The sequence below is a fragment of the Rattus norvegicus genome, chromosome 10 (assembly GCF_021556685.1).
Source record: "Rattus norvegicus strain SHRSP/BbbUtx chromosome 10, alternate assembly SHRSP_T2T, whole genome shotgun sequence".
NCBI lineage: Eukaryota > Metazoa > Chordata > Mammalia > Rodentia > Muridae > Rattus > Rattus norvegicus.
The window spans coordinates 92,968,558-93,038,858 of record NC_141543.1 but is presented as its reverse complement, the minus strand read 5'-3'; the positions used below and the strand labels follow the sequence as shown (position 1 = coordinate 93,038,858).

At 47.8% G+C, this 70,301-nt stretch overlaps 2 protein-coding genes and 1 pseudogene across 24 annotated transcripts; 2 read left to right on the top strand and 1 right to left on the bottom strand.

Moving 5' to 3' along the window:
* Window positions 1-14,617: 14,617 nt before the first annotated feature.
* Window positions 14,618-30,007, top strand: Etv4 (ETS variant transcription factor 4). Of its 21 annotated transcripts, none has more exon segments than NM_001108299.1 (13): window positions 14,618-14,834; window positions 15,310-15,420; window positions 15,614-15,707; window positions 15,914-15,961; window positions 22,712-22,765; window positions 24,344-24,470; window positions 25,376-25,540; window positions 25,745-26,013; window positions 27,797-27,871; window positions 27,993-28,061; window positions 28,250-28,422; window positions 28,685-28,786; window positions 29,183-30,007. In NM_001108299.1, coding segments are annotated over 12 exon segments (1,461 nt in total). In that variant the 5' UTR covers window positions 14,618-14,834; window positions 15,310-15,360; the 3' UTR covers window positions 29,408-30,007.
* Window positions 30,008-31,524: 1,517 nt separating this feature from the next.
* Window positions 31,525-67,871, bottom strand: Dhx8 (DEAH-box helicase 8). 3 transcript variants are annotated; one of them, XM_087570800.1, is made up of 24 exons: window positions 67,711-67,871; window positions 61,956-62,041; window positions 61,164-61,236; window positions 60,715-60,800; window positions 58,803-58,912; window positions 58,026-58,445; window positions 56,910-57,054; window positions 56,616-56,819; window positions 55,942-56,029; window positions 53,834-53,931; window positions 52,022-52,169; window positions 48,703-48,884; window positions 47,351-47,545; window positions 46,337-46,522; window positions 46,038-46,248; window positions 45,175-45,356; window positions 43,647-43,787; window positions 40,744-40,899; window positions 37,151-37,288; window positions 35,731-35,859; window positions 35,382-35,578; window positions 34,757-34,936; window positions 33,118-33,285; window positions 31,525-31,737 (listed from the first exon to the last, which is right to left on the bottom strand). In XM_087570800.1, the coding sequence occupies exons 1-24, from the start codon at window positions 67,856-67,858 to the stop codon at window positions 31,623-31,625; spliced, it is 3,786 nt and encodes a 1,261-aa protein (XP_087426926.1). In that variant the 5' UTR covers window positions 67,859-67,871; the 3' UTR covers window positions 31,525-31,622.
* Polr2l-ps3 (RNA polymerase II, I and III subunit L, pseudogene 3) lies at window positions 39,115-40,362 on the top strand (annotated as a pseudogene).
* Window positions 67,872-70,301: the final 2,430 nt, after the last annotated feature.

Below are 70,301 nucleotides of genomic sequence, written 5' to 3'. Positions count from 1 at the left end.
CTGACCCCCTTTCTTTGGGTCAGTGAACTCGCCTGTCCAAGAGCAGCTTCCCAATAAACTTCCATTAAAACGAAGCAAAAAAACAAACAAAAACTAAAAAACCCAAAGTCACATAAACACAAGAACCTGAGTTCTGTAGTTAGGACCCGTGTAAAAGACCAGGCACGGGGCTGGGGATTTAGCTCAGTGGTAGAGCGCTTACCTAGGAAGCGCAAGGCCCTGGGTTCGGTCCCCAGCTCCGAAAAAAAAAGAACCAAAAAAAAAAAAAAAAAAAAGACCAGGCACAGTGGCACACACCTGTCACCCCAGTTCTGGGAAGACGGAGACTCTGCAACAGATCCCTAGGGCCCTCTGCAGGCCCAGCATAGCCTATTTGGCCATCTCCCCGCCAGTGAGAGACCATGTCGCAAAAAAAGAGACAGATGGTGCCTGAGGAACAAACTCTGAGGGTGTCCTCTGGTCTCCATACTCATGTATGTGCCTGTGCAGCTGCCCCTGAGACACGCGTGAAACCGTGCACATGTACACATGCAAACATGCATGTACACACAAAGTTAAAAGGGAGGGAAGGAGGGAGGGAAGAAAAAGGCAGGCAGGCAGGCAAGCTAACTTACTGACATCAAAAAAATTTAGCCTTCAGAACCCAAGTTTTCATCAGCAGCACAATCGTGCCCTGGCTATCTGTCTGGGTTGAACGATGAGGTCAAATCTATGTGCCCAGAGGGGAAAGATGCAGGCCTGGGGACAGGATCATGGATGAGCTATTCTCCATGTTTCCAAGTCCTTCTTCCTGGCCCCTTCAGTCCAGGGTCTGCTCCCACGGGAGCTGCCCTTCCCACCCAGTGACTCCCGCAGTCACTTGTAGACCTTACCCTACAAGATGCCCACATCCCTCAGCCCCACCCTCAGCAACCCTGAGTCACTGCCCTTTGCTTTCCAGCTGCCTCTCCCACCTTTACAACCACTGCTGCTGCTGTTTTTCAGGCCTGGAACTGTCCCCTTGTCACTGGTGTCATCTCTTCCAACCCACACATTCTAACCAGAAAAAAAAACCCTTCCCCGAATCCCAAAGTAGAGTCCTCCAGTCACAGCTGCCCCAGCTTCCCCAGGACATCTGGAACATGTCTTCCAGCTCTGGTCAATGGGGCTGCTGGAGGGCAGTCTCTTTGCAGTCCCCTCTTGTGACTTACTAGCTCCGTGACTCTGGGGACATTTTGTAGTTTCTCTGAACCTGTTGGTGCGGGAATAAATGAGTAGCGCGTGTAAAACGGTCAGTCAGGCACGGGATTGAGTGCTGAAAGAGAACTTCGCTGCTGTGACTGGCTGTCGTTCCGACTTCCTAACAGTACTGGCTGTCGAGCAGTCGCTCAATAAAGAAGTAAGTGGGGGCTGGGGATTTAGCTCAGTGGTAGAGCGCTTACCTAGGAAGCGCAAGGCCCTGGGTTCGGTCCCCAGCTCCGAAAAAAAGAACCAAAAAAAAAAAAAAAAAAAAAAAAAAAAAGAAGTAAGTTAAGGGGTTGGAGAGGTGGCTTAGAGGTTAGGAGCACTGGCTGCTCTTTCAGATGTTCAAGTCCCAGCATCCACAGGGTGGGTCCCAACCATCTGTGATTCCAGGGGATCTGCTGCCTTCTGGCCTCTGCCTTCACCAGGCTGTACATGGTGCATATGCACACACGCAGCAGGCAAAACACTCATCCACATAAAATAAATAGAATCTTTCAAAATAAAGTGATGCCAGGTGGTGGTGGTGGTGGCCCATGCCTTTAATCCCAGCACTTGGGAGGCAGAGGTAGGCGGTTTTCTGAGTTTGAGGTCATCATGGTCTACAGAGTGAGTTCCGGGACAGCCAAGACTACACAGAGAAACCCTATCTCAGGATAAAAAACAAAGATGGATGGATGGACAGACAGACAGACAGAAAGATAGATAGATACATACATAGACAGACAGAAAGACAGATAGACATGGGGATGTAACTCAACTGGTCAGTGCTTGCCTAGCGTATGTGAAGCTTTGGGTTTGATCCCCAGCACCACAGAAGCGAGGCGTGTGTCCCAATCTGAGCTACATGAGACCCTATCTCAAAAATAAAAGTGCAGCCCCTCTTGCACCCAGTCACTGTGTCACTCCTCTGTCTAAGCTGAGAAAATAAGCTGTGCATCTCTGGGAGGGGGGCCGTAAATCACCAAGCTCTCCCCACCCCCAACCCCCAAGGAGACTCCTGGTGGCAGCAGAACACACCCCTATCAGTGACACCTCTTCACTAGGTCATGGCCCAAGGTCTCCACACTTGGCAGAGACTTGCAGAGGCGAAGTGAGATGCCGGAACGCAGAACTGCGAGACCTCCAGAAATCCATTTCAGCTAAGCACAGGGAACTCAGAGTAGCAGCACCTCTTCCGGGCGTAGGCGTGGCTTCCTCCGCCCTCCAATTGACACGCCCATCCCCCAGGTGGCCTCTGGTTCCTCAAACTTGAATTAGGAAAAATGTTATTAGTAAACATAATTCCGCCAGGCCCACCCACCTCTCTGACTAAACAGGAAGCACCTGGCAGGTAGAGGCCTGCTTTTCATCCCTGTGGACAATCTTTCTCCCCTGGCACCCACTCGCTCAGTCCTCCACCCACAAGTATTCATTATGCACTGATGTAGGCGCCAAGTGGGGGGGGGGCACTGGGGCTCATCTCTTTTTTTTTTTTTTTTTTTTTGAGCACGTGGGGGCTGGAGGAAGATGTGTTTATGCAGTTCAGAGGTTGACTATCTACCTCTATTGCTCTCCACCTTAATTTTTGAGACATAGTTTCACAAAGCCTGGTATTCACCAGCTGGCTAGATTGGTGAACTGGTGAGCACGGTGATTCTCCTCCCAGAGTGCTCCCTGGGAATCTGAGCTCGGGTCTTCATGATTATTCAGCAAGTATTTGACCCACTCAGCCCTTCTCCCTAACCCTGAGGCTCGGCCTTTTTGCAGCACTAACTCACGGCTAAATCTCCTACTAGAGCTCCTGACAAAAGCTTGCTTCACTGCCTCCCAGAGGACAGCAGAGGCCCAGCCAAGGCTAGCAAGGAGAACCCAGGTGCGCATCTAGGAAGAGAAGTGACTCCTTTTCCTCTTGTCCTTACTAACAGTGTCTGAGGACCCACGGGGGGGCAGTCACAAGCTGGACCTGGAATCTCAGGGAGGATCCGGCTCAGGCTACATGAGAGGAAATCTTGCTGCCTGAGTTCTGGGACAATATCCTAAGCCACTGAAGTGTAAAAGTAACTCTCCTTACTTAGGTAAAGAGACCTGGAGTTTCTCTCTCTGCCCTACAGCCAGCCAACAAATGAGAGATCACAAAGACAGGATGCCCCAGGGAAATCCTTTAGACAGGCATTCCAAAAGTTTTCAAAGTCCCCATCTCCTCCCTCCCTTTGTGCCTTCCACACCACCCTGGAATCTTCCCCTTTCCTTCTCTCGCCCAGCCTTGGGTCTTCAGTCCTGATGGTATCTCCTCAGGCTAGGACAACTTGCGCTGACCCCCACTGCAGTCTGTTCACCTCAATGCCCAAGCCATTGCCACCTCATCCAAAAGTTCTTCTGTGACCCTTCCAGGAAAGAGGAGCTCTTTCTGTCTCTCCACTTGGAACCGGAAGCTCAGGCCTCCCCTAGGCTGTAGCCAAGGTCTCAGCTTCTGAAATCATATCCCATGCATTGGTAGGTTGGCTGAGACCCTTCCCAGCTGGGTGGCTTCAGGCAAGTTCCCTCCCTAGTTCTTGGTTGTTTGGTTTGGTTTGGCAGAGTGGTGCATGCCTTTTTTTTTTTTTTTTTTTTTTTTTGGTTCTTTTTTTCGGAGCTGGGGACCAAACCCAGAGCTGGGGACCGAACCCAGGGCCTTGCGCTTCCTAGGTAAGCGCTCTACCACCGAGCTAAATCCCCAGCCCCGGGGTGCATGCCTTTTAATCCCAGGACTCTGGAGGCAGAGATGAGAAGATCAAGAGTTGAAGCCAGTTTGAATATGAATGGCCCCCATAGGCTCATAGATTCTGGTGTTTAGTCACTGGGGACTGGGGCTCTTTGAAAGGATTAGAAGGATTGGGAGGTGTGGCCTTATTGGAGGAAGTGTGTCACTGGCGGGCGGGTGGCCTTTGAGGTTTCAAATGCCTATGTGAGATCCAACTCTTCTCTCTCTCTCTCTCTCTCTCTCCTTCTCTCTCTCTCTCTCTGCCAGTGAATCAGGATGTAGCTCTCAGCAATTGCTCCAGCACCCACCTTCGTGCCACCATGCTTCCTTCCTGCCATGATAATAATGGACTGAACCGCTGAAACTGTAAGCCAGCCCCAGTTAGATGCTTTCCTTTACAAGGGTTGCCTTGGTCATGGTGCCTTTTCACAACAATAGAACCGTGACTAAGACAGCCACCTAGGCTACACAAAGACACCATTTCTAAAATACCTACAAGAAAGAAGGAGAAAGACAGAGAAAGAAAGGGTCAGGAAAGGAAAGAGGGAGAGAAGGGAGGAAGCAAGCAGCAGAGGAAATTGCTCATTTCAAAAAGTTTGATTTCGGGGTTGGGGATTTAGCTCAGTGGTAGAGCACTTGCCTAGGAAGCGCAAGGCCCTGGGTTCGGTCCCCAGCTCCGAAAAAAAGAACCAAAAAAGAAAAAAAAAAAAAGTTTGATTTCCCCAGAGGCCATGTAAAAAAAGTCAAGTGTGGTGGTTCATGCTTGCAGTCCCAGGGCTGGGGAAGACAGGGGTACCTCGGAATCTCACTGGCCTGACCTATTTAGCCTGCTTGGTTCTAGACCAATGAGAGAGCCTGATTCAAAAAACAAAAACAAAAACAAAAAAGAAAAAAGGGAAAAAAGTAGTTAGTGCCTGAGGGATGACAGCAAACCTTGTCCCCTGGTCTCCATGCTTACCCAGTGGCATTTGCCACTACAGCCAGCTCCCTTGGGTTGTTGATCCAGTCATGCCAATGTGCTCACGGTCCACAACCATGAGTGTGCTGGCCAGGAAGAAGTTCCGGTTTGATTGGGAGACCCACCGAGGCCTGTATATGAGTCCAGCCACTGTTTATGAGGGTAGAGCCACTAGAAACTGAACAGTGTTGTCTCAGGAAGGCACAGCGAAGCCCCAAGAATGGTAATGAGAGATATTATACAATTTCAGTGGAGGGCCAATGACACGGCTCAGCAGAAAAGGTGTTTACTTAGGAAGAGTCTGGTGATGGGAGTTCAATCCCCAGAACCCGTGGGAAAGGTGGAAGCAAAAACTGACGAGGAGGTTGTTCTCTGGCCTTCATATGTGTGCCCCCAATCAAACACTAATAATAAAAATAATTAAGTAAACAAAAATAAATGAGTTACAACTTCACTGGATCTGAAAGTGTGAGTGGGTGGCGAAACACTTTCCTTGCATATCTGAGGCTCTGGGTTCCGTCCCCAGCCACAAAAATAAAGTTTTACTGAACAGCATTATGACTTAAGAAGGAAAAAAAAGCCAAAACAATGTAGTTTTTTTTTCTTTTTCTTTTTTTCTTTTTTGGAGCTGGGGACCGAACCCAGGGCCTTGCGCTTGCCAGGCAAGTGCTCTACCACTGAGCTAAATTCCCAACCCCGTTTTTTGTTTTTTGTTTTTTTTTTTTAAGATCATTTATTGTATTTATGTGAGTGCACTGTCACTGTCTTCAGACACACCAGAAGAGGGCATCAGATCCCATTACAGATGGTTGTGAGCCACCATGTGGATGCTGGGATTTGAACTCAGGCCCTCTGGAAGAGCAGTCAGTGCTCTTAACCGCTGAGCCACCTCTCCAGCCCTCAATGTAGGTTTATTCGATTTACACTTTTTTTTTTTTTTTTTCCCGGAGCTGGGGACCGAACCCAGGGCCCAGGGCCTTGTGGTTGCTAGGCAAGCGCTCTACCACTGAGCTAAATCCCCAGCCTCAATGTAGGTTTATTAAGGAAAGGTTAAAAAAATAAATAAAATTCAACCTCCCAAGAGCAGGGAAAAGTCCACCTCATTGTATGACTTTTGAATTTGGTTCCACGTGGACGTCTCACGTACTCAGTAAATGGTTCACACGTGCAACTTTAAGCACAATATGAAATACAAATTCAATAGCCTCTGTTTTCAACTCTGCTAGGACAAAGACAAAGGTCTAATTACCGAAAGGACAGAAGGAAAGATCGAAAACTGGTCACGGACTTAGGCTGAGAAGCCACAAGGGCTAGAGAAGCCAGAGAGAACTGTCAGAGCATAATTAGCCTCCCCAGGGGAGACTGGGAGGGGCTGGAGTCTGAGCGGTAGAGGGGACCACTTTAAAAAAAAAAGTTTTTTGAGAAAACTTCACCCCATCCAGGCTGGCCTTGAAGTTGCTGTGTATCTGAGGCTGGTCTTGAACTAATGATCTTCCCAACCTTCTTCCCCTTTTGAATACTGGGATCAGAGATGTGTCCCATCAAACCCAGTGTGAGCTGAGGCTAGAACGGGTGCTGGGGACAGCAGGACAGCACTGACCAACTGAGCTGTTTAGACATCGCCAAGAAAGGGCAGCCTTCCAAAGGACAAGCCTGATGATTCCCACCCTGGGTTGCACTGGGGAATTGAAGCAGCAGAGAGAACCAGTGACTCTGGTTGTGTTTACCTTGGCTGCTCACCCATTGCGGGAACTTCAGGATCCCCAACCTGAGCCTCTCAGTGTCTTTGTCACACAGGCAGACAGATCCGAAAGTAGCTTTAGTGCCTTTGGTTTCATAGCCGCCTTCTGCAAAACGTGCATAAAATGGATTCGTTTTAGCAGTAGTAAAAACCAGAGTGAAAACCAGATTTATCATTTTAATTAAATATACTTTACACTCGCAATTTTTTTTTTTTTTTAGAGAGAGCAAAATGCTCCCCCCCTCTTCCCTGTCAGCTCTCCCTTTGTGGGAGACATTCATGTCTGCCGCACAATTTAAGAAAATATCAAAGTACCCCCTAAGAGGATACACAATTAACCGGACTTTAACATGTATTCCTCAGCAGAAAATCGAGACTGATTTGTCCGAGGGGAAAAGAAATTGGGGATGTCAAGCAGGTGAGGGTTAGGTGGGGTCGAGGTATCTAAAGACTGAGAATCAGGTCAAACTGGGCAACATAGTGAGAGCCTGCTTCTAAAAATAATTTAGGAGATTAAACCACAAAGCTGTGGGTGTTTTTTTGTTTTGCTCTGTTTTGTTATTTTTTGTTTGTTTCTTCATTTAAATTTCTCTATTGCTGGACTGGAGAGATGGCTCAGCGGTTAAGAACACTGACTGCTCTTCCAGAGGTCCTGAGTTCAATTCCCAGCAACCACATGGTGGCTCACAACCATCTGTAAAGAGATCCGATGCCCTCTTCTGGTGTGTCTGAAGACAGCTATAGTGTACTTATATATAATAAATAAATAAATCTTTAAAAATAAATTAATTAATTAAAAAAACCCACTGAAGGGGCTGGGGATTTAGCTCAGTGGTAGAGCGCTTACCTAGGAAGCGCAAGGCCCTGGGTTCGGTCCCCAGCTCCGGAAAAAAAAGAACCAAAAAAAAAAAAAAAAAAAACCCACTGAAGATGGCACAGGGCTAATGGCTCTCTGAACTTTTGAGTGCTCCCTTATAATGTGGAACTCCACCTATCCACTGTGCAGGGCACAGGGGAAATGATACAAGATGACACGTCGGGAAAGGTTCAGGAAGACAGCGAGGTTTAAAGCTCACATATGAACACCTTAGTTTGGAAATGTCAGGTTGAAGTCATGAATGCCTGATCTCCACCCAGCTAGGTACTGTGTCCTCTCAGCCTTCGGCCTGCACACTGTTCTGATTGGTCTTCTCCACCCAGGTCCCCACGGGGTGACCAAGAGATTAGCTCTGCCCCAAACTGTAAACCAACAACCATTGCTACAAACTGCCTGACGAATCTAGGCTTGGGTGGCTGGTGGGACAAACAGGAAATCAATTGGCAGCAGTAGTCAGCTCCTTGAGCTACAGGAGAAGCCCTGGTGACTTTCGGATTCTTGACGGCTAGAAATAACGGAAGAAAGGGTCTCTGTTGCGGGGAGAAGCAAAGCAAAGCAAAACAAAAACTTTGGAAGTAAAGGCTGGGGCAGGAGACAAAGCTCGGTGGACAAGGTGCGTGAGGAGCCTGGAATCCATGACTAGGCCGGAGTAAAAAACTGGGTGTGGTGGTGCAGCCTGCAAGCCCAGCCCTCTGGAGATGGAGAGGCAGGAGGATCAGAAATTCAAGATGGGGTTGGGGATTTAGCTCAGCGGTAGAGCACTTGCCTAGCAAGCACAAGGCCCTGGGTTCGGTCCCCAGCTCTGAAGAAAAAAGAAAAAAAAAAAAAAGCCTTTTTTAGAAATTCAAGATCATCCTCGATTGCATTGTGGGTTTAAGTTAAGGCTAGCCTAGGATACATCAGGCTATGGAACAACTATTTTTTAATTAATTTTTAAAAAGGGCGCAGGAGGGGTTGGGGATTTAGCTCAGTGGTAGAGCGCTTGCCTAGGAAGCGCAAGGCCCTGGGTTTGGTCCCCAGCTCCGAAAAAAAAGAACCAAAAAAAAAAAAGGGGGGGCACAGGAACACATAAACCACACACACACACACACACACACACACACACACACACACACACACACACACCCCACTATTCCCTCCAAAAACAGTTTCCAGGAATAGTCCCCAGGTTTTGCCAGCCCAGGGGTTCCCTGGCCCCGCCTTAGCTGACTGAGCATATAGTTGTCCATTATTTCTGACAAGAACAAATATAGACACTCTCAGGGAGCTGGGGAGGGACTAAGTGGAAAAAGGATGCTTAATCTGTGGAGAGAAACTGCCTTCCCTCAGCAGAGCCCCGCCCAGCAGGAGCCACGGCCTCTCATAATTCAAGTCCACACTTAATTAAAAAGGAAAGCATCGTGCACTCGGGCCAACTGGCTCCAATTCCATTCTCATCCTTCAGACTGCTTGCATTTGTCCGTTTGTCTCTCTCTCCAGCCAAAGGGGAAAGAATTTAAAGCAAACAAACCCAACAAAAGCCTTGTCTCCTGCAGTTTTCTGGGAGGGCACATCTATAAATTGCTGCTCTCCTAGAAACAGAGAGGTGGAGATCTAAATGCACGGGGAGAGACAGGACAGAGCCAAAAATAAAAAAGAGCTCTGCGTGTTCAAGGGAGTCCTGAGCTGCTGCAGGCAGTGAATGTGGAAAGCTGGAGTCACCAGCACCTTCTTAAAATAGAAACTGCTTTTCTCTGGCCGCCACTGGTCTGGGTCCTCTGGGCTCAGGCTCCCCCTTACCCTTTCCTCATGAGACAGTGTTTCAAAGAGAAGGAGCACAGCTCACATTCTAATCTGTTTGCAAATATTCAAATGGGGCCAGTGAGACAGCGCTTCAGGTCGAGGCACTCACTGGCCTCAGCCCAACCACCTGAGTTTGATACCCGGGACTCACACGGTGGAAGGAAAAGAGGGCCTATGACTCTCCTCGTAAGCAGACCACAGCAAGCATGTGCCTCTGGATAAATACAATTAGCAATGTTAAAATATTAAAATGTGGGGCTTTATAAATGGCTCAGGGGGTAAAGACCCAGCTGCATAGCATGAGGGTCAGAATTCAGATCTGTAATACTTATGTATATGCCAAGTGGGCACGGTGGCGACCTGTCCATAATCCCAGTGTGAGCGAAGTAAAACCAGGGGAGCCCCTGGGCAAGTTGGCTGGCTATGATAGCCAGACTGGCAGGCTCCAAGTTCAGCCAGAGACACTGCTTCAGTAAATAAGATGGAGATCAATCAAGGAAGTACTCATCTCAACTTTTTAGACCTCCACATTTTCAGACACGTGTGCACAGGCATGTATGCACACATATGCAAACACACACACACACAAATACACAGAGAAAAGAGAGAGTTTAAAATATTGCTCACTTTTTTAATTTACTCTGTGTGTACACGTGTGTGTATGTGCTCACGTGTGTGTGCTCACGGATGCCCATGTGTGCAAGTCAAAGGACTACTTGTAGGAGTTGCCTTTCTTTCAGCCATATGGGTCCTTGACAACACCTACATCTATCTGCTAAGCCATCTCACCCAGGCGCTTACTGGATTTACACAAGTATGAATTATAGGGCCCCAAATTGTGAACCCCCCATTGCTGCAGAGTATTTAGATCAGACTCTCCTTGGGGTTGGCTCACACTCACCCAAGTCCTGTGCTCATCCCTCTGCTAATGGGAACACCGCAATTGTCCCATACAGATGAGACAGGGTGTGTCCAGGGAAACAGACCACACTAGAGGAGACTGACTCCTCAGGAGTCATTTGAGCTCCTTCTGATTTCAGGGAGGCTGTTGATACTAAGCCCTGCATCAGTAGCAGATGGACAGAGTCCTCATCTGCAGGACTTCTGTTCAGGGACCGCCAGTCTCCACCAGAGAGCCCCAAGGATTGGGTTAGACTTTATTCATCCCTGTCCTTTGAGCCCATTCTGTCTTCTGCTGACTATCTAGAGAGCCCTTGTTCAGTGGCGTCTCAAGAGAGAGAGGGGCTCATCTGGACAGAGTATGCACCAGTGACCTCAGCACTCAGACGGAGTAAGAAAGATCCGGATGCTACACGGTGAGTTTGAGTCCTGGCAGAGCAATAGGAGATGGGGAATGGTGGTGGAGGTGGGGTTGAGGGGGAGATGGCATGACACGACAACACTCACGGATGACACACACTCAGGCTAGGAGAAGGTAAACTAGAACAAGGGAAGCAGCATTTTCACCGCCCTCTAAGCGTGGTCTGCCATAGCGACGCATCCTCTCTCTGTTCTTAACAAACTGAAGACACGGAGATAAAAGACCCAAGGGCCGTGTTTCCAACCTCAGGAGTGGGAATGGGCAATTACAGACCTGCTCTGTGGTGACCTGGATAAAAGCCATAGACTCTCTCTTCAGGGAGGTGAACGCTGGAGCACACACACACAGATGCAGGTCATTAGTTTCCTGAGGTGCACACTCCATTCATGGCATGCAGGAGGGTCTGGGACCCCTGCAGTCTGAAGGAACCAAAGAGAAACTGGGCCAGTGAGGAAAGGATGAGAGGAAGTCCAAGAGGGACATGGAGGTTTTGTTGTTGTTGTTGTTGTTGTTTTTGTTTTGGTTTTGGTTTGGTTGTTTAGTGGTACTGACCCATTATCAGGTCGTGCACTGGATCTAAAACCTTCCCCGCCCAACCCCATCCTCACCCTAGACCTTGCTCTCTGGTTCGTTCTCCCTGGTGAGAAAGCTCCAGCCTGGGAGACACCAAAGGGATCCTGTTTGTCCCACCCCTGGGTCTTAGGTAGCTGTGTCTCCCTTTAAGTGCCTGAAACTCTGCTTCAAGTTCTGCCAAAGCCAAAACATCTATCTCTGTCCCTGCAGACAGTCGTGCTGCACAGGTTACCCACAGAGTGTCCCCAGCTAACACAACACCGAGGACCAAATCCAGACCCCTGTCATTAATTCCCCCTAAGTCTATGTGGGCCAGGTGTGGTGCTGCTTACCTGTAATTCCAGCACTCCAGGGAGACAAGTTCAGCCTGGAATACCTAGAATCTGACCCTGTTTCAAAAGTATACAGAGGCAGGAGGATCAACATTTTAAAGCCAGTCCTACATAGGAATTCTGGGTCAGACTGAATTGTATGAGACCCTGTCTCAAAAAGAAAAACTGAAAAGGAAGGAAGGAGGGAAGGAAGGAGGGAAGGGGGGAGGAAGGAAGGAGGAAAGGGGGGAGGGAAGGAAGGGAGGAAGGAAGGAGGGAAGGAAGGAAGGAGGGAAGGAAACCACAACAAAGCATGGCTCATCAGTTTAGAGCACTTGCTGCTTTTCTAGAGGATCTGAGTTCTGTTCCCAGCAACCACAGCAGATGCCTCACAACTGCCTGTTACCTGCAGCTTCAGGAAATCCAATGTCTCTGGCTTCTGTAGGTACCCACGCATACCTACACAAACACGTAAAAAAATTAAATAAATGAATAATTCAAAATAAGAATAAAAAGTTATAAAAGCTAGGGAGAGTCTGCCTCTTTGATGGCTCCAGAGTCGCACGCTGTTACATTCAGGCTTTCTTTCTTACAAGCCAGTGCTGGGGTCTCCTAGCTCCCAGGGCAAACTATGGGCTCCCTTTGTATAAAAATTTACATATCTAAAGTCCACATTTGCATTTTATAATTTAAACTCCTAGGAGACAAGTTGGAGTCCAGTCCCCCAATCGACTGGAGGAAGAGAATATTTACCTGCCCAACTCCCCCCACCCCCAGGAGTGAGGAAGCATGTGGAGTCATAAAGGAGCCGAGAGCATCCTGCGTCTGAGGGATGCTGGCATAGGTCAGGTCAGGTCGGGAGGGTCCTCCATGAGACCTCATGTGCTCTTAAAGGAACTCTTTTTGGAGTACCCTCAATCAGTGGGGAGGGAGGGGGCTCAGGGTTAGTGTGTATCTGGAAGACCCCTGTTGTCACCTCTTGTAAAATGAGGTGAGGATAGCGGGTATCAGGAACGGATGAAAATCATGCACACAAGGCTGGATCCTTCAACGTCACTTAACCCACAATGTGAGTCCCAGTCCACACCTCCACACCTCTTCCCTCCTTTGCTTAACTACGGTGGGTCCCATTGGAGAAGAGGCCCCAGTGTTCCCTTTGGAAATGTCACTGACAGTAATCTGAGTGTTCAGGCCAGGGCAACTGTGGCAGCTACAGCTGCAGTTGCAGTTGGTTTTCTCTCTGGGTCTGTAGGTTTGAGCCAGAGACAGGGAGGTAGGCTTCTTTGGTCTCTGCTGGGCTGGGGGAGCTGAGGAAAGGAGAGGAAATATTGACTAGCCAGGGCTCTCCAGAGAAGTGGAGGAACTCAAAATCAGACAGGCAGCCCTGGACAGGCCTCAACTGGAGCACCCAGTGCCCACTCAGGGACCCACATGAACCTTCACGGAGACCACATCAGAGATCTTTTCCTAGAACTGCCTGTCTTCCTCCCCCAGTTCTCTTGGCCTAGGAACTTAAACCCCTCCCTAAACTGGCTTCGTCTGCCCCAAGCTGGGATTTGCTTGGGCTTGCCTCTCCTTCCTTGGGCAGGGTGCCTGCAAACCTCCATTACTTTGCTTTTTATTGTAGCTGTTCACCTGACAGGCATTTTGTGCAACTCTCTTGAGTGTGAGGGAGGCTCAAGAAAGGAGTCCTCTTCTGGGCGCTGCAGAGCTCTCTCCGTAACTACATAGGGATTTCTCTAACAGGAAAGAGAATGAAAGATCCCTTGCCAAATATAAGGACTGACCCGGGTTCTCCTGAAAGGGAGGCTCCCTAGAGGAGAGCAGCTGCAGCAAGCTTCAAAGAACTGTTTGGCAGATAAAGGGGAGGAGTTGATGCAGCAGAGTGAGCCCAATTTAGGTGCCAGGGAGTTGATGCCCTTGTCCCACCTCTGACTCCTACAGGCTGCAAGAGATTGCATGTACCTTTTCCTTCTCAGAGCCCCCTCTGCCTTATCTGTAGTGTTTGGTTGGAGAGATGAATTTTGAAAGCAGTATGGTGGGCCTGTGGATCCCTGGGACCGCAGCTAGAGCAGCCCAGACCCCAAGGGAGGTAGTCTTTCTCACACTTGCTTGCCACCTAGCACCATGTCTGGCAAGGCAGCTATTTACCAAAGGAATCGATGAGCGAGTGACAAAAACACCAAGATCAACTTCTTGAACAAAACTGAAACCCATCCTGCCTTTTGATCACCCAGTCCCTTGAGATTTCTGTTTCCTATCATCGGATGCTTGCCTTCAGGTAAGGAGTAAGATGGCAGCCAGAGGGACATCCTTGAGCCTCTTGTTTGCAAAACCGCGAGTGAATGATAAAGCAGGTCACAGATAAAGCGTCTCCACAGATCACAGGCCCTTGAGAAAACCGTTCGAGCCAGTTTACATTTACTGAGCACCAACTGTGCATCCATTTGTTTTCACATAGCTTAATTCACTTAAGCTCTTGGTCTCCGAGGGCTGCACAGAAGACCGCGGTGGCTTTGAAACGCTAATGTCCCGCAGTATTGACAAGCTGAGTTACCTCAGGTGAGGGGCAATGGTGTCTTTCTTAGCTTTCTTCCATTTTCATTTGTAAAGTAAAATGGAAACAGCTCCGCAGCACCACGTTAGGGAAGGAAATTAGCACGTGGAGGCAGAGCGCTTCATAAATGCTCGTTATTATGGTTCCTCTGGGAGCACAAGTCCGTTCGCCTCCCCTTCCCCCCCAGGGCACACAGAGGTGTTCACACTCCCACGTACTTATAGATGCACAGAGGCGTGTGTGCTAACGCCAGCGGGAGGAGCTCAGGGGTCCTTAGACTCAAAGCCCAAGCTGGAACTGGTGGAGAAGCCTCTTTTTTTTCTCAATTCTTTATGAATGAACTAAGGCCGAAAGGAGTTTATTTTTTTATGAATGGAAGTCCAAAAAGTGAATGGAGCCGGGAGCCAGCCCCTACATTCTGATTGGCCCCCGTGGCTGGGAAACTCCGCCCTCAAGCTCCGCTAGCGGAGTCTGAGGATTGGCGGGCGTGCCTGGCCCTGGGGTTTCATTCACAAAAGTCAATGAAACAAAGGGAACCGGTGGGGAGGGGCGGGGGAAGAGCGAGAACGGAGGCCAAGGCAAAGGAAATGCACCAATCAGCTGCTCCCCGGGGCTCACAACTGTCTGCTGCGCCCGGAAAACAAGCCGGGGCTCTGGGGACCCGGGGCTCAGGCCGCCTCGCTCAGGCCTAGCCCCGCCACTTTAGTTGTGTCATCCCCCGGGCATGCTGAGCATCCCCCCACGGCTCCTGCACAGACGCCCCGACCTCAGGTGAAGCTGCGGAAGGGGAAGGAAGGGAGAGTGTCTGTGATTTCCCCGATTCGTCTCCCACACACCACACTCTTTCTGTTCGGCGCCCGCTTCCGCACATTCCGGGGCGGGGGTGGGAGGCGTCGGGATTCGAGGCTGGAGGGGGCGCCCGAGTTATAGGCGTGCGAATGGTGTGCGCCGCGCGCGCTCCCATATACACACTCACACACGCGCACACACACACACACGCACGCACACACACGTCTTATGTAACCTAGTCCCGGCTGAGCAGGGCTGCAGAAAGCAGACACGCCGACCCCAGCTCGAGGGAGCAGGTGGGACCTCCTTTGGCGGGAGGGGAGTGGCGGTGGAGGCGCTCGGCCGCGCAGGTCCCAGCGAGTCGGAGAAGTTTCGCTGTCCGATCCAAAGCCTCGCGATCGCCCCCTCCCCCCGCAGCGCTCCCGGGACCGTGTGCGAACTGCCTCCCCCCTCCCAGGTCTCTGCCTCCGCGCGGGGGCCCGGCCCTGTGGCCGGAGGGAGCGGCCGGATGGAGCGGAGGATGAAAGGCGGATACTTGGACCAGCGAGTGCCCTACACCTTCTGCAGCGTGAGCGCCGCGCCGGCCTCCACGCCCGCCCCCGCCCCGCACCCCGCCCCTACTCGCCCCGCAACCCCCTCCCGGGGGGTCTCAGTGGGTCCAGGGCCTCCTGGCCCCTGAGCCACCCCGGGACCCAACCCCCAACCCCAAGCTAGACTCCTCAGGGTGATTCGGGGGCATTCTCCCCCCCTCCTTCCAGCAGAAATCTCCCGGAAATGGGAGCTTGGGCGAAGCGCTGATGGTCCCGCAGGGGAAGCTCATGGACCCGGGTTCCCTGCCGCCTTCCGATTCAGAAGGTAAAGAACCAAACAAACTGCGACCCCTCTCCTTAATCCACACACATCCATCCCAGAGCCCTATCCTGGACCCACATTTCCCCAAAAGTCAAATCACTCATTCTTACTCTGTCCCTTATCACCAGTGGGGAGGCTGTAACCCGGGCACGCCAGGTCTCTCCCCATATTATCTCCACCTCTTCACCAATCCAATATTCACCCATCAGATCTCTTCCAGGATCTCAGTCACTTCCAAGAGACGTGGCTCGCTGAAGGTGAGTAGTTTTGTTTCCTTCCTAAAATTAGAAGTGGGTCGTGGGGAATCTTCTCTGTCTCAAGGAGTCTTTCCACCCCCTCCCTCCAGTCCCTAACCATTTCTCTCTCCCTGGTGCCCAGTGTGGACACTTATATTGATATTTATTTTCTCGCCCTGAGCCAGGCTTGTATAACTAGGCCTGGGGATGAATCAGACTATTGTGTGGGGTATTCGCTTATTTGAATGGAACTTGGCCCCAGGCCTGTTTTCTTTCTTTCTTTTTTTTTTTCCTGGTTGAAAATTTCATTTGCAAAGTTTGTTTGGCAGGAGGCGCCTGGCCTAGGTGTAGTGTTGGGGTGTTGAGGTATTGAAAGACAGCAATGAAAAACAGGAGTAATTTATTACCCATCTTCTGGAGTTGCTGGAACATTGGTTGGTTTTTCTTCTCTCTCCATTTCACTTCTTCCTAACTCTGAGGGCCAATTTACTGACCAAGCCAAAATAACAACAAAAGTTTCAATACTTCTCTTCTTGGCACTTTGGCAAAGAAGACTCAGGGCTGCCTCCCCAAATAGCCTTGATTATAATTCCAGTGGCAACTGGTTCTCTCTCCATCCCTCCTGAATACCTCCACCCCCAGGCAGTGCTCCCCTTCCTGTATGCAGGAGGGTTGTGAGCCCTGGCCAGGATGGGGTCAGTAGCCCAGCGTGGGCTGGGTGGGGCAGATGTCCTAGTTGGATTCTAGTTGTTGTGTTTTGGTGAGGTTAGTTAGCCTGAGGGTGATGCTGGCAGGGCTGCCAGTCAAAGGAGGCATGGTGACTTACAGTCCCTGAGATTCAGGAAGCACTAGCACCCCCATCTTCACTAACACCCCCTTTGTGTTAATACTCTAAAAACCCCAGAAACCAAAAGTGAGCACCTTCTTCAGGTCTTTTCTCTTCCTAAGGGGTCTTCATTCTTCCACTGTGGGTGGGTACCTTTCTTTTGGAATTTAAAAGCTCAGATCCACCTCTTGCAGGATTCTCTACAGGAGAAGCTTGGATGAGAAGGAAAGGACCACTAAGTCGGTCTGTGGAATAAGATGAGGTCTGTCTTGGCCACTGTCTGTCTGTCTCTACACACACACACACACACACACACACACACACACACACACACATATACTTATTGCTTTTGTCATTTTTATGATTATTGTGGTGGCGGCGGTGTCAGAGAAGGACTATTAGCATGGAGCTTAGCCTCTGAAATGAGCAATGAGGGTGGAGGGTATGAGTGTAGCATGTATCTTCCTCTGCTTGTATGTCCTGAATGCCCGGCTCCCAGTTGCATGTAGAGCTTTGTTGGCTTACCCCCTTCAGGTTCTGGAGCTAAAGAACTCAGGGTCTCCATGGGCTCTCAAAAAAAAAAAAAAAAAAAAAAACCCTTTCTTACCACCTAGTTACTGATTTTGGTCTGGCTCTCTGGGTTTCCTGCCCGTCAGCTGAGGGTCCTCACAGTGGCCAGCTCCCCAGTTGTGAGCTGTGGGCTCAGGGTGGCATTTTGGCAGTATTTGGTCTTTTTGAATGACACGGGATGGAGAATGTTCTCTTCACCCAACCATGGAAGCCCCACCCCTTGGTGGTGGGTCTGGTGATATAGTCCATGTGTCTGTCTGTGTGTGTCAGTGTGACAGCAAGTGCGTGTGCGCACAGGCATGCGCACACACATGTATGCGTGTTACATACTGCTGCCTTGGGAGCCCCTGTACATTTAAATCCAGTGGGTGGGGAGATGGGGGTGGGGAATGCTGGGGGGGCGTGTGTGTGTGTGTGTGTGTGTGTGTGTGTGTGTGTGTGTGCTGGGATCTCCTTGGTTCCCTCTCCTTCCTCCTGAGGGAGCAGCTCAGGTTCCCAGCCGGCAATGGATGGCCAGGCCTGAGGGGGGTAGGGGGGATGCTGAGGCTACTCGCTCCTCTCTCTGCGGAGACAGATGCAGCTGCCGGGGTCCTGTCCCCCTGCACCATCCCAACATCACCCCAATCTCCTCTCCTGCCTCTTCCCACCAGGTCAGTGCCCCCCATAGTCTAAAGGGGTGACAGGGAGGGATGAGCTCCTTTGGGAATTTGTCAGTGGTGGGGAACATTAGGAGGAGTGGGGCCCAGAGCCCAACCTCCCCTCTCTCAGCTTGGTTTCTTCCTAAAGCCTCAATTTGGAGAGAAACAGTGAATCCTTAGAGTGTGGGTGGGGCAGTGAAGATTGGGGGGTGGGGGGGGGAGTGACCAGGCCGGACCGAGAGAAGTGGATTTGGCTTCGGTCTATCGGCTGCTCACTGAGATTTTGGGGTGAGTGTTGGTGAGGCTCCTTGGAGGCAGCGTATTCATCTTTAGTGTCTGGGATTTTCTGGGTAGAAGAGGGGTGCCGTGAGCTGGGGAGGGTGCCTGTGATGTGTGGAGATGTTGGAAAAAGGATCTGGTGCCACAGAGAAACACAGTCTCAGGAAGACTGAGCCAAAGACATGGCTGGTTATGTAAAAAAAAAGATTTGTGGATTTGATGGAGGGTCGCTTTGTGGGATTGTCCGGAGCCCTCAAAAACCGTTAGGGACAATGACTCTGTGGTCTCTTTGGTAGTTAGGAAAAATGACTGAGCTGTATGTTCGTCCTTAGTTGAAGTTGGGGAGGGAGGGCCTGAGAACTCCCAGAAGGCTTATGGATAGATTTGGGGTCCTTGATATTGCTGTTCTGCATGTAAAATTGTTGGGGTTGCACCATATATGACGATAAAATGGATTCTTCTAGGAAGAGATTGGCTTACATATAGCTTATATCGGAATCTTAAGGGATGGCTCTGGGCTCTCCCTTCCACAAGAATTACTGCAGCTAAATGGTCCTCCAAGGGTGGCCCTCCCTTGGTCCTTTAGCCTCCCTATTTATAGGTCCAAAAAGAGACCCCGTGCATAGAGGGGAAGCACAGATGGTGCTTTCGCCCGCATGTGGTCTCTTGGTGGAAGTGTGTGCATGCACCCTGGGGTCTTGGGGACCCTGCTGGCAAGGGGAGGGTTAATCCTCAGTCCTCTCCCTAGACTCTTCTGGTTCCCTGTCTCCTCCATGTTTCCATCTCCTCCCCTTCCAGAAGGTTCCTGGAGAGGAACGTCCCCTCCACAGATAGAGAACTGGTCCCTTCCAATAGAGAGGCTGCCAGAGTGGGGGCAGGGTGAGGGTGTGAGCGCCCCAGCCATTGGTGACACAGTAAAACAGAAGCTCCAAAGGATGCTACTTACGTGGGACTGTCCCCAACCCCAGAGGATGACAGAGCCCTTCTGTGGGATACATGGCGGCTAGCTCATGGTAGGCTTTGTTTCAGTACTTAGCTCATAAACTTCTCATTTCTTCTGGAACCCATCTTTGGGGTCCCCCTGGCTCCTATTGGAGGGATAGTCCCTATTTATTCTCTCTTATTCTTGTCTCTCTCTCTCTCTTTCTCTCTCTGTGTGTACACGTACGTGTACGCCTGCACCTGAATTACACTAGGTATACACACATATACACACCTGCCTAAATCCTCTGTCCCCGCCCAGACAGTCCATTTTTTAGTGCCAGTGTAGCTGGGGGCAGACTCTGGCAAACACGGCCGAGCCAACAAATAGAGTGGTGCATGCGCGCAAGACCAAACATAGTAATTAAAATTTCTCCTGCTCTCCAGGAACTCGAAGCTCTGTGTCTCTGTTCCTATTTCTATCCTTGCCGATAATCTCTGGGTGACCAAGGGCCCTGTTGTATCCCTTTGGGAGAAGACCAGTGTTGGGAGAGCCGAGCACAGAGTAGGGCTTACCCCCCATTCTTGGGAGAGGGTAGCATCACCTCTTTAGGGGTATAATCTGTGTGCTAAGGGGAGGTCTCTTCTGGGGTTCTGGAAAGGTCAGATGACCCACAGGGCTCACCTGCCCAGTGGCGTCAGCAGGAGATGCCCCCAGCCCATTACCTCACTGGAAACCAGTAGTTAATGAGGCCCCAAGAGGGGCTCCAGAGTGCGTCAGCTACCCCTGCCAAGTTTTGCACCCCTTCTTTGCCCTTGGGACCCTCCTTCCCTAAGTAGTTGGGAGGGAAATATCACTCAGCCTGCTTGCTCCTGCCACCTATGGGTTGTCTGTCACCTTTGAACAGTCCTGGCCACCCAGCAGGAACAAATGAATGTGTCCTTCCCTTTGGTGCATTTCAAATGAACCAGTCACCAGAGACATTTATTGCAAATGTGGATGCCCGGCCCACCTCCAGCATATAGAACAACTTGCCCGATTTGAGGACTTAGAACCAACCAGTGAGGCTAACAGTGAGGTGAATCTTCAATCAGGACATCTGGGGGACTGCCGCTGTGTGATGGTAGCCTGGCTTCCAAAAGCTTGGGATGTACGAATATTTCCCCTGAGGGATTTAGTGGCCCACTGATGTATTTAGCCACTTTGGAATTGTAGTACGTTGATCTAAGTAGGGTCTTAACTACTGGAGACTTCTGGTTCTTAAACTCCCTTGCCTCAATCTCTGTCTAGTAAGCAATCCTCTAAGCAGGGCATGGTGTCAAATAGGCCTGTGATCACAAGGAAGCTGAGACAGGAGAGTAGTGAAGTTTTTTTTAAAGATTTATTTATTTATTTATCTATCTAGATATTTATTTATTTATTTATTTATTTATTTGGTTCTTTTTTTCGGAGCTGGGGACCGAACCCAGGGCCTTGCGCTTCCTAAGCAAGCGCTCTACCACTGAGCTAAATCCCCAACCATATTTATTTATTTATTGTATATGCATACACTGTAGCTGTCTTCAGACACACCAGAAGAGGGCATCAAATACCATTATAGATGGTTGTGAGCCACCATGTGGTTGCTGGGATTTGAACTCAGGACCTCTGGAAGAGCAGTCAGTGCTACTAACCACTGAGCCATCTCTCCAGTCCTGAGAGTGGTGAATCTAAGGCCAGCCTGGGATACCTAGTAAGACCCTCTCTCAAAAAACCAAAGGCTGTGGGGTTCAAAAGGACTTTGATTCAACCTCCACCATAAATAAATACATAAAAATCAACTATAAATCTGTGTCTATAAACGCTCAGGGCCTCTGACATTTGAAGCAAGCATTCGACCACAGCCCAAGTATCCTTCCTGGTAAGATGAGCTTTTCTGGTGGTGTGCCAACTCTGGTGGTAGCTGGTGTGTGGAGAGGAGCTGCAGGGTAAGGGACTGGCTGCCTGGGTGAGGATCTCACTGCTTTGGGCTCCATTCTGTGGAGCTAGCCCCTGCCAGCGTGAGTACAGGCCTCACTGGATGTTTATTCATAAATAACACTCATTTAGTGTCTGGTCTGAGTAGGGCCCGTTCTGGGTGCTAGAGACTCATCTGAAGAAGACAAAGCTGGTGTCCTCACAGCCTAATTTCCCAGGGAAGAGATGAACATTGACATGCAAATATACATTCCTAAGACATGCACAGGTGGAGGAAAATTCGTGCTGAGACCGGAAAGCAAAAGGGACAGTTGTGCTTTGGGTGGCCAGAGAAGGCCTCTGATAAGCCTGGCCAGGTGCCCATCTGTAACCAGCATTCCAGGCAGAGTCAGAAAGATGGTGCCTTTTAGGTGAGCCTGGGCTACATTGTGGGATCCGGAACATAGTAGCTGAGGCTCTGCGGAGAGGGTGGGGGGAGAAAGGATCCAGCTCTGCAGGACCGAAGGCTAAAGGAGTCCAAGGTGCTAAGGAATGATAGTAAGGAGAGGCAGGCAAGGGAGGTGAGCTGAGGAGGCCAAGAGCAAGCTTTAAATTACACATTTTAAGTGAGGGAGCAGAGTGATTTGGTTTCTATTGTACGAAGATCGCTCTAGCGGCTGTGCCGACTGCTGGGCCCGGGGGAAGTGAGTGGGCAAACACAGGGTCCTGTGGCCAAGGTCTGAGCCTGCATGCTCACATGGGATCGGGGTGTAGAGCGTTCCCTATATCTCACCTCACACGCCTCACCAGCCACTCTCAAGTCTGATTTTTTTTTTATCTCCCCATTTCCACGTTGCCCAGTCTCCAGGGAGTGGCAATCCAGTGTCCTAGGTCACCAGCTCCATTGTCCTGCTCCAGACCTGCTTTTATCCTAGACAATCAGGAAGTCCTTCTTTGTGTCTGTTCTTCTTTCTGCTGTAACCCTCCCCCTTGATAGAGAAGTAAACAAAAGCCAGGAGTCCTTTGAGTATCCTTTGGCTCAGAGATGCCCACCCCTGATCCTCAGACCTCCAGGCTTGGGAAGCCCTTCTTTTCCTTAGCTACAAAGCAGTGTTGAGCAGGTGTCTGTACCTTCCTCCTGTCCTTTTTTTACCGTCTTACTTCTCTGCTGCCGTCCTTTCTCCTCCATTCCCTTCCGAAAACTCAAGAACTCTTGTGTGTCTCCAAAACACCTGGAAAGAAGCGCAGATTCCTGGGTCCCTTCCCAAATTCAGAATTTCCTCACCTGATTTCCATAGCCACAGGATCCCACAGTTTGTAAAACCTGTCCACCCCTGACAAAGCCTTGCAAATTTGGAAGGGCGGGCTCATTTGTACTTCTGAGACAAAATGTCTAGGCAAAGACTATCTGCACAAGTTCTGAGAGTCCTCCCAGGGGGTCTTCACGGGCCGCAGCTGGAGTGCAGTCACCCTTTGTCTAAGGCAGGGTCTGGACCTCTGCTGGGCTGGAGCTGATCTGCAGGGTGGCAACAGTGCTGTCTTCCTGGAGTGGCCACTTTGCAGGGTCACATCCTGGACTCACCTCTGGCCTCTCTCTGCAGCTCAGGTACCGGACAGTGATGAGCAGTTTGTTCCTGATTTCCATTCAGAAAACTGTGAGTAGTGAGTGCTGGGTACAAGGGTGGGGGATGGGGGGGGTGAGGGAATGACAGGAAGTGAGTCATGGGGACAGTCACCCATAGGAGAGCAGTTTGCTCTCACCTAAAGACAGGGTGAATTGAAGGTCAGGGCTCCCCATCCTGGAATATGGATTCTGAGATCAACACTGTGACTGGGGGCGATAAGTCACATTCCCCTTTGGGTCCTAGCCATGCAACCTGCATTGCATTTCTCTCTGCAGCCAAAGTAATGGACTTGAGGTCACTTAGCAGTGTTCTGTTATCTTCTTCGGCGCTGGTGATGCTATTCCAGGAAAGATTTGTCAATGACTCTAGAGAGTTTAGAGTTGGTTGCAAATGGAGTGTTCAGTGGTATTTCAAAAATATCCTATGATGCTCAGGACATCGCCCCAAATCTGACCCCAGTGTCACAGGTGTCACTGTTGCAAAATGATAGGTAAGGTAAGGTGGCCCACACCTGTAATCTGGAGGGTGAATTTTTCTTTTGGTTCTTTTTTTTTCGGAGCTGGGGATCGAACCCAGGGCCTTGCGCTTCCTAGGCAAGCCCTCTACCACTGAGCTAAATCCCCAACCCTGGAGGGTGAATTTTGAGGCCAGTCTGGATACATACCTTGTCTCAAAAAAAAGTCAAGTGTGGCACCTTTGACCCCAGCACTCAGGAGGCAGAGTCAGGCAGATCTCTGAGTTTGGAGGCCAGTCTGGTCTACAGAGTGAGTTCTAGGACAGCTAAGGCTACACAGAAAAACCCTGTCTTGAAAACCAAAAGAGGAAAAGTCTGAGAAGGGGTGTTTGGCTGTTAGGTACCACCTAACTGATGGCTCTTGGATGCCATTCCCCATGAAATGAAAGGAACACAAGAATGGAAAACGGTGGTCACCAGGACTGTGGATTCCAGGACATCTGACCAAACTGAAGGAAGCCAGGATGTCACTCACAGCAGGGCTCAGCCACAATGGTAGCTGGACTGGGAGAACCCAGTAAGGACCCAGAAAAGGCCAGTGCTCCTCACAGATAATTAGGAGCATGTGCCTATTCCTCTGCTGACATGCAAGGGTGCTAACAGCCAGACTCCCTCAGAAGACCAAAGACTCTTTACAGCTCCAAATAAGAAAACACTCACTTGGAAATTTCCAGGACACTCAGGAAAGCCAAAGGGGGCCCCGGGTCTGAGATGTTCACTCTTAGGAAGGGGTTTCCTCAGCTAAGGGTGTGTGTTGAACTTTTAGATATTTCCCTTGGTTAATACCAAGGTTAATACCCAACCCATGTTGGTCCCTAATGTACAAAACTAGACATAATGTAACCAAAATGTTCCAAAAGCATTCAGCTTCAGTGATCAAGAATGAGAGCCGGGGGGCTGGGGATTTAGCTCAGTGGTAGAGCGCTTACCTAGGAAGCTCAAGGCCCTGGGTTCGGTCCCCAGCTCCGGAAAAAAAAAAGAACCAAAAAAAAAAAGAATGAGAGCCGGGAGGAGACTGACTCAGAAAGCAGAGGTGTCAGAAGCACTGTTGGCTTCTGTGTGACACTCTGGCTTTGCTCTGTCCTACCCCACAGTAGCTTTCCATAGCCCCACCACCAGGATCAAGAAGGAACCCCAGAGTCCCCGCACAGACCCCGCCCTGTCCTGCAGCAGGAAGCCGCCACTCTCCTACCACCATGGAGAGCAGTGTCTTTACTCCAGGTGAGCCCCGGCCCAGGAGGATGTCAGGACGTGAAGGCTTCTCTTGAGGCTTGGGGTAGGAGAGGACAACTGTGAGCTGAGGCACCCGTAGAGATGAGGGCTGGATAACGGGGTTTCTTGGCTCCTGTAGCACTAGCAAGGATCCTTCTGAGCTTTAGCAAGAGACATCACACAGTGGGCAGATGGCCTCAAGAACTCAGTGAGTCTCTACCTGGAAGCCCGTGCCCTACTTAAACCAGTTGCTCTGGGCTTCGGAGAGAGATTGTCAGACTGAGAGGTCGGGTTCCAGGATTAAGAAAAGGTATTCACTTAGACAGGTATGGCGCGTGGTATGTGCTTGAGACAGGGGCATTGTGAGTTTGAGGTTAAGCTTAGCTCCAGAGAGAGTTCCAGGTGAAGCTGAGCTAACAGAGCAAGACTCTTCTGGAGAGAGAAAAAAATAATTCACCTGGGGGCTGGAAATAGAGCTAAGTCAATAGCATATTTGCCTAACAGACACAAAACCCCGGGTATGATTTTCTGCACCTCTTAAACCTGGCAGGGTGGTTACTTGCGTGTAATCTCAGCAGCTTTGAGGTGGAAACAGGAGTTTGAGATTATTGTTGGCAACACATGGAGAGTCTGAGGCTACCCTAGGCTACATTAGACCCTATTTCAAAAGAAAAGATTTCCTAGCCCTTGGAAAGCAGAGGCAAGTGTATCTCTGAGCTTAAGGCCAACCTGGTCTACAGATCAAGTTCCAGGACAGCCAGGGCTGTGCAGAGAAACCCTGTGTCAAACAAACAAACCAAAAATCCCAGCCCCTCTACTGCAATCCCAGCAGTCATTTCCTGGGGTATGAAAGGTACAGAAGACGGTCACCTAGCTTCTCTGCCCCCTTGTCCCCATCTCCCCTTCAATTCCAGTGCCTATGACTCCCCCAGACAAATCGCCATCAAGTCCCCCGCCCCCGGAGCCCCTGGACAGTCGCCCCTGCAGCCCTTTTCCAGGGCAGAACCGCAGCAGAGTCTCCTGAGAGCCTCCAGCTCTTCCCAGTCCCACCCTGGCCACGGGTACCTTGGTGAGCACAGGTAAGGAGACGGATCTGAAGCACCGGGGGACCCGGGCCTCGCCAGGCAGTCTGGGCTCAGTTCCTTAGTTCTCTGTAGAGACCTGGCTGGGAGAACCAGGGAGATGGTGTCTCATTATCCCTCCAGAGCCCTGTCAACAAGTGACAGGCTCAAGGGGGCTAATGGAAGGTTCTCTCTTCTTCCTTCCTCAACCATCACGTCCAGCTCCGTCTTCCAGCAGCCCGTGGACATGTGCCATGCCTTCACATCTCCTCAGGGAGGGGGCCGGGAACCTCTCCCAGCCCCCTATCAACACCAACTATCGGAGCCCTGCCCACCCTACCCCCAGCAGAGCTTCAAGCAGGAGTACCATGACCCCCTGTATGAACAGGCTGGCCAGCCAGCTGCGAGCCAGGGTGGGGTCAGTGGGCACAGGTACCCAGGGGCGGGGGTGGTGATCAAACAGGAGCGCACAGACTTCGCCTACGACTCAGGTAAGAGACCGGGAGTTGGGGGGACTCGGAGGAGGTTTTCTGGGATTGCCAAATGGGGTCACAAGTACTCCAGTGAGCAGTGAGGTTAAGCAAAGGTTCCTATAAGGTTTGTGCCTTTTCACAGTCTATACGTTAGTTCCTAACCCAACTCACTCACTCATTTTTTTTTTAAACTGTTCTAAAGAATGATCGTTTTCCAGCCAACATTCAGATGATAAGGTACACAGACCTTTGCCCTTATAGCTCTTGACAATAATAAGGGTTGGGCATTTACTTCTGTCAGAAGTCAAAGGGTTTTAATTAAACCCCTAAGACCAGGGTACTGTGCCTGGAACAAGAGTATGCTGTTGGAGGAGATAAAAATGAGATGATCACTAGTCCTTGTCTCCACAGTGATTTAAAAAGATGAGGAAGCTGTACCCGCATAACGTAGGAAGTGGAGACAGAAGGGTCATTAGCATCAAGGATAGCCTGGACTAGTGTCTCTTTAAAAAAAAAAAAAAAAAAAAAAAAAGCTGGGGTTGGGGATTTAGCTCAGTGGTAGAGCGCTTGCCTAGGAAGCGCAAGGCCCTGGGTTCGGTCCCCAGCTCTGGAAAAAAAAAAAAAAAAGAACCAAAAAAAAAAAAAAAAAAAGCTGTGGTTATTTGTTCCGGAGATTGCCAGCATTCAGGAGGCTAGGGCAGATGAATGGCTATGAGTTTAAACTAGGTGACATGAGTTTCAGGCAAGCCTGAAGTATAGAGTGAGACCTTGTCTCTAGAAAGATAGGTAGGTAGGTAGGTAGGTAGGTAGGTAGGTAGGTAGGTAGGTAGAACAGTAGCTGTAGAGCTTGGCTGGGATTTTAGAATTTTCTTTTCCTGGTGCCCACAGTATTTTAGCTTCAGGGGCTTATGTACAAACCCCTAGTCACTCCAGGGAGGAGAACAGGACCAGTGCTTCCCTTTCTCAAACCCTGGTTGCAACTGTGAGTCTGATGGTCACTGGAGATGGGAGCCGCTGTAAGCTGCTGACCTTCAAAGGCTGGAGACCGGAGGGATCGAGTTACTTGCCCTTGAACTCTTGCCCCTCCTCCCTCCGCTTTTCCTGAATGGAGTCAAGAATTCCATTCACAAAATGGAGGAATGAATAAACCCTCCCTCTTGCCTCCTCCCCCGAGGTGTCGGGTGTCAGCGGCTCATTCATAGGTGGGAGTGGAGGGGGCGGGAAAGGGTTGGGACTCAAAGCGTGGCTTCCTAGGTGGAGCTGGAAGGTTTCAGTTCTATGGCGTGGAACACAGAATGTGCTTATACCTGAGAAAAAACAGCCCAGTGCCCACTGCCTCTTCTTTAAATATATGCATCCCCCACTTCCACCCCCACTCCTCTCTCTCTCTCTCTCACACACACAGAGGTACAGAGGTACTAGACTTGGAACCTGACCTGCTGACCGGACGTGTGCCCATTCCGAGGAAGTCTTAGGCAAACCCTTTCCAACCCCCGGAGATTCATCTCTCGCCCCCTCCTTCCCCCCTGTACTCACAGGAAACAGCTGCTCCCTGGAATCCTGGGTCTTGTGAACAGGCTGCCTGGCCCCAGCTGCTGCCACCCATGCCCTCTGCCTCAGCCCTCAAACTGAGGGCCTCGAGCTTCCAGCTCCCTCTGGCTGAACTTCCCCTGGGATTTGGTGGTGGGAAAAGGATGGTGGCTGGACTGCAGGCTAGCAGCAAGAACTCCTTGAATGTGTGCAGGATTTCCTCCCCTGCTTCACCTCAGCCACTTTTATCACCTTTTCTTCCCTCCCCCAGATGTCCCTGGATGTGCATCAATGTATCTTCACCCAGAGGGCTTCTCTGCACCCTCTTCAGGTGATGGAGTGATGGGTAAGACAGGTGGATCCTTGCTAGGGGGCGGAGAGTCACCCCAGCCACAAGTCTCTGCATTCTGTGGGGTCTTCAATGGCGAACCCTCAGATCTGAGCAATTACCACCTTTCCTCCACAAGGTTATGGCTATGAGAAATCTCTTCGACCATTCCCAGATGATGTCTGCATTGTCCCTGAGAAATTCGAAGGTCAGAGAAGTGACTTTGTAGGAGGGTCAGGGTCCTCTTCACCCCTGCCACACACTGGGTCCTGTAGGAATTGCATTTCGTTTGTGGGCGAGATCAGGACACTCAGGAAAGAGTTTGGGGATGCCACATAAGGGAGGGGAGGAAGTCGGTTATGGGATATTACTTCACACCTATTTCTACTTTCCCAGGAGACATCAAACAGGAAGGGGTTGGAGCTTTCCGGGAGGGGCCACCCTACCAGCGCCGGGGTGCCTTACAACTGTGGCAGTTTCTGGTGGCCCTGCTGGATGACCCAACGAATGCTCACTTCATTGCTTGGACAGGCCGGGGAATGGAGTTTAAACTAATTGAACCTGAAGAGGTGGGTCTTAGGTGTTCCCACCCCTCCTGTCCGTCCGGCAGTTTTGGAGTCTTGAGAGGAGAAATGGTGCCACTTGCCTTCCACCATCATCCTCAGTCTGCCTGACCCAGTTCTTGTCAAGCCTGAGTCAGCATTGTGCCAGTAACTAGCCTAGATTGTCCTTGCACCAAGAATCTCAAATGTTTTTCCACCCTGCCCCCTGCCCCCCCATTTTTCCTTTTGAGATGACATCTCCACCCAAATATTTGTCTCTCGTCCCCAGGTCGCCAGGCTCTGGGGCATCCAGAAGAACCGGCCAGCCATGAATTATGACAAGCTGAGCCGCTCACTGCGATACTATTATGAGAAAGGCATCATGCAGAAGGTTGGGCTGAGGTCCTAGCATGGCCGTGAGGAGGGGCTAAGGGAGGGCCAAGAGTTGAAAAGGTGTCAAGAGAAAGTCAAGTGGTGTGTGTGTGTGTGTGTGTGTGTGTGTGTGTGTGTGTGTGTGTGTGTGTGTGTGTGTGTGTGTGTGGAGGGAGTAGGTTTCTCAGCAGGCTTTCAGGAACAGAAAATGTAAACCCAAGGTTCAGTGGCTGAACTTTGCCAAGTGGGCTGTGGTTGAGATGAGACGTGAACAAGGACCAGAAGGGAGTGGGTTTCAAGCAGAGCCAGTGCGGGAGGGAAAGAGGTCCTGATGCGTTTTTGTGAGAAGAGAAGGACCCTCTAAATTCTCTGAGGCAGGGCATGCATGTCTGGCCTGACAACCCTCTCTTCACAGGTGGCTGGTGAACGCTACGTGTACAAGTTTGTGTGTGAGCCAGAGGCCCTATTTTCTCTGGCCTTCCCAGATAATCATCGTCCAGCTCTGAAGGCTGAGTTTGACCGGCCAGTCAGTGAGGAGGACACGGTCCCTTTGTCCCACTTGGATGAGAGCCCTGCCTACCTCCCAGAACTTGCTGGCCCTGCTCAGCCCTTTGGCCACAAAGGCGGATATTCTTACTAGGCACCAGTGACCTCCCCTTGCAATGGTGGGGTTGCCTAGTGTACATAACAACTGATTTGGTATTGGTAAAGCCCTCTTTCTGATACCTGTAGAAGTCTCTGGGGTCAGTGCTCCACTATCCCATCTGATACTCCTGGCCAGACTCAGCTGCTAACCAGAGTCTGCGGGAAAGACAGTGGACAGGTCAAGTCTAAAGGCAGTAACTGAAGTTCGCTGTGGTTCACCTGTACCCTCAGTTCAGCTTGGCTTCGGCCTAGGTCTTGCTCAGGGGCCAAGTTCCCCACGCCCTCCACAGAGAACCAGTGTTCTGTTCTGGGGACAGATAAGGGGCTTTCTGTGTTTATTATGGCAGCAGGGCCAAGGGGATCCTCAGAACACCCTGTCTTCCCCCTCAGCCCCTGAGGGAGACAAAGTTCTGCCCTGGGCTGGGGTCCTGTGTTCTTGGTGCTGTGCTCTGGGAGGCAGGAGCACATGGAGGCAGCTGGGGGTGGGGAGTGTTGGGTGGAGGCAGGGACAGCTCTCTGCCCTAGGCCTACCCAGGTCCAGTTCCACCTTCGCCTCATCTGCCAGACCTTAATAAAGCCTCTGCTTCTCCTGTTGTTTGTTTGCTCTTTGCTTCCGTGAGGCAAGGACCTAGGGTGGGAAGAGCTATGGCCATGAAGATGACTGGGGTTTGGAGTCTGTCCCTGCAAGGCCTTACATGATATGGTGCCCTGATCCTGGAGTCTAGTTCAGGCCCTCACTTGCATTTCTGGAAATCTCTTGTCATTGATTTTCCTCTAGAGAATGAACACTGGGAAATCTGCTCTTATCCAAGCTAGGATCGTGTAAGGATCCAGAAATAATGGAGTATACTTTTTATCCCAGATGGGGCCCCTTGACCATCCCTTACCACAGTTAGCCTGTCCCTAGAAACATCCTCAGGTAGAGACTTGGTCTGTGGCTTCCGTGATCATAGTTGCTCCCATGGACTAGGAGCCCACATTTATCCCAACTGCTTGTCCCTCTTCCTACACAAACTCCAGGCTGCTGCTTTTACTGAGGTCAGAAACAAGTGTTTGGAGACTAGAAAAGGAGAAAGGTATTCAAGCAAGCAACTGTAGGTGAGGGGGTGACAGCAGGTCCTGAATAGGCTTGTGGGGTGTGTATGTTGGGGGTAGTGGTGGCAGCGTCAAACATTCTCCTGAGACCAATCCCAGGTGGGAGAAACAGGATGACTGAGGAGCTGTGACAGAGGCAGCAGCTTGGGAACAGGAAGGGACAGAATCTGAGGAAGGGAAAGAATCTGGATCTAGAGCCAGCTTTCCAGGACTGGGCTCAGGTTAAAACAAGCAGGTTCAACAGAACCCCAACTGTTACCCACAAATAAAAAGCATCACTTTTTCCTAGAAACACCAAAAATCAATGTACTGACTCACAATTCAGAGCAAGAGATAGAAAACCGGTGGGGGGGGGTGTGTGTTTTAGGCCTATAAGGATGACTAAGTGGGTACGATGCTTCCTTCCGGACAAGCCTACATGCTTGAGTTCTGTCCCCAACATCCACATGGTAGAGAGAGAACAAACTCCCCGTGGGCTGTCTTCATCTCCACACGCATGCACATAGTGGTCAAGAAGATTCCAGTTGTGTGACCCACATCATCTCTTAGCCTCTCAATCTCAGGGAATACTGGCTCAGGAATAAATGAGAGAAAGAAAGAGCCTAGAGAGATGGGTCAGCTATTAAAAGCACTGGCTGTTCTTCCAGGGGACTTGGTTTTCATTCCCAACACCCACGTGACAGCTCTCAAACATCTCTAACTCCAATTCCAGAGGGTCTGACATCCTCTTCCGGCCTCTGCAGGTACCAGGCATGGCACGTAAGTAGTACATAGACATGTATGCAGGCAGAATACATATAAAATTAAATAAGCATTTTTTTCTAAAGACACAAAAGCAGCCTGGTGGTATACATTTGTACACCTGAGAGGCAGGAGGACCACCATGAATCCAAAGGTAGCCTTGGGCTATAGAGAACCAGTTTGAAACATACACACAGGGTGGGGATGGGGTACGAAGGGAAACCAGGGCCAAGGGCCCCATTCTCAGGCCAGTTGTCCCTCCAGATCTCAACAGGAAACTTCTTCCCCTCAGAGTAGCCTGGGCTTGTAATTGGTGTGGCTATTCTGATGGGCGGTCACAGGTCAGATCCGGGGGTCATGGCAGAGAAGTGACTCTAGCTCTCAGGTAACAAACGGAAGGAATATCTATAGGTGCATCCATAGTTGGTCCAGCAATCCTGAGCTTTCCAGGACCGGAGCTCAGTATAGAGGACACGCATCCCTTCTCCACTGAAGAGGGAGAAGGGAGAGCAGGGGGCAGAAATGCACTGAAAGTGGAGTACAGAGTTAGCAAGGCCCCATGCAAGGATGACACACACTTGTCAACTGTCAAGTGCTCTACTACAGAGACCAGGAGCTGGATCCTGGGATCCTGCTTCGATCTTGTGTAAGTCCACAGGGTAACAAGAAGGACACATCCTCTCTTTAGGCATTTGGCCTACTATTCAGCACTTAACTTACAGTTACAAGTTACTAACGTGAGGCTGAAGGAGAGATCCCATGGCCCAGGATGAGCCCAAGATCCCCAGGGCACCCAGCATCTCCAGTCTGGCTTGGCAGGATGATGGGTCTCTCATCAGCACAGAACCTCCATAGTTCTCAGAAGGGGGCACTAGGAAAACCACTAGCAGGAGTGAAGGTATGGGTCCCTCCCCAGACCACAAGTCACCTCGAAGCAGCTGAGAGCAGTGCTTGCTTTCTGCTGACAGTGAGGTAACACTGTCATAGTGGTGTTCTTTGCTGTTTTAAAGGAATTAGGACACACTGCTCAACGACAGTGGCAGGAAGGAGACAAAGGATCAAGGTGCCACTAGGTGCCAGACTGAAGCACTCTGGCGCAGATTTGGTTAATCCGGAGCTGTCAAGGCTGAGCTAGCCCAGCAGTGCTGAAAGACAGACTGGAGGTTTGGCCCATGCATCATGTCTGGAGACATGAGAGAGGCCTAGGCTATGGGATCAGGAGGCTCTGCCACGTGCACCACACTGAACTCAGGCCGAGAGCCTAACCTTGCAGCTGCCCCTGCCCAACGAGACAAAGTCATAGTAAACCACTGTTTCCTTAAAAAAATAAATATTTCTAGGAGGTAGAAACCCAAGTACAGAGGCCAGGGAGTGGTAGGGAGTGGGGCCAACATGGTACATGAGAGTCATGGTTCACTCCTTCAGCATGAGCTGGGGTATGAGGCCCTGGCTGGGCCCGCCAGGCATCACAGTCACGCGTGCCCCTTGCCCATCCCAGGATACACAACTTATCTAATTGTTCTTTTGTGTGTGTGTGATTTTTTTTTCAAGACAGGGTTTCTCTTGGTAGCCCTGGCTATCCTGGAGCTTGCTCTGTAGACCAGGTTGGCCTCAAACTCAAGAGATCTTCCTGCCTCTGTGTCCCAAGTGCTGGGATTAAAGGCTCTGGCCGAAGTCCTGCTTAGATGTTTCTGTCTTACACTATGGAGAGAGTCAGGCTTGGAAAATGCTCAGTTTAAGATTAAGTCACCACAGGACTAGCTTATTATCAGCCAGAGGAAGCCACGATGCAGGAGAGGCGAGTGGTCAGCTGTCTTTCAGCGCCGCCGGAAAGCACGGGAGATTCTCCAGGCGTTCGGTTCCTCATACCGATTGTACAGAGGCTCCAGGCGCTGCTGCTTCTTCTGCTTGCTTAGCTTGGTTGGGTCAGAGACTTTGAAGAAAGCCGGAGCAAACTCCACAAGCCACCGGGGGTCGATGGTGGTGACCTCACGCATGTACTCCTTTGTGGTCAGCACCAGTTCATGGTATACCACCCTGTGGGAGACAGACAGGACTCAAGCCTTAGAGTAGACCCCACTCCACAGCCAGTTCAGTCCACGGGGGACCATGGCTGAGCTGCATTTTTTTTTTTTTTTTTTTTTTGGTTCTTTTTTTTGGAGCTGGGGACTGAACCCAGGGCCTTGCGCTTCCTAGGTAAGCGCTCTACCACTGAGCTAAATCCCCAGCCCCTGAGCTGGCATTTTATTCTATCACTTCTCCTGCCTGATCCATCAGGAAACTGTCAAAGCCACACTCCAATACTGCAAGCCCACACCCTTCCAATACAAGACGGCTCCCAGAGAAACAGCTCTAGTCCTGTCTCTGGCATGAACTAATTGAGTGACAGTGAAAACAGCCCTGTCCCATCTCTAGATTTCAGTTTCCTGCTCTGTGAAATAAACCAGTGGTTTCTCAGATAGTTTCCATAGAATTCTAAGGCTCTTGAGAGGGACCACAGAGATATCACCAAGGGATAGTGAGGACCAAGTGGGCAAGGCAGTGCAATAGAGCCAGGTATAGTGGCACACTGTGTGTGTGTGTGTGTGTGTGTGTGTGCGCGTGCGTGCGTGTGTGCGTGTGTGCGTGTGTGCGCGCACGCGCGTGCTCATGTGCATGTGTGTGTTTTCTCTTCTTCCACCTTTCTGTGGGTTCTGGGGATCAAGCTCAGGCCATCTCATTGACCAGCACCTTGTACTTGCTGAGTCATCTCAGGTCTGTTTTTGTTCACTTGAGACCGGGTGTCCATGTGAATAATCCAGACTGGTCTCAAACTCAAGGCAATCCTCCTGCGTTAGCCTCCTGAGAGCTAGGATTACAAGCATGAGCCATAAACTTTTTAAACCAACACTGAGTGTAGAGGCAGAGGCAGGCAGATCTCTGTGAGTTCCAGGCCACCCTGGTCTGCATAGTAAATTCCAGACCAACCAGAGATACACAGTAAGATCCTATCTTAAAACAAACAAACAAAACAAAAACCCACAAAGCCTTTTTAAGACCATCTCATTAGATGATTTCTAAGCCCTTTCCCTGCTTTTACCCCTATAATTTTACTTCTCTTAGAAGGGCTATTTATGGGCTGGAAAGACAACTCAGGAGGTAACATGCTTGCCTTTCGAGAGTAAGCTCAATCCTCAGCACCAACAGAGTGCTGGGCATGGAGATGCGCATTTGTGACCTCAATGCCGAGGAGGCAGAGACACGAGGACACCAACCAATCTAGTCTAATTGGTGCGCTCCAGGCAGTAAGATTATCTTAAAAGGAGAATGCCTCCTGAGGCTGTCCTCTGCCCTCCACAGACATGCACAAAGGTACACCTGTATACACACAAATACATATTAAAGAAAAAGGGGAGCTTGTTAGTGTATCTAATTTGGGGTTTTGCTACTCTAGAAATACAAAGTCAAAAGGAGACATGGAGGATGCTGGAGATTCAGAGGCTCTCTCTGTGTAGAGCCTGCCACCTACCATTCGGGCTGTCTGTTGAAAAGAGCACTGGAAGGATGGATATAGACCACCTGCTGGTCAATCAATGTCCGGTAGCCCTCCTGGGGGTCCTTCTTGGCAGCATTCCGGAAGAAGCCACTGCAGATGGCCTTCTGCACTCGCACTGTGGATTTACCACAGGAGACCACATCCAGCTTGTGCCTATCAGGGCAGTAAGAGCAAAGGAGACATGAGCCTGCTCTGTGCGCAGGGTGCTAGCTGCTCAGCATCCCACCTTAGGGTCCTCACAGTGGTCACCAGGGCCTTCCTCCCAGCTCACTACAGAGGTAGCACTGGATATGACAGGCAGAATGAAGGAACTAGAAGCCAGACACTTGGCTCAGGCAAGAATTCAACTCCAGACTAATGATCCAGAGGCCTGTAAGCAAAGCATTCTTAACTAATTCAGGTATCTTCCTCTTAGGAAGTTTCTGAAGTGCTTCTTAGCCACACCCCTGCCTGGGGAGACAGCCTACAACAGGTGAGATGGACACTGGAGGACAAATGTTCTGTATACAGGTGCCTATAACTGCTACATTGGGAGGTGACATAAGACCCAGGGAGACAAGGCACCGCAAACACTAACATCACCACATTCCTGACTGACCTGTCCATTATGCCTAACATCTGCTTTCGAATGTCCTGGGCCCGGCGTAAGGAACGAGCCTGGATGAAGTTCTCATAGCACCATGGGTTGGAGAATTTGTTGTTCTTCCAGGAATTGTACACGGCCAGCAGGGTGAGATGGTCCCCTTCTGTCTGGTGGAATTTGGCCTTCTTCTGATCTGCAAGGGCCTGCTTGTCCTGAGCAATGGGGCAGAGAGTCATTTCTCACCTAACAGTTAACACGTGAGCAGCTAGCATGTGGAGCCCTGCAGGCCTTGTCCCCAACAAACTTCACAGCACAGGCCGATGTGACTACACCAGTGCTCAGAACATGGGGTTGAGCACCTTACCTTGGGTCGGTAGAAGACGTTCTGCACAGACAGCATGGACACAATAGTTAGCATCTCTTCGCTGCAGCCCAGATGCACAGACATGATGAGCATTTTGCAGAGCATTGGCTCCAGAGGGAACTCTGCCATCTACAGGAAGAAGAAGAAATCACAGCTGCTTCCCCATAGACAGTGCACATGGACTTGACTAGTGAATAAATAGAAAACAGATCAGGAATGTCCCCATGATAATCTGGGGCACCTGTCTCTACCACAAATTTTCTCTGCTAAATAACCTCTTGGTGCCTAAGAACATATCTACTGTTGATGTAAATGGGAATGTTGCAAATACCTTTTGTTTGTTTTTGAGACTATATAGGGAGCTGGTTCCAGGCTAACCTCGGCTACACACAGAATAACCTGTTTTAAAATAGTAGCATCATAAATATAGTCAAGGTTAGATTCAGTAACATATCCAGAGTAAAATTAACTGCAAATAGTCTTTGCTAACTAAAAAGAAAGTGATAATATAAAATTCAAGTTATAAACCCTAACCTGGTAAGATAGCTTACTTAGCAGGAAAGGGTGCTTGCCACATAAGCCTGGTGACCTGAGTTCAATCCCCAGAACCCACGAAAAAGAGGAAGGAGATAACCAACTCCACATGCGTGGTACACATGGCCACACCCACCATTCACACACAACAACAACAACAACAACAACAACAACAACTGGGGCTGGAGAGGTGGAAGACCTGGCTTCAATTCCCAGCACCCATGTGACAGCTCACAACTGTCTGTAACTCCTGTTGCAGGGGATCCAACTTCATTTGCAGTCAAAACACCAATGGCCATTAAAAAATAATAAATTAAATTAAAATTAAATAAAAAAAGACATTTTACAAAAATAAATAAATAGCCAGGAGTGGTGGCACAAGCCTTAATCCCAGCACTGGAAGGCAGAGGTAGGCAGAGCTCTGAGTTCAAGGCCAGCCTGGTCTACAAAATGATTTCCAGGACTGCCAATGCTACACAGAAAAACCCTGTCTTGAAAAAAAAAAAAACCCAAAACATAAATAAATAAATAAATAAATAAATAAATAAATAAGCAAGCAAGCAAGCAAGCAAGCAAGCAAGCTAGCTAGCCTTGAATACAAATAAACTCTACCCATTCCTTGAAAGAAAATAAAAGCAACACAGGGCCAGGTGTGGTAGTGCCTGCCTGCAATCTCAGCACTTGGGAGGCAGAGGCAGGAAGATCAGGAGTTCATCCTTGGCTACATAAACAGTTCAAGGCCAGCCTGGGCTCACACTCTCCATCCCCCCTCCACCACCTTTCTAAAGAGCATTCCTACTCGAAGCTTCTCCCAGGCCTCAACACAAGGTGGAAGACTGTCCAGGGAGTCCTTCCCAAAGCACCACAAGTTCTCTCGGCCCCTTACCCTGCGGCCAAGGCGAGTGAGCAGGCCCTCATCGTCCAGGGCCCCCAGCGTATACAGTTGCTCCATGGCTGTGATCAGAGTTTCCATCGGTGGCGCATCCATGAAGTCAAAGGACAGCAGGTCATTAATGCCCATGGCCTAGAAGATAAAGCAGCAGGAGGATAAGCCTCACAGTTAAGACGGGCAGGTTGCCCCTGTCACATTCTCTGCTGTTTCTTCAACGCAATCAGGAAGCTTGGTCAGAGTGGCAGTAACTTCCAGATTTTCAGCACACAAAGCTTATACTACTAACGACCATGTATTTTCTCAGGAAACTTTCTTCCTGTGCCCACTCCCGAGTGCTGGAATTACAGGTGTGCACCGCTTGCCTGGTTTATACAGTACTAGAGATGGTACCCAAGGCTTCACAATGGTAAGCACGCATTTTGCCCACTGAGCTAAATCCCTACCCTCTTTAGGAGACTTAGAAAACATTCCCTCTGTGTTGGAGAACCGGCTCAGAGGTTAGAGCACTGGCTCTTCTTCCAGAGGTCCTGAGTTCAATTTCCAGCAAACACATGGTGGTTCACAACCATCTGTAATGACATCTATTGCCCTCTTGTGGCCTGTAGGTATACATGCAGACAGCACACTGTGACATAATAAATAAATTTTTTTTAAAAATAAGTTCCTTCCACGGTGAAGAGACAGCTCAGAGGTAAGGAAGGGCACTCGCTGTTCTTCCAGAGTTCGCATCCCAAAACCATCATCTGGCAGCTAACAACCATCTGTAACTCTCACTGCAGCCCATCCAGTGCCCTGGCCTAAGTCACCCGCACTCCTATGCAAAAACCCACTGTGAGGACACATGTTCTACATAGTTATAAATCGTTAAACAAAACAACAACATTCCTTCAAAATAAACAAACACACACACACAAAATAACAAAAGGACAAATTTTAGCTCAGTTATTAAAATGTACTGGGGCTGCATGTAGTGGTGAATGCCTTTTTCTTTTTTTTAAGACTTATTTATTTATTATATATTAAGTACACTGTCACTGTCTTCAGACACACCATAAGAGGGCATCAGATCTCATTACAGATGGCTGTGAGCCACCATGTGATTGTCGGGAACTGAACTCAGGAACTCAGGAAGAGCAATCGGTGCTCTTAACTGCTGAGACATCTTTACAGCCCATGGCGAATGCCTTTAATCCCAACACTCAAGAGGGAGGTAGAGGTAGGTGGACCTCTGTGAGCTCAAAGACAGTCCTAGAGTATTCCAGGCCAGCCAGGACTATACAGTAAGACCTGGTCTCAAACCCTGCCTCCTCGAAAACGGGGAAAGGGTTGGTAAAGTTGGTTCAAGTACAAAGCTGTGACTGGGCCTAATGTGGAGTTAACACTTAAAAGCTGACACTGGCCAAGTACAATGTACACATTTATAATTCTGGCACTCTGGAAGTAGAAGCAGAAGGATCACAAGTTTGTGGCCAGCCTGAGCTACATGGTAAGACTCTGCATCAAAATAAAAACAAAAATGACGAAATAAGCCACAATGGTTGTGGTGCAGCTCAGTGGGGGAGCGAGAGCTTAGTGTGCTTGGGGTTGAAGATTCAAAGCCCAACACCAGTCACGTGCGGCAGTCCACATCTATGATACTGGTGCTCAAGGGAGAGGTAGCCAGATCTTTGTGAGATTCAGAGGCTAGCCTGGTCTACAAGGGAGTTTCAGGCCACCCAGGACTACGCACTGAAGTCCATTCCCAAAAAAACAACAAACAAGAAGGAAGGAAGAGAAAGAAGAAGGAAGAGGAGGAGGAAGACCAAAAAAGAAAGAAAAAAGCTGAGAGCAAGCGATGGGTTTTACATTATGCATATTTTACAATATTAAAGACTGTACAGCACCTCCGCCCTGTCTCCCACATATCTGAGGAGTGCTTCATACCACAGTAGGTGGCAGGGACAAAAAGACAGTGCAAAATGGTTCACAAACACAGTATGACATGTGTATGGCACAAAACAGGGTCTAACATAATACACTCCTCGACTAATTTGGTGAAGAAATGTCTGAATGATGCTCTATTCAAGTGAGTATGAAGGGCGTGTGCTTCCTACTCCTCATAAAGCCGTAAGCACAGCAGGGATCCAATCACTGCTTGTTGTGAGTAGTAACAGAAGAGTTATTGGAGTAATCACTACCAAGTGCCTTCTCCCGCATCGCTCCACCCATCACTCCAGCAACAACAGTTCCCTTTCTCCGACAAGATCACAGGACAGAGGGCACAGCAGAGAAACTTGCCCAAAGTCACAGGGCCGCAGAGGCTTCCCTGCTAGCCCTCCAGGGACCACAGTGGGCTCTTCTCTGAAACGCTGTTTTAGCCTCTCTCACATGAAATGAATAATAAATGCCGAGAGTGCTCTGCACTGGTGAAGCGCCAGGGCTCCAGGGCAGCGTTGGCATCAGGGGAATTGCCATGAGTTGAGAAATGACTCATGTGGCTCCTCCTGCCAAGACACAAATGAAGATCCTCGCTGGGGAGTTGAGGAGGAAGAGCAGGATTCTGACTGAAAAGCAGACCATGCAGGACAGCTGGGACCCGGACAGACTTCTAGTCCCAACACCCAATCAGGTTCACAACCACCTGCAATTTTACCTCTGTCCAGACTCTGAGGGCATCTGCACTCACAGTCACATATCCATATAGACACATGCGTGTGTCCACACATACACATAATTAAAAAATTTAAGTGTTAAAACAAAAGATTTAAAACCCAGAATTCATCTACTGTGGTGACTTTAATCCCAGCACTTAGAGGTAGTGGTAAGTGGATCTCTGAGTTCAAGGCCAACCTAGTTTATACACAAGTTGAACACCTTGTCTGTCTGTTTGTTCCCTTGCAAGGGAAGAATAGACTTGGAGCTGAAAGCTAACATGTCTGGGGTTAAATGTATTGGTCTGCAGTTTGGCACTGATTTTATTTATCTAATTTCTTCTTTGAAAATGCCTCAATGAGAAGCCGCCATAATCATCCCAGTGCACTGCCTCACCCGCAGGAAGATCATCGGTAACAAATGGGAAGCCTTCTGCGTTTGCCGTGGCAGAGCACACTGAGGGGGATGCCCTGGACGCTCTGGGCCTAAAGCTCTTCTGCTGCCGCTGCTGCATGCTACTAGCACCTGTGGACCTGACTGAGAAACTGCTGAACTATGCACCCCTAGAGAAGTGACTGCTGGAGCCTGCCCTCCTCTGCTGGCCAAGGGCAGTCTGTCATGCTGTATTCAAACTGAGGTGTTGGGGATGTGACTGTATGGCCTGGCTGTGGCTATGTCCTGCCACCCTGGAAGGAACTGTTTAGTAAAGACCTTTGCAGAACCACCAAACAAAACAAATAAACAAACAAATCCTCATCCCTGAAACCTAGTACATCCAAAAATCCTGCTGGTTGTCACAGTAAGGAACAAATGTGTATTCACGGGAGGCTGCAGAGGGAGCTGTTACCACACACACCGCATCTCACTCAAATGGACAATTCCATGAGGTGCTCCAAGTAAGAGGACTGTGGAGTAGATGGCTCCCCAGGCTATTCTCAGGTGACAGTGGTTCTTACCTTGAGGGACAGCACTGTGCTGGCCAGGTTGGTTCTCTGGATTTCTGGCACATTGGTGGTCAGCATTTCATCCCGGTAGGCACGCTCTGTGTACAGCCTGTAACACTTGCCTGGGCCGGTTCTCCCAGCTCTGCCAGCTCTCTGCTTTGCTTGAGCCTAGAGGATGAACATATAAAGTACCAGCTGTAAAACACCACTTGGCAGATCTCTCCAGGAAATCTGCTGGGGAGGGGACTGGCAAATGTTTTGTTTGCTTTTTATGAGGCAGAGCTAGGGTTTAACAAAGATATTTTAATCTAGACTTTAAGCATAAGGGTTAGAAAGAGAGAGGCTCAGAAAGAAAGATCCACCAGAGCTCAGGGCAAGCCTCTCAGAGCCGCCACTTCCTTTAGGCCAACTTCCGACACCACAGAGACTTACCAACTCTCAGTACTTCCAGGAAGTTTGTCTCGGGAGGCGCATACAAGGCAGGTAGATGGAAGAGACACGGAGAGCAGCATAGACAATAAAACCGCAGCCCCACAGTTATGACCGAAATTACAAGTAAACTAAGTAAATTAGTACACCAGTGACTTTGCAGCCACTCTACAATCAGGTTTGCAGTGTTCAATGGCAACTGACAACTTTCCAGGTGAAAAGTACAAGTGACAGCCAGGCAACAGTGGCACACAGTTTAGTTCCAGCACTCGGGAGGCAGAGGCCTGCAGATCTCTAAGTTCAAGGCCAGCCTGGTCTACAGAGAGAATTCCAGGGCAGCCAGGACTACACAGAGAAACCCTCTCTCAAAAAGAACAACAGGGCTGGGGATTTAGCTCAGTGGTAGAGCGCTTACCTAGGAAGCGCAAGGCCCTGGGTTCGGTCCCCAGCTCCGAAAAAAAAAAAAGAACCAAAAAAAAAAAAAAAAAAAAAAAAAAGAACAACAAAAAATGAAGCATGAAGGACAATGGGCCACACCCACCCAGGCGGCATTCACGCTGTTGGGACTGCATTGCACCCACAGTTGCCGCTCCAAGTCAGCAGAGGCACAAGTAGCCAATGATCTGCTCATCACAAAAGAGACGCATGTCCTAAGGAGCTGTACAGAGCACACGTACTGGACCAGGCTCTCTAGACCAAATCCTACCTCTGCCAAGTGTGTGATAGACAGGCAAGTCCTTTACTCCCTCTGTGCCTAACCTTCTGGCTGGAAATGAGGACTGGTGTGAGAGGCTCTGAGCCAGTGCACATGAACCAGCTAGGGCAGTGCCTGGTATTCGGTAAGTACCTTGTGAACGTTAGTCATTATCACTCAAGTATCAGAATGAACGGAGTTTTGTGGGGTTTGCAAACTATAAAAGTCAATGCATGCCTGCTATAAAAGACAAACACAATACTTAAAGGTGTCTAAGGAAAAAAAAGCCCATCACCCACATCATCCACGAACAGAGCAATCAATAACACAGCAGCACCCACGAAAAAGCCCTAACTAACTAACATCCTGCCTACAGGCTTCCAGTGCAGGCCGCAGCCATATGCTCACGCAGAAATGCACATCATGTATTTTTTAAACAAAAACTGGATTGTTTTATTTATCATATTTTGTAGCTCCCTTCCTTTAATATGCCAGCATTTACAACATTAAATATAAATACACATCAGCAGTTAATTCCACACAATACTCTATGGCATGGTTATACCATACTGGATCAAACTGCTTTCCCTTCTGGCTGATCCAGGACCCATACTCCCATGAACAGCCATTTTTGTTCCTTGAGCATGTACTCGATCATCTTTCTCTGATATGGTCCCCCCACCCCCACCCCGGAGCTGAGAACCGAACCCAGGACCTTGTGCTTACTAGGCAAGCGCTCTATCACTGAGCTAAATCCCCAACCGCTCTCTGATATGTTCTTAGAAACAAACCAGTTAGGTTAACAAAATGAACATTAAAATTATATACATATACATATATATATAATATTGTATGTGTGTGTGTGTGTGTGTGTGTGTGTATGTATGTATGTATGTATGTATGTATGTATGTATGTATGTATTCATGATCTTGGGGCTGCTTTCCCAGAGGAGCAGAGTCCCACATTAGGCAGCTCATAACCTCCTGCAGCTCCAGCTCTAGAGGAGCTGATGAACGCTTCTGACCTCCACAGTACATGCACACACAAATGATAAAAATACTGAACATGTATGAGGCAATCTTAAAAAAACAAACTTTGGATTTATGGAGCAATTTTATTTTGAAATCCCACTCTAAAGATTACAAATACAGGGGCTTAGAGTTGGCTCAGGCGTTAAGAGCACTGACTGTTCTTCCTGAGGTCCTGAGTTCAATTCCCAGCAACCACATGGTGGCTCACAACAACCTGTAAAGAGATCTGATGCTCTCTTCTGGTGTGTCTGAAGACAGCTACAGTGTACTCATTTATAATAAGTAAATAAATCTAAATGAAAGAGTGTTTGTCTAACATACATCAGGCCTAAATTTAATCCTGTGAAACACACAGAGTGGCTAGCATACATAGTATGAAGCTTCTCCTTATCCCACTAAGTTCACTTTTGAGGACAAAAGACTAAAAATATAGGACCAAGCACAGTGTGGTGCCATATGCCTATAATCTCATAATGAGACAGAGACAGAGGATTCCACATTTAAGACCAGCTTAAGCTATACAGCAAGACCTGCCTTTTCCTTTTCCCAAAATGGTCTCTCCGTGAAGCCCTAGCCAATTGAAACTTGCTATGTAGACCAGGCTAAGTCTAGAACTTACAGAGATCCTGGCAAGGCCCTGTCTTGAAACAAACAGGAAAAGAAGAAAGGGAGGGAACGAAGGAGGGAGGGACCGTAGCGAATCCCAGAGAGACCAGAATTCACCAGAATTTTGGGAAAAGCTTGATAGACACACCCATACCTGAGAAATAGGTGTCACCACGAGCTGGTCAATCCCTGTTTTAGAATTGTAAACTTTTTGCTTCACAAATCCAGGGTCGACCACATAGTAGATGCCGTCGATGGTCAGAGATGTTTCTGCAATGTTGGTGGCAATCACCACCTGCAGATGAGGAAGACAGTCAGAGTGAGCTGAGTTTAGAAAAGGTCTTACTCTTTCTCAAGGAAGCTACTATCTCCCTCTAGACCCTTGACATTTAACCCCAGTCCAGGTACCTGTAGTCAGGGGGAAGGTGCCCGCATCTGAAGGGTTCCTTTGGAAGTGGGTGGGGCCTCAGAGCAATAAAGCAGAAAAGAGCCAACACTGCTCAGAGCCAATCTCATTTGGTATAAATAGCTGTGTACCTCATTGTCTAGAGCAGATGATTACTATAATTTTAATTTTCTAGCTCCCTGGGAAAGCACAGATTTCCTGGCATCACATGTAGCACAGCAAAATGAGATTTTTCTTTTTCCCACAGAGACACCTGGACTACTAAATGGGCTGTTCATATATGTGGAACAAGAAGAGGATTGGATCTTTTCTCCTCATCATAAAACGAACCACGAGGGACAGGAATTTCACGGTTTGTGTGTGCAGCACTATATGTGATCTAGAAGATTATTACTCTCAGCTTGGCTCTGCCACTGGTTTTCACCCAGAGGTTCAGCTCATAAAACACAACTGCTTGGAAAAAAATCATTGCTAGGAGGCACTGAAATGTCTCGAATCACACCAGTATCTTACTGGCCCTGAAAGGCATTCACCTGCCTCACAGCCACAAGGGCCCTGCTTAGAAACAAGTCTAACAGACAGAACAGAGAACTCATCATCTATTCCCCGCAAGCTGCTCCTTCTCCCATGTCTAACTCTTAAAACCACGTGCCGCCCAGCTATGCAAGTTAGAAGCCTGAGAGTTACGCCTGACTTTCCCTTACCCGTCACCCCTCTACCTCCTGACACCCACTGAGTATTTTCCCATCTATCTCCACAGTCAAAATATGAGAGAAACACATGACTGAGAAAAATGGTAGACAAATGTTCACAGCAGAAGTACTGGGGTATGTCCCAAAGTGGAAATAACCTAATGTCTATCAAGTAATGAACCATGTATAAAATATAATACATTCAGAGTCTAGCAGGATGGCTCAGTGGGTAAACACGAGCCACCATGCCTGATGACCTTGATTATGGTGGGAGGAAAGAACTGACTCCTGCAGGGGCCTCTGACCCACATACATGCACCATGGTGTGAACATGCCACCATGCCCAGCAGTAAAATAAAATTTTTAAATTTAAAAATGATAAACTGAGGCAGGGGGATAGCTCAATTGGTAAAGTACTTGTCTCAAGTCTGAAAACTGAGTTTAGTGTCCAGATCCCACATAAAAGGCATGGTGGCATGTGCGTGTAATCCATCACTGGATTACAAGTGACAAGTGGACCCATGGCTGCGCACCCACGTGACTTTAGGGTATGTGGAACCACTCCCATTTCAGCCCCATGTTACCTTTCTGCTGCCAGGAGGAGCTGGATCAAAGATTCGGGTCTGCATCTCACTCGGAAGAGCAGAGTACACTGGGAGGATGATCAACTCTGGGACGTCAGGTCCCAGTGACTTCATTCTTTCATACAGGATCTCACAAGCAGTATCGATCTCTTCCTGACCAGTCAAAAAAACCAAGATGTCACCTAGGAAGAGAGTGGAATGTCACTCACTGTCTCTGGCTCTCTTGTATCTTTTGTGGCAGGGGAGGTACACGAGTCTTGTGCATGTCCGCCCTGAGCCACATCCCCAGCTCTCCTCACGTTTTAAAAGCTGTGAGACAAGCTCTCACTCCACTGTCCATCTTGAACTTGAGCTCTATCTGCCTCAGCACCCCTGCCCCCCAAGTAAATAGCCAGGATTACAGGCCTGTAGCCAGGCTTGGATCTGTTTTATTTTGAAAGAGAGTTCTATCATGTTGTCCAGGCTGGCCCTAAACTTCTAGCTCAAGCAATCATCCTGCTTTAGCCTCTTGGTAGCTCAAACCACAGGTCCAAATCATGAAACTGTGTGTATGAAAGGAGACAGCAACACTAACGGCAACACACACACACACACAGAGAGAGAGAGAGAGAGAGAGAGAGAGAGAGAGAGAGGGGAAATATACACACTATGAACTCTAAAAAGCCAAGAGCGCCATAAAGAGACACCCTGTCTTGAAAAACCACAAAAATAAGTAAACCAAGAGGTTATGATCCTTCTACACTTAAATACGGGCATTTAAACATTTCCATCACTATTCTAAACACACATGCCTGAGGCTTACAGAGACAACAAATTTAAAATGTGTTTTCATAAGACTAGCAGAAGACAGACTCTGCCCTCACCTGGCGGCTCTGTCAGGTGGATCTGCATGACTGTGATCAGGCTGGCGTCCAAGTAGTCTGTTTCGGGCTCCTTTGTGTACAGAATCTCCACTGGATAGGTTCGACCAGGGATTGTGAAGATGGGTGCTTCATAGAAGTACTGAGAAAACTTCACTGCATCCAGGGTGGCTGAGGTGACAATCAGCTTCATGTCTTGTCGTTTTTGAACTGTCTAAAGGGAAATGCAAGATGGCTTACTAAAAAAGACCAGCAAAACGTCACAGCGCACTCAAATCCTATTCCCAGACACCAGTGTTTACCTTTTTCAACAACCCAAAGAGCACATCTGTGTGAATAGTCCTCTCATGTGCCTCGTCCAGCATGATGATGGCGTACTGAGTGAGATCGGGATCAATCAGGCACTCTCTGAGCAGCATGCCGTCTGTCATGTACTTGATGACTGTTTCTGGGCTGGTGCAATCCTCAAATCGAATGGTGTAGCCTACCTACAGCAGGGCAGAAGAAGACCAGAGACATGGGGTCTCTCTGTGAAGTTATCAGACTGGCCTTTAGTGACAATTTTAGAACTCTGATTTCTTTAAAAAATTCAGAAATATTGTAAGAATATGTCCTCATTTTAATCCCAGGTGTGGGATATGGGGCTACTTCAGATTGTCCACAAAAGCTGACAAAAATTTGCCTCGTGCTCTAGCAGGACCATGATTTTGCCAACTGTAGATCGTTTCTGCAACTGTGTGACGTTTGAAATTCTGGGGACTTTTCAGAGGACATATAAATGCTAGGGCCCCAGAATGGTGTTGGCTGTTGGTCACAGAGCAGCTTTGTTAAGCAGTCATGCCCAAAACACAAAATAACAAGAAAAAAATTAGATATCCTAACAGCAAAGATCAAACTTACCCCAAGGAACTGGAGGCCCCTAATCAGCAGGAAGTAGTCTAACAATAACATCGCCTCCTTACCAAACCCTGATTTTATTAAGGGATCTCTTTCCTTTCCTCTCTATCCATTTTTCTCTCTTATCTAGTGTTATGGGGTTTAAAGGGTAAAAGAAAGACAATCCTACAAAGAAGCAAAAGTAAGGTACACTGGCCTTCATACTCCTACTAGAGAGGGAATTACAGATCACAGTGGTTTCCTTTAGTAAACTTTGCCCTGCTCTGGACTTAAACCTGAATTATTTGATGACAATGAAAATCTCCCTCCTTTGGGAGGAATCTAAAAAGATGTAATAATATTCTCGTTTTATAGATAAAGTATTTGGGTCAGTCTATTTTTCTTCTGAAATTCACACAGCAACTTCTCCAACCACTTACCTCTTGACCAAGGCAACAACCAAATTCCTCTGATACTCTTTTGGCCACAGACATAGCTGCCACTCTTCTGGGCTGGGTGCACCCAATCTTGCCCCTGGAAGTATAGCCTGCCTCTGCCAGGTACTGGGTGATCTGTGTTGTCTTCCCAGATCCTGTCTCTCCGATTACAATTAGGATCTGATTGTCATGTACAGCCTGAAAGGGGCACAATATAAATATATTTGTTAAAAATTGCCACAGGGGGGCTGGGGATTTAGCTCAGTGGTAGAGCGCTTACCTAGGAAGCGCAAGGCCCTGGGTTCGGTCCCCAGCTCCGAAAAAAAGAACCAAAAAAAAAAAAAAAAAAAAAAATTGCCACAGGAGGGGTTGGGGATTTAGCTCAGTAGTAGAGCACTTGCCTAGCAAGCACAAGGCCCTGGGTTCGGTCCCCAGCTCCGAAAAAAAGAAAAAAGAAAAAAAAATTGCCACAGGAGCTGGAGAGGTGGCTCAGCCAGTAAGAGCACTGGCTGCTCTCATAGTGGACCTGGGTTCAAATCCCAGCATCCACATTGCAGCTCAGTAGTCCAGGTGCCCTCTTCTGACTTCTGCAGGCAACGGGCATGCACATGCTGCAGACATACACACAGGCAAAACACCACGAAGGAAGGAGGATTTTTTTTTTTTTTTTTTTTTTTTTTTTTTTTTTTAGTTTGAGGCCTACCTAGGCTACACAGTAGATTTTATGTCAGCCTAGGACATATGAGACTGTCTAGGAAAACCAAAATGAAGGGCTTGGGAAACGTAGCTCAGTTGGCAGCACAGTTTGATTCCTAGCACTTCATGGGTGGTGCACACCCATAATCCTAAACTAAGGCAGGAGCATTAGTAGTTCACGCTCATGAGACCCATTTCAGAAGGAAATGTTAAAGGTCGGTGTGGTGCTCACACCTGTAGTCACAGTACTGGGAAGGCTGAGGTGAGAGGATGGAGCGCCATTCTCTGAGGCCAGCTGGGATACAGATGAGTTCCCCATCAGCCTACGCTAGCCAGAATGAAGCCATGCCTAAGAAAGATAAAGGAAGGAGCCAGAGAGATGGCTCCATGTCTAAAGATGCCTCAGCACAGGCCTGAGTTTGAACCCACATAAAGATGGGAGACATTCAACCCACAACACATCCTCTGACCCCTCAAGTGCCCTGGCCCCTAAACCACACACATACGTAGGTAAAAGTACACACAGAAAAATAGTGGTAAGTCTGGGGATACAGCTTAGTAGAACAGTGCTTGATCAGATTTGAGCTCCAGCACCCCAACACACATCCCAATTAGAAAACATTCTACACCCCATCCCTCACCCCAAAATGGCCTCCCACCTGCACCAGCTGTTCCTTCAGTTTGTAGATAGGCAGGCTCTCTCTCTGCTCAAGGATTGACATCTGGGTCTTCTTCCCGTAAGAAGCTTTGTTGCCCCCAAAGGCATGCTTCTTCCACTCAGGAATGTCATTGGGCATCATCCCAATCCCCCTCATGTTGGCAGCGATCTGCCTGCCTTCCGCTGCAAAGGAAAACAAACTGAGTTCTGTTTCAGGCTCCTGCCATGCGCCATCTTCTCAAGTGATAGCTCAGTGCCTTCTAAAACCCTCCAAAGCTGTGCGCCATCACCACCACCTGATTTTACAACGCCTTCATCCCTCCAAAAGAAACAATCTCCTTCCCAGACAGCACTAGTCTGTTCTCGTTCTCTCTCTCGTTCTCTCTCTCTCTCTCTCTCTCTCTCTCTCTCTCTCTCTCTCTCTCTCGGGCTGGCACACACTGGACACCTCATACAGTGTGTGGTGCTTTGGGCCTGGTTTCCTCCACCCGCTGTTTTTAACGTTAACCCTAAAATTTGTAGTCTGAATTAGGAGTAAAAGGAGCAAGATAAAGAGAATTTTGGTGGCTCTCTCAAACACAAAAATGTTACAAACCTGCTGACAAAAACACCTGTAAAAACATACTTCAGTCTCAGGGACAGGAGAGAGAGCTCAGTATGCTCCTCTTCCGAAGGACCCCAGCACCCAAGATGTGTGGCTCACAACTGCCTGTAACTTCAGCACCGGGGATCCAGCACCTCTAACTCTGTGGGTAGATACCCATACACAAGCACTTAACTTAAATTTAACTTAAAACAGTAAAAGTAAATCTTTAAATACGTATTTATGTAAGTTTGAGTCAGGGCTACATAGTAACACTGGGATCTCCCTCTCTCTCTGGGCCTCTGTCTCCCCCGCACACACACACATCTATCCTTCTTCCTGTCCTTTCTAGTGATAGGGGATAAAACAGGAGATAACAGATGAGGAAAAAAAGGGTCGGGGATTTAGCTCAGTGGTACAGCGCTTGCCTAGCAAGCGCAAGGCCCTGGGTTCGGTCCCCAGCTCAGAAAAAAAGAAAAGAAAAAAAACAAACAAACAAAAAAAAAAAGATGAGAAAAAGAAGAACGCACAAAGTAGCAAAGGCCAGCTACAGCCCTCTTCTGAACATTCCTGATACCTCAACTGAGATGTCTCCTGGCTACCTGAGACACAGGTCCAGCTCTGCAGTCACTTTCCCCACACACCTGCTCCTCATCTCACCCCAAGCACCATCACTCTGGTGCTCACAGTAGACCTGGAAGCTATCTTTGGCCACTCCCACTTCTTCTATTCAATATTCCAATATTCAATACATTCAGCATTCGACAGTCTACACTTCTCAGATATTTCCTCTTGTCTGATGATGCCATACTCTGCAGGAGTATACTGCTTAGGACACTTTTACATTCCATCATGCACTCAGGATGAGTCCAGATACCTAAAACCATCTACAAAGCCCTGACCTGCCAATCCTGCCTCATCCCTCGACACTCAGCACAACACACAGGCTTTCAAAGGTCTTGTCTACTGAAAACTGGTTAACACAGGCCATTTCTTGCCTGCCATCACATACTCTCTAAACCCCTATGAAAGACTAGGTTCTAGACAGTCATGGCGGCTCACACCTGAAATCCCAGCACATAGGAGGCTGAAGCAGAAAGACTGTTCCAAGTTTAAGATCAGCCTAAGCTACCGTTAATTTAAAGTCAGCCAGAACTACATAATGAAACCCTATCTTAAACAAACAAACATACATCAGAGGCTAGAGAGATAACCAGTGGTTACCAGAGGACCCAAACTGGATTCCTAGTATCTATACGGTGGCACTCAATCACCTGTAACTCGAGATCCAACGCCCTCTTCTGACCTCCATGAGCACCAGACACATACAAGGTACACAGAGCTAGAACACTCAGGCACAACACCCATCCACATTTCAAAAAACAAAAACAAGGTATGGAAGGAAGCTCAGCCACTAAGAACATTCACTACTCGGGTGGAAGACACAGTTCAGTTCCCCGCACCCTTATTAAGTGGCTCACCACGGCATGGAACTCTTAATTCCAGGGTGTCTGATGCCCCCTCCTTGCCTCCAAGGGCATCCATATGCATATAGCATGCACACATACATTCAACCATATACAAATATACATAAAAGCTGTAGTTTTCACTCTTTGTTTTTTTTGGGGGGGTTTGTTTTGTTCCTTAATGTGTATGAGTACACTATCACTGTACTCAGACACCAGAGGAGGATGTTGGATCCCATTACATGGTTGTGAGCCACCATGTGGTTGCTGGGAACTGAACTCAGGACCTCTGGAAGGAGTCAGTGTTCTTAACCACTGAGCCATTTCTCCAGCCCCTTTTGTTGTTTTTGAGACTGGGTCTAACACAGCCCATGTTGTCCCAATGTAATTGAAGTTCATCTTGAACTTTTTCTTTTTTTCCCAAAACAGTTTCTCTGTGTACCCTTGAATGCCCTGTGACTTGCTCTGTAGACCAGGCTGGCCTCAAACCTAGAGATCCCCTGCACCTCTGCATCCCGAGTACTGGGACTGAAAATGTGCACCACTACCCTCCAGCACGGCCTCAAACTCTTAATGCTGCCTCTACCTCCAAAGTGCTGGGATTATAGGCTTGGGCAACCCCATCCGCCTCATAATGTACTCTTTTCTCCCCTTGTGCTGGGAATAGATCCTAGGGCTTCATGTATGCTGTGTACACAATCTACCACTGAGATACCTCTCTAGCCCTTACACTAGACTATCTTTAAAATAAGTCTTAAAAGTCATTTAGAAAAAAACTCAGCCACTGTAATGAATTGACCAAGGTTATTGAAATACTTATTTTAAACAACTGTTTAAAGTTAAAGCATTGGAGAGGTGGCTCAATGATTAAGACCATCTGTCGTTTTTTTCAAAGGGCCTGGTTGCTGCTCTTCCAGAAAACTGGAGTTCAGATCTAAGCATCCATGTCGGGCAACTTACAACTGCTTACAACTGCCTACAACAGGTCCAGGGGATCAACACCATACAGGGGCTGGCCTTAAACTCAAGAGATCCGCCTGCCCTCTCTGCACCTGAAGTGCTCAAATTAAAAGCATGCACCACCACCAAGCCCCAGCTAAAATTAATTTTTTAGAGGAGATAGTAAACTGTAAAAAGAAATGAAATATAAAAAAGCTACAATACAAAAAGAAAACCAAGGCTAAATTTTCACTTTGTGTCTACAGTATCAATTGTACATATACATAAAGCCTTTTTTATTTTTAAAAAAGGTCCACACTCTGGAGCCTTACCATCAGGCAAGGGGTCCACCCAGTGTTTGTTGAGCCCCATGGGTATAGAATCCATCTCTGCTTCCCGCTGGGCCTGCTTCAGCTCCCGCCTTTCTTTGGCCAGGGCACTCTGCATCATGGCTGCTTGGGAGAGGGAGCCATCCGGGTTCTAAAACAGAGGAAAAACAGCAAACACTGAGTATCTAGGAAAAGGTGGACGGTTAGCCTAGGCACACACAGTGCTGTTTGCCTTTAATCCCAGCACTTGGGAGACAGAGGCAGGCAAATCTCTGTGAGTTTGAGGCCAGCCTAGTCTACAGAGCCAGTGTCAGACCAGCCAAGGCAGCATGACTGAGACTCTGTCTAAAAAATACAGACGAGGTAGAACTACTGTCATCTGAAGCACGAGAAGGATAAAGTTCACATCCATGTCTCAGGCTACAGAAAATCAATGGATCATCTGGAACACACAATAAAATTCTATCAGTGAAAGAACCTTTAGCTTGAACAATCATCCCTTAGAGCAAGGGATGATGCTACTTTTAGATGCATAAAGGACAGAACAAAAGACTGGAGCAAGATGTGTGCAGACCGAGATCCTAGAACTCAGGAGGCTGAGGAAGATTACTGTGTGTTTGAGGCCATTCTTGGCTACATAACAAGCAGCAAGACCCTGACTCAAAAAAACAAAGAAAACCAACAACACAAAAAGAAGAATCCTGGGGAGACTTCTCAGTGAGTGAAGCTCATGCCATAGTGTGAGGACCTGAGTCCAGATCCCCAGAGTCCACACAAGGCAGACAGCAGCGTACATCTATGGAATCCCAGCATTTCTACAATGAAATGGGAAGCAGAGACAGAAATCCCCTGAAGCTCAAGGGCCAGTTGGCCTGGCATACTCAATGGTGAACAAGAGACCCTGTCTCAAACAAGGTGGAAGGGGAGTGTCAGCTTGTCATCTAACGTCCATGTGTGAACTGCGGTGCGGTCACATGCCTGCACACACACATAAATATGTGTACATGCATACACAGTTGGGAGGAGAAATGGAAAAGAATTCTTAATAACCCTAAGGACTAAAATTTAGGGTAATATGGGTGTTTCAGTTAGAATTAAAATCAGCTCCATCATGGGCATCCTTAAAGGTCAGTGAGTTGCCCATCCCTAACAACGCAAGCAGCTATGAGACCACGTGAGAACACTGAGAGAGTGGATTACAGCTGGATGTGTGCCTCACACCTGTAATCCCAGCACTCAGGAGGCAGAGGCAGGTAATCTCTGAGAGTTCCAGGCCAACCAGGGCTACATAGTAAGACCTCGCCTCAAAAAACAAACCAACCACCATTATGAGTATTATATAGGCTAGCTGGGCTCGCACACCCTTAAGATTATCTGCTCCACACCAAAAATTTTGGGGGTTGGGGATTTAGCTCATTGGTAGAGCGCTTGCCTAGCAAGCGCAAGGCCCTGGGTTCGATCCCCAGCTCCGAAAAAAAAAAAAAAAAAAAAAGAAAAAGAAAAAAAAATTTTTTAAGGATTCTGCCTTGAACTCTGTGTTCTGTCCTCCAGGGCAGCAGAGACTCAAGCCCTAAGGACCTAAACACAGCAACAATGGTAGAGCAAGCCCTCTGCTTATCTCTCTGCTTTCGCTCAAAACGCAGTAACTAACCACAAAGATTAAACAGGCAAACGCATGGAGCTGAGCCACCCTCCATTTTCAAGATGTAGACCTGGTTTGTAATCAGGTGGCCTGACTCCTACTTATGCTTTAAGCCATTGCTTTAAGGAAACAAGCTGGTGGGTGTTTCCAGGTAAAAAGCCCCACCTTCTCACCTTAACGATTTTGATGGGGCTCATGTCCATGCTCTGCTTGGTGTGCCCTCTCAGGAACGGAGGCTCCTCTTCAACAAGTTCAATTTCAAGATCCTCATCTAAACGTTCACCAAATAGAGGTAGTTAAAACAAGAGGACAGTCATTTTCATCAAAAAGTTTAATTTCAGGCTCGCAAGTACCTGAGTTCAATTCCTGGAGCCCACGTGGAAGGAGTGAACACACACTGCAAGCCATCCTTTGAAAGCTATGCATGCATACAGACAGGCACACACGCATGCAAACCCAGAGGCACACTTTTATACATAGCATAGTTTCCCAAACTGGCAATATGGCTAAGGGTGTAAAGTCACTTGATGTTCTGAGCTTGACCCCCAGGACCTACGTGGTAAAAGGACAAACCAACTATGGCAAGTTGTTCTGTTTTCCATATATGGACCACAGCACATGTGTGCTCTCTCGCTCTCTCTCTCTCTCTCTCTCTCTCTCTCTCTCTTTCACACACACACACACACACACACACACACACACACACACACACACACACACACACTAATAAGCAAATGTATTTTTTTTAACTAAAGGAATAGCGTCCCAGGTCCAAAAGACATCAGCAGAAGCAAAACTCTACCCTAGGTGACTTGCTCTTCTTTCCCCACACCCACTGCTAGGGCATTTCTGCTCCAGTCAAAGAACTGATTAAAACTGCTGTCAAAAGAAGCCAAGCCTGTGAAGAAAACTGTTCTGATATTCTAGATGGTGTTACTCGTAATGGTCCTGCCTCAGCCTTCAGAGCTGAGGTAACAACTGCGCCCCATCTCATCTAGCATTTCTACATGTTGAAAAATACAAGGTCTTCCACACAGGTAGTAACAGGCAAGCTTAGGAACCTCATAATAATCTCATTCATAAACGAAAGGGGGCTGCAGCTCAGAGACAGTACCTGCTAATATATGCAGGGCCAAGTTCAATCCCTAGCACCACAAAGAAAAAAGTATTTAAAGGTTAAGAGTGGCTCATGCATATAAACCTAGCACTTGGAAGTGGAAGCAGGAGGATCAATAGTTCAAGATCACTGTTGCCACATAGTAAACTATAGGCTAGCCTGGGCTATATATGTATGTCTCAAAACAAACAAACAAACAAACAAATAACAATAATAGCACACACACACACGCCTGGAAACTAAATACATATGCACCTAAAGTAAATTGGGTAGACAGCACATGCATGTAATCCCAGCACCCTGGAGGCTGACAAAGGAAAATCAAGAGTCCAAGTCTAGGGCTGGAAAGATGGCTCAGCAGTTAAGAGCACTGGCTGCTCTTCAAGGGGACCTGAGTTCAATTTCCAGTACCCACATGGCAGCTCACAACTGTCTGTAACTCCAAAGGAGTTACAAGCAACCTCATACAAGCAACCATGTAGGCAAAAACACGAATTCACATGAAATAAAAACAAGTCATTAAAAATTAAAAGGGGGAGGGGGTTGGGGATTTGGCTCAGTGGTAGAGCGCTTGCCTAGGAAGCGCAAGGTCCTGGGTTCGATCCCCAGCCCCGGAAAAAAAAAAAATTAAAAGGGGGGTTGGGGATTTAGCTCAGTGGTAGAGCACTTGCCTAGCAAGCGCCAAGGCCCTGGGTTTGGTCCCCAGCTCCGAAAAAAAGAAAAAAGAAAAGAAAAAATAAAATAAAAATTAAAAGGGAGGGCTGGAGAGATGGCTCAGTGGTTAAGAGCACCAACTGCTCTTCCAGAGGTCCTGAGTTCAATTCCCAGCAACCACATGGTGGCTCACAACCATCTGTAATGGGGTCGGGTGTATCTGAAGACAGTTACAGTGTGCTTATATACATTAAGTAAATAAATAAATCTTTAAAAAAAAAAAAAACTAAGAGAGAGAGAGGGGGGACCAAGTCTAGCCTCGACTACATAATGAACAATAGGAACAGGTAACTGATCTGTGTAAACACGAGCTTCTATCCAAAGATGAGGAGTGAGTCAGGGAACAAACAGTGAATACCCACGAGGGAAACCACAAACAGCCCGCTCTAGCAATGCAACTTGCAATCACCCTCCCAACCCCTCCTCCAGCTAACCCAAGTGGCAGATTACCTTCTTCATCATCCACCTTAGGGAGAATGCCGGTCTCTTCATCGAAGTCTGGAAACTCTTCTTTGGAAAGCACATTGGCAGCAATCATCTAGAGAGGGCAGGAGGAGGCAGCACTGTAACTAAGACCTGCAGCTACCATCAAAACTCCCGTCTCAGTGTACATTCCAGAGATGTCACACGAGGAGTCTTCTCTTGGAGTCCAGCATGTAAGAGTCAGAGTGAGCCACATGTCCAATCCCCAGGGACCAGCACAACAGGGCGCTGAAGGCGTGGGCTCAGAGGCACTGTCCCCAGGAAGGGTTACTGGTGCCTTCCCTTACCACCACAGCTCCTGGCACTCTTTCATGCAGCATGCAGCCCTACAGTTACTTGTTTAGCCCTGTCTCTGCCCCTGGGTGCTGAGTCCCTCAAGGGCACGAACCACAGAACCCTGTCTCTGCAGCCCAGTGCTACCCAGAGCTTGACACACCATCACTCTAATGCTCACTGAAGAACGAGGAAAATAACAACAACCGCAGTCACCACAGGCTAGGTACTAAGGTTCAACTCTGCTCACTGTTAATCCCATGCCACCACCTCTGGCCCTGGTGGACAGATGCCGCCGCAGGCTGCCATATCTAGGGCCCACTCTCCTAACTACCATGCTCCATGCTGAATGACTCTGAGTCCCCAACCTGTTTGATCTCCCACTTCTCTGGGTCAGAGATGCGGGTGAGCCGCTTGCGCTCCAGTGAGTCATCCTCTACTTCAGGAGCACTGACGAGGGAGAGGTGGGTGGGTCGGTCTGGGTTCCGCATCGACGTCTCTTCGTTGGTCTCCCCGACCAGATTTCTGCGTCTGTTTGGGTTTAGATCTTCTCCTGTTTCTTGATCCACATCCTGAAGCACAATAAGAAGGGAACTGCTCACTCGCTGTCTTCTGACACACCCTGGGCTATCGGCTGTGGAAAGACTGGAGATATCACCCACCTTCATGCTCAGGCTGGTCTTGGTCCCAGTGAAGGACAGAACTTTGACCTTTACCCTCTGGCCTTTGCTCACAACATCAGCCACATTGGCCACTCGACCTTCCCGTCGAAGCTCAGAAATGTGCACCAGGCCTTCCCACCGCTTCCTGAGAGAAAGTGAAGCACCTCTGAAATAAGCCTAACATAACTTTATCCAACTGACTTCTACTCCTGCTGCACCTAAACAAAGCAGTCTTCATGGGCCTGAAACCTTTGCCTCAGGAGGCAGGGCAGAAAGAGCATGAATTCCAGTCCAGCCTGGGACACAGGAAGTCTGAGGTTACAAGCCCTGCCAACAATGGTGAGTTTTTGTCTCAAACAGGTAAGATGGCCCACTTGGTAAAGTGCCACACATGAACATGAGCATAATACACACAAATAAGGAAGGAGAGGAGGAGGAGGGAGAGGAAGAAGAGGAGGAAGAGGAAAGCTCACAAAAGAGCACCAAGAAGTTAGTGTTAGCATCACCGCCCCCTAAACAGAAAGATAGACTGAGAAGGAAGCGAGAGATCAATTCCCAACTGTCACGATCAGCAAAGGACAGATCTACTGAGGGCAGAGGAAGGAATAAATGGCTCTGGGACATTTCAAAATCAAAAAAAAAAAAACAAAACAAAAAAAAAAAAAAAAAAAAACCAAAAAGCCAAAAAACAAAAAAACAAAACAAAAAAACCCAAAAAACCAAAAAACCTAAGGCTAAGAATATGGCAGGGAACTCGTCTACTACACTCAAAGCCCTTGAAAAAAATAAAAATCAACCAAAAGGCTAAACATTATAACACACGCCTTTAATCTCAGCAAGTGGGAGGCAGACACAGGTGAGAGGCAAACTCTCAGAGTTTGGGGCCAGCCTGGTCTACACAGAGAATTCTAAAACAGCCAGGGAAACAGACTGCATTTCAAAAATAAAAAATAATTAAAAGAAATCAACAAAAAGTCTAACTTCCTAATAAAATAACCCTGGCATACCTGAATTGACTAAGTGTAATTGTGGTAGTGTCTTGGACTATGAACACACACTCCCACTTCAGCAGTAAAAGCCGGTGTACACACTGATGTGAGAGAGTACAACCATTACCTTAGGCCTTCCAGCTGCACGAAGCAGCCAAACTGCATGATGCTGGTCACTTTGCCATTGTAAATGTCTCCAATGGCAGGCTCTTCAGGAGGAGGGCGGTCCACATGCTTATCCCGCCATCTGTCCAGATTCCTCTCCCCATACTTTTCCCGGTCTTTCCGATCTTTGAAGGGACTCTGACTTCTGCTCCTAGACCTGTATCTAGATTTCCCCTTAGCCCTCTCCCGGGTCCTAGAATGTGACCGAGAGCGTGATCGGTGTCTCCGCTTATGGTCTCTATCTCTATCTCTATCTCGCTCTCTGTCTCGTTCTCGATCTCTATCTCGTTCTCGGTCCTTGTCACGGTCCCTGTCCCGGTCCCTGTCCCGGTCTCGATCACGATCTCGGCTCCGACTCCTCTTCTTCTTCTTTGTCCTGTCCCTAATAAATCAACAAAGACCTGTTTGAAAAAATAAATCAACCCAATTCACCTCTACATCCCTAAGCACCCAGGACAGTGTCCTCTGTATAAGCTAGAAACCCTAACCTCTGAACTGGACCACACCCCCACAGGCCAGTAATGACTTAGATGTAGTTGGTCTCCGGCAGCTCCAATTTCTAACTTCTGAGCACCGTAGCATTTCTGGTATAAACACCTTTAGCAAGGAGCAATGAAGCCCAACCTAATGCACAGCCGGTTAAGAGCCCATACACTTTCTCCACAGTTTGCTTAACTGATCCATAAAATTCAACTGTCACAGTATACTACACATGAATGAACAGGACGTAAGGACAAACCTGTGCTCAGTGTCTCTTTGTTTCTCTTGGCCTGCTGCACTGGGCATTAAAGCTTCCAGCTCTTTCAAAACATCCACAGCGACTTTCACATCTTCTTCATCCAACATGGTCTAGAGGGTCAGAGGGCAGCAAAGTAATGAGAAGGAGAACAAAGGATCTGCCCTCCTTCGCATCACTAGCCTGTGGGTTCCTCCTTCAATAAGATGTGAGTCCCGGGGACCAAACTCAGGTCGTCAGTCATGCTCACAAGCACCTCTACCCACTGAGCCATCACTCTGGCCTCAGATATAAAAACTTTAGAAGAAGCAGCACTCTTTCTGCATTCCCTTTCCTGTCAAATTACAGCCCACAGTCTTTACTGTGTGCACCGTGACACAGATGTTGGCCCTCTGTAGTGACAAGGCCTATATCCTAGATTCAGACAACTGCATGTTCACAGGTTTCCTGGGACCTAAGCTGTAAGGCCTAGCAGCGACTTTCGCCGCGCTTACACCATGCTGGGTAATCTAGAAATGATGTAAAGTGTGAAAGGGTGCATGTGTGCTACATGCAAACATTGTACTCATCTCGTCTGAAGAACTTGAGCATCTGTTCTTGGTACCTGGGGGTTCTGGAACCAACCCCCTATAAAGACCAGGGCATACTGGTGCCGATTGTTTACTACCTACCTCTCTCCTACTAGGCAGGCTACTGACATACTAATTCCCTACTCTCCATCCAAACATAGCATGTAATCTGCAAAAAGGCAGAAAACCTGATCTGCTCTCTCTACTGTTGCTTGTCTGGTACACGGCGAGCATGATGAACCAGCCTGCCTCCATCTTGGGCTTGAAAGCCAGCTCACAATAAAGGCAAACTAGATTCACTCCTGGTTAGGATTAAATCTGTCCTCAAGGGTTGGGCTATGTCCCACTGTCAACCTTAACTACAAATGGTTCTGGTCTGCCTGCTCCAGGAATGGCGATCATGTCTTTGTTTCAGAAAGTAGTTATGAGCACCTTGCAACCCTAATTTTGTTTCAAAAGGTTATTAAACCACCTGTTGTGACACCGTGTTACATTCTGCTTCTGTAACCCCACCTATTTGCCTGCCGAATCCCCCACTTGGAAATCCCCTACCCCTGAGCTATAAAAACTTTGTCTTCTCCATGCCCAATGCTGACTTCTTGAGCCCTACCTTAGGAAGAGGCAGCCTATGTCCATAAATAAAAAGGCTTGCTTTAATTACCTGCTTGCTTTAATTAATTTGATCATGATTTGGGTTGGTGGGCTTTCTCATCCAACCTTTGGAATTAACAGGTACTCAGTAAATTCTAAGTTTTTTTTTCCTATGTAACCCTAGCTGTCCTAGAACTCAATATATAAACCAGGCTGGCCCTGGACTCACAGAGATCCTCTTGCCTTTGCTTCCCAAATGCTGGAATTAAACAAATTTACCAACACAGCTATCCTAAAATGAAATCTTTTAAAAATAAAAACATATCAAAAATTACACTTTTGGGGCTGGGGATTTAGCTCAGTGGTAGAGCGCTTACCTAGGAAGCGCAAGGCCCTGGGTTCGGTCCCCAGCTCCGAAAAAAAAAAAAAAAAAGAACCAAAAAAAAAAAAAAAAAAATTACACTTTTAAAAGTATAAATGATAAAAAATTCTAACTTTGTACACTGGGCATCTATGTCAGAATCTTAAGTCATTTCTCGCCTGTCTGATATCCCTTCACCTCTGCTTCTCTGAGTGCCCAAGCTCATCCAAGCTCATGACCTTTGACTCTTATTCTCTGGACCCTTTTATACTCTTGCTCAGAAAAATATCACACAACAGACACGAAGTTAAAATCCAGATAGTCTCTAAGGAGAAGGAGGAAAGGGACAGAGGACACACACTTTGGGCAGACATTCCCCAAACAGCATCCGTACCCGAACTGAAGGGTTGTCTGGCTGGCAAAGGACAGGGAAGAGTTCCTTCAGCTTTTCTTTTTCAGTTTTGGGTTTAACAACGGGATCTGATTTCATTAAGGAGCAGGAAAGAGAGAGAGACACGCATTTAATGTTCTTACTGGTGAATAAAATAACTTCAACATTAGATTTGTGTCTAATGGAAAATAAACAGCATTTTACTACAGGTATCACATAATTACTACAAGCAGTTCAGCTTGACTGTCTAAGTCATTGACTCTGAAAGCCTCAACAAGCTGTGTGCCCATGAAGGAGGGGAAGGGGCATATCAGTCGTCATTTGAGTGTCTCAGAATGTGACTAGAGCATTCATTCTCTTGCTTAGCAACAGCTGAGAGCAAAGTACAGTTTACAGGGATGTCACCACCCAGATCCTTCTGGAGGCTCGGCTCAGCTGGAAGCCCTACTCACCTTTACTAGTAGAAGGCTTTGCTGGAGGCCGCATAGTTTGTATGAGACGCAACAGGTTGCTAATAAGAGAATCCTTGGAAGAAAAGAAGCACAAGACAAAGCACATCAGCCTGTGGATCTGTTCAGTATTACGACAGGAAAGGCAAAGGGTCTGCTGCAGGGAAGTGTGCTGAGGGAAGTTTGCTTATGCACACACACGTGCTGACAAGGGCAAAGAAAGCACAGGAGGTCAGCCTGGGACAGCAGGCAGCTAACTTAGACCAACAGCTCTCAACCTGTGTGTCACAGCCCTTTTAGGAGTCACCTAAGACCATCAAAAAAAAACCACAGATATTTACATGAGTCATAACAGTAGCAAAAATTAGTTATGAGGTAGCAACAAAAAAACAATTGTATGGCTAGGGGTCATCATAACATGAGGAACTGAATTAAAAGGTTGCAGCATTAGAAGGTTGGGAACCACTGGCTTGGATGATGCCCAGAGACCATTTTTCTTCCCATCTTTTAAAACTGCCTCCAAACTAGACTTCTATGGTTCCTGACATTCTGATTCACAGAACAAGAATGTCAACGTCCTCAGAGACTTAATGATGGAAATCCTGTGGTATTCTCCTAGGAAATATGGAGGAAATCTGGCTCCCTAACCAGCAACACAACTTTGCACATTGGACGATTTAATTGGTATATACAAACTGCTCCTTCCTACTTAAAAATCATTGACTCCTATCAAAATTTAAATTCAGTAGCAACACCAAAACAAAAAGAAAACAAAGAATCTTCAGATATACATACTGTGAATTCTGCACCATTTTTGACCAGAGAAGCCTTAAAAGTATCAAAGGTAGTATTTTTCTCAGCAAGACTGATGACAAATTCAGCTGTTAAAAAAAATGAGAAATTATAAATGGGGATTCCATCCAAAAATTGTTTTAAGATATTAAAAACTAATCAGGTTACCCAATTGTCTTTAAAAAACTACTAACTTTACTTACTTGAAGCAAAGAAAGAAGGGGTTGGGGATTTGGCTCAGTGGTAGAGCGCTTGCTGGGTTCAGTCCCCAGCTCCGAAAAAAAAAAAAAAAAAAAAAAAAAAAAGAAAAAAAAAAGTGAAGCAAAGAAAGAACTTTGAAAAAGTCTATTTTTTAAAGATTTTTTTAAAGATTATTTATTTTATGTATATGAGTACACTGTAGCTGTCTTCAGACACACAAGAGGACATCAGATCTCATTACAGATGGTTGTGAGCCACCATGTGGTTGCTGGGATTTGAACTCAGGACCTCTGGAAGAGCAGTCGGTGCTCTTAACCACTGAGCCATCTTTCCAGCCCAGATGCCAGGAATCTTTTTTTTTGGTTCTTTTTTTCGGAGCTGGGGACCAAACCCAGGGCCTTGCGCTTCCTAGGTAAGCGCTCTACCACTGAGCTAAATCCCCAGCCCCAGGTGCCAGGAATCTTAAGCCAGGTCCTTTGGAAGAGTAGTCCCTGTCTTAACTGCTGAGCTGTCCCTCTAGCCCCAAGAAAATCTATTTTTATTTAGTTTTTTTAAGCTCAAAAAGTTTTACTAGTGTTTGAAACCAAACAACAGGACAGACTAGCTCAAATTCCTGGCAGCTGTTGGGAGAGGGAGACAAAAGCCATGCCTTTTAATCTAGGTTTGGAAGGCAGAGAAAAAGAGTCCAGAGCACTAGGGAAAGCAGGCATTGATTCCTGACCAGTAGCTGAAAATGAGGTAAAAAGATGCAGGCAAGAAGAAAAGAGGAAGGCTTTTCTCCAGAAGAGAGGAGAGGAGATGACAGTCGTGATCACGGCCTGGAAGGTCTATCTAGCCAAGGCTGGGCGGAGCTAAGTGTTCGGGTTAACTTAGAGGAACCAGTTGAGAGTCTGCCTGGTAAGACCTAAGCTTTGAAATATCAAAAGGTCTCTGTGTGTTTACTTGGGGGAAAGCTGGTTAAAGAATGATCGCCATATCAATTTCCAGCATTAATTAATTAATATATATAAAATGCTAATAATAGGGCTGGAGAGATGGCTCAGCAGTTAAGAGCACCCAACTACTCTTCCAGAGGTCCTGAGTTCAATTCCCATCAACCACATGGTGGCTCACAACCATCTGTAAAGAGATCCGATGCCTTCTTCTGGTGTATCTGAAGACAGCTACAATGTACTTATATATAATAAATTAATAAATCTTAAAAAAATACTAATAATAATCTTTAAAAAAGAAGAAACAGGAAAAGCATGCCTTTTTAGTACCAGGCTACCCATGCCAGGTGTTTGTGTCCTAGAACCAAGGATTCCACCAGGGACATAGGCTAGACATCAAAATAAAGATAATAAATTAAAAGGAAAAACAGGGCTGGTGAGATAGCTCAGCAGTTAAGACACTGGCTGCTCTCCCAAAGAACCTGGGTTCAATCCCCAGCACCGAAATGGAGGTTCACAACTGTCTGTAACATAAGTTTCAAGGGATCCAACACTGTCTCCTGGCTTCTACAGGCACTGCACAAAAGTGGTACCCAACATAGATGCAGGGAAAACACACACACACAGAAAGAGAGAGAGAGAGAGAGAGAGAGAGAGAGAGAGAGAGAGAGAGAGAGAGAGAGAGAAAAACAGCTAGGCATAGTCCTACACACCTTTAGTCTATTCCCAGCACTCGGGAAGGAGGCAGACTGAGCTTTGTGTCCTAGTCCAACCTGGTCAACTCAAGATAGTGAGTTCCAGGCAAGCCAGGGCTATATATACAGTGGGACCCTGCCTGTCCACGCCCCCCAAAAAAAGAAGAAAAGAAAAAACATTCTTGGGAGTGGAAGTGGACTGATGGGCTGAAGAAAAAAGCCCTCAAAGGAAAAAAATGTAAGTGGTTGAGAGATTGTTCATGGATGTTCTGGTGGACTTTACAAATGAAAAGAAGATATTACTCCAGAATGTTCAACCAAGCTCTAGATGCATTTACACTAGGAAGGCCGATTTGTCCCAGAGAGTACATACCCTCTAATCATAAAGCTAGCAGCTATGCACACTGCCACAGTCTCTAGGGAGACAACATATGAAAGCACAAACACACGCATACACACAGAGACACCGCATGCACACACACACATACACACAAAGAGAAGAACACATTCTACAGTTTCTGGAAGGTCAGACCCAATCTATAAAAAGGAAATCAGCGGGGCTGGAGAGATGGCTCAGTGGTTAAGAGCACTGGCTGCTCTTCCAGAGGTCCTGAGTTCAATTCCCAGCAACCACATGGTGGCTCACAACCATCTGTAATGAGATCTGATGCCCTCTTCTGGTGTGTCTGAAGACAGCGACACTGACTTATATAGAATAAATCTTTAAAAAAAAAAAAAGTAAATCAGCTAGCTATTACTAGATGATACAATTTTCAAGTGAAGTAAATGTGGTAGTTTGAATGAGAATGGCCCCATAGGCTCATAGGTTTGAATGCCTGATTCCCAGTTAGTGGAACTGTTTGGGAAGGATTAGAAGGTGGAAAAAGTTTGTCAGTAGGGGATGGAAAATTTCAAAAGTCCATGCCAAACTCTGTGTGTGTGTGTGTGTGTGTATGTGTGTGTGTGTGTGTGTGTGTGCCTGTGGATCAGGATGTGAGCTCTCAGCTACATCTCAGCACCATGTCTGCATACCTCCTACCACACTCTCTGCCATGATAATAGACTAACCCTCTGAAACTATAAGAAAACCCCAATTAAACACTTTCTTTGTCATGGTGTCTCATAGCAGCGATAAAATGGTACCTCAATGGTAAAGATGCACACATGCATGCAGATACCCTTGGAGGCCAGAAGGCATTACATTCCCTGGATCTGCAGCTATAAGTGGTTGTGAGCCTTCTGATGTGAATGCTGGGAATTGAACTCAGGTTTCCTGTGAAAGCATTGAGTGCTCTTTAACTGATGAGCCATATCTTCAGACAGTAAAACTTTAAAAACCAACATGGGGGCTGAAGAGATGGCTCAGTAATTAAGAGCACATCCTCTGCTTGCAGAAGACCTTATTTCACTTTCCAGGCTCACAACTACTTGTTACCTCCAGCTCCAGGGAGATCAACATGCGAGCAAAAACACTCATACAATTGTGCATATACACACATATATATAGTTAAAATAAATCTTTCAAAATTTGACTGGCATATTTTATATGTATTGCACATATGAACAGGCTGTCTTTATTGTAGTTAATTTTTTGCTGTTTTTGAGACAGCCTCATACCTGATTCACATACATGCCCAAGCTACCCTCAGATTATCTATGCATGACTTTGGAATTGCTAATCATTCAGCCTCCACATCCCAAGGCCTAAGATTATAGGTGCCTGCCTGGCTGTCATTAACTTCTGATGACTTTCAGAAAAAGCCAAATCCACCCAAGTACATGGACATAGCTTACAGATAATTACAAGTTAATAGCAATGCCTATAGTTAATACGTTTTGAAGCTTACTTGCCTGCCTTACTTACTTGCATTGTTATTTCCAAGTTTTTACAACAATCTAAGTAGGCAGTCACTATTGTCCTGATGTTTGAAATAGCACCCTAACCAATAATTGATGAAGCCGGGGTTGGAGTCCAGGCAACCTGACTAATCCCAAAGAGCTAATCTCAAAGCTAGCAACAGCAGCACATTTACACTGACAGATTCATGTTGGTATCAGATCAAAGTGGTGCAAATTTCAGACTAGGGATGCTCAACCTGTAAAAATAGGCACACCTTGACTGGGAGAAAACGTGACCCGAAATGTATTAGCTGGGGGATATCCTAGGTGCCATCTGCTAACCCAGCAAAAAGAGATAACGTTCTATGTCATGGATAAGGAGACAGCTCCTTCTGCGGCATCTTTGAATTTCCTGTTGTCAGGGTGTGTTGTTGTTGTTTTTGTTATGGTGGTTTATTATTTATTTTGCTACCCCCACAATCTCATGCAAGCATTATACCAATTCCCAGCTCTCCCTAACCTCTCTTAAAACAAACATTCCCTTTCCCTGGAGTTCTCCACTTGATGACTTCACATGTTCATTTTAAAAAAACAGTCTGGGGGCTGGGGATTTAGCTCAGTGGTAGAGCGCTTGCCTAGGAAGCACAAGGCCCTGGGTTCGGTCCCCAGCTCCGAAAAAAAAACCAAAAAAAAAAAAAAAAAAAAAAAAAAAAACAGTCTGCATGATTTGCTGGCCAGCACCTTAATTCCAGCACTTTGGAGGCAGACGCCAGAAGAGATCTGTGATTTCGAGGCCGGAGGATATCTATGAGTTTGAGGCCAGCTTGGTTCTAAGTTTTGAGTTCCAGACCAGCAAGAGATATACAGTGAGATAGATAGATAGACAGACAGACAGACAGAGACAGAAACAGAGACAGAGACAGACAGGACATGGCTTAGCAATTTAAAAGACCTGGGCCTAATTCCCAGAACACACACAGCAACTCAAAACAATTTGTAATTCCGGTTTCAAAGCATCCGAAACTTTCTGTAGGCACTAGACATGCAGGTGATAGACATAAAAGCAGACCAAACGCTCGTGCACATAAAATAGAATGCTTGGGGCTGGAGAGATGGCTCAAAGGTTACACTGGCTGCTCTTCCAGAGAACTCAGGTTCTAGTCCCAGTACCCCCATGTCAGTTCACAACTGTCTGTAACTCCAGTCCCAGGGGATCCGAAACCCTTTTCTGGCCTCTGCAGGCTCCAGGCACCCACATGATGCATGGACACACATGCGAGAAAAACACCCTCATATATAAAGTAAAAAGAAAGGAAAAAAATACTCAAATTAAAAACAAAAAACAGGTGACACTCTTTCAATCACCTTCCTCCATCTATAATCATTTTCTTCATTTAACAACAAATAAAGCAACCCTGTACCAATCGAACGGAACTGCTCTCGCAGGCTCCTAATTCACATACAGGGCCTCTCGTTTTCATAAGGGATTCGGCTATGTATATATTATGATCTGAGTCCGAAGCCTTTCTTATTTTCTTTCTGGGTTCCCTAATCATGGTTTGCCCCAAAACAATGACGAGTGTGTGAGAGATAAGAATGTGTGACTAGTCAAGAACGCGGCAGAAAGCACAAGCTCAAAGTAGTTGTCTACTGCCTCACTGTAGCGAAGATCAAACAAGATAATGTGGATGAAGTGCTACCCAAATATCTCGTGAGCTTCTAAAAATTATTGGCCGTAATTAGCACCATCATTTTCGTGGGGGCTACTGCTACTGCTACTGTTAAAGCTATTTAACCACCTAGAACTGGAAAACAAATACCAAGCAGAGATGGCTGCCCCAGACTTCATTGGCAGCTCAGAGTAATGGTTTTCAACAGCTCGGTCTGGAGGACTCTCAAGCAGAGGCCACCGCCACAGGTTCCCGGAGCCCAAGTCACAATGACACACGCAGACACACACACACGTTCCCGGTGCCCATGTCACGATGGCACAGACAGATAGACAGACAGACAGACCACACCACCCACACCCACGGCCCAACAACCGCTTTTCTCCTGCCTCCCTCGAATAGGGACCTTCCTCCAGCTCACCCAGATCCTTGTCGTTGATGCCCAAATGATTGTCCAGCTCCGTGCAAACCTTTGACACCAAAGACAGGTACTCGAGTTTAGCGAGCTCTTCCGCCGGGCCAGGTTCCGAGCCCATTAGGACCCCGGCGGTGGCCACGGCCACAGCCATGGCTACAACTTCCCTTTGGTCTCCTTCCGGTCGGCCAGAACGCGAAGTTACAGCTTCCACTTCCGGGTCGGCACACGTCTCTTGTTTACAGTGACTTCAAGAAAGTTGTCTGTCTCCGTATGGATCAGAGAGATCTGGCAGGAAGTTCTCACAGACGGCCAGACTCACTGAATTAAGTTGTACGTTGAGTGGCGGCCTCTATCGGTTGAGAGGACTCCCTTGCCTTTACGTTCCTTAACGTTTACACTCAGCGCGCTTCCGCACTACGTCAGCAGAGGGCGACCGTGACCTATGCAAGGGAACCCGAAAGACGTTCACCTGAACGGACTGCGCCTGCTCATTAGGATTAGAGGGAGACCAGACAGAACTGTGCCTGGGAAAAGCAAATTGACTTGTCCTTGATCAGTTTAGTTCGAGACCTCTTGTCAAGTGCTCTCAAGTGACCTTACACCAGCAAACGATAGATTCTGGTTGCTCATCTGTAAACTCGGATAATACTATCTAAATGGCTTAGGGAAAGACTAAATGAAATAGCTACGCAAAGTGGCTGACCCAGAGTAGGCACACTACAAACGGTAGGTGCTATTATCCCCCAAACCGCGAGTGTTCCAGCAAAGCTTATCTCAAGCAGTTCCCTCAGTCCTCTTACAACCTGCTTCTCTAAATCTCAGCTGTGTTGTGAACCCGAGGTCATAAATTCAGGTGTCCCGACTCTTTTCCCTTTAGCAAAGCTTTACTTACAATGGATGTGAAGGGTTTCCCATGTCTTCATATTCTGCGTAAAAATATAAGAAAACATCTCCTCCAAAGTGAGCATCAATCAAAAGACAGAAAAAGTGCCCCCTCTGCTACTTTTCGCTGACTCAGTTGCACTATTGTATCTTTGAACTCTTTGGAGCACTTCAGTGATAACCAATTGCAGGCAAGCTGGACCTGCTGGGGCTCTCTTTTAACTGAAGCACTTGAGGTGCAGAAGCAGGCCGATCTCTGTGTTTGAAGCCAGCCAAAGTTACCTAGTGAGAGCCTCTCTCAAAATTGCAGGCCAAGTGCAGTAGCTCCATGTTGCCAGGTTCCCAAGGATTTAGTACATTGCCATCTGAGTTCCTGATGCCCTTCCCTTCCTTATAACTTACTTAACTTTATTTTATATGCATGGTTTTGCCTGCATTCATGTCTGTAAGGATGTCATATCCCATGGAGCTGGAGTAACAGACAGTTGTGAGTTGCCATGTGGTTGCTAGGAATTGACCCTGGATGCTCTAGAAGAGCATCCAATGCTCTTAACCATGGAGCCATCTCTCTAGGCCCCTTGCCTGCCTTCTTTTCCCCATGTACAGAATGGGAAAGACTGCCCTCAATGCTGCTCACTCACCTGCCAGGACAGAGTTAGGTTTCAGGAGTTAATTCCACTTGACCCTTCTTCCTCTGCATTTCCTGCTACTAAAACTTCATGTTTCCATCCAGCTGCACTTTTAACCTTTTTTTTTTCCATATTTATCTATTTATTTATGTGGTTGCTGGGAACTGACCTCAGGACCTTTGGAAAAGCAACCAGTGCTCTTAACCACTGAGCCACCTCTCTAGCCCAACCTTTTTTTTTTTGTTTGTTTGTTTGTTTGTTTGTTTGTTTGTTTGTTTTTTTGGAGCTGGGGACCGAACCCAGGGCCTTGTGCCTGCTAGGCAAGCGCTCTACCACTGAGCTAAATCCCCAACCCCTCTAGCCCAACTTTTAACCTTTAACAAAAAGAAGGAAGAGAAAGGAAGCTGTTTGTCTTTTTTTTTTAAGATTTATTTATTATATATAAGTACACTGTAGCTGTCTTCAGACACACCAGAAGAGGGAATCAGATCTCATTACAAATGGTTGTGAGCCACCATGTGGTTTCTGGGAATTGAACTCAGGACCTCTGAAGAGCAGTCAGTGCTCTTAACTACTGAGCCATCTCTCCAGCCCGGGAGCTGTTTTTAAAGCACTGTCAGAAAAGACTTTAAATCAGACGCGGCTGCACTCATTTTTAATCCCAGTACTTGGGACCCAGAGGTAGGCAGATCTCTGTGAGTCCTAGGCTGACCTGGTCTACAAAGTGAGTTCTTGGACAGCTAAAGCTAAAAGAAAAGACTACATCCCAGGTGTGGTACATGCCTGACAAATCCCAGCACTTCTCAGGAGACAGAGGTCAGCCTTAGCTACATGGTGAGCTTGAGGCTAGCCTGAACTTCATAGCAAGAAAGACCCTGTTAACAAACACACAAAAAGGCTATAGAATCTTAACATGAAGTCATGGTAAATACTGTAAGAACTTTCAGGACTATTTTGGAATTGTTGCATGTATGTCTCAATAGTAAACACGAGCAGGACCGTGTGTTTTATTTTATTTTGAGGACTGGGGCTGTAGCTTGGTTGGTAGTGGTGCTTGGTTAGTACGCAGGGCACACTGGGTTC

What these genes read in the sequence shown, in the direction of transcription:
- Etv4 (XM_087573191.1), top strand. Translation starts at nt 14,788, where the DNA reads ATGCTGAGCATCCCCCCACGGCTCCTGCACAGACGCCCCGACCTCAG. An exon ending in AGACTTCGCCTACGACTCAG is followed by an intron (nt 26,014 to 27,796) that starts GTAAGAGACCGG and finishes TCCCTCCCCCAG; the next exon opens with ATGTCCCTGGATGTGCATCA. An exon ending in AACTAATTGAACCTGAAGAG is followed by an intron (nt 28,423 to 28,684) that starts GTGGGTCTTAGG and finishes TCTCGTCCCCAG; the next exon opens with GTCGCCAGGCTCTGGGGCAT.
- Dhx8 (XM_087570800.1), bottom strand. Translation starts at nt 67,858, where the DNA reads ATGGCTGTGGCCGTGGCCACCGCCGGGGTCCTAATGGGCTCGGAACCT. An exon ending in TAAGGTGGATGATGAAGAAG is followed by an intron (nt 53,932 to 55,941) that starts GTAATCTGCCAC and finishes GTGAACGTTTAG; the next exon opens with ATGAGGATCTTGAAATTGAA. An exon ending in GCCCCATCAAAATCGTTAAG is followed by an intron (nt 52,170 to 53,833) that starts GTGAGAAGGTGG and finishes CCTCTGTTTTAG; the next exon opens with AACCCGGATGGCTCCCTCTC.